At 37.2% G+C, this 63,795-nt stretch overlaps 3 protein-coding genes across 3 annotated transcripts; all 3 read left to right on the top strand.

The window, feature by feature from the left end:
* Positions 1-8,115: 8,115 nt before the first annotated feature.
* Positions 8,116-8,844, top strand: LOC113324010 (dehydration-responsive element-binding protein 1D-like). The gene has a single exon (XM_026572353.1). The coding sequence runs from the start codon at positions 8,116-8,118 to the stop codon at positions 8,842-8,844; it is 729 nt and encodes a 242-aa protein (XP_026428138.1).
* Positions 8,845-10,656: 1,812 nt separating this feature from the next.
* On the top strand, positions 10,657-11,358 carry LOC113324011 (dehydration-responsive element-binding protein 1B-like). Its single transcript, XM_026572354.1, has one exon. The coding sequence runs from the start codon at positions 10,657-10,659 to the stop codon at positions 11,356-11,358; it is 702 nt and encodes a 233-aa protein (XP_026428139.1).
* A 38,558-nt stretch (positions 11,359-49,916) lies between these two features.
* Positions 49,917-50,606, top strand: LOC113324012 (dehydration-responsive element-binding protein 1D-like). Its single transcript, XM_026572355.1, has 2 exons — positions 49,917-49,992; positions 50,083-50,606. Exons 1-2 carry the CDS (start codon positions 49,917-49,919, stop codon positions 50,604-50,606), a joined length of 600 nt encoding a protein of 199 aa, XP_026428140.1.
* The last annotated feature ends 13,189 nt before the right edge of the window (positions 50,607-63,795 follow it).

The following is a 63,795-nucleotide window of genomic DNA, read 5'->3' on the forward strand; positions in this document are numbered from 1 at the left end:
CCATTGTTCTCTTACTGTCTTGACTGCCATCCTGTAGCTGTATCTTATAGTAGCTGCATCTTAGACATACTTTTGAAGCTGCATCAATTCATACATCTTGTCCTTTTTTTTATTGTAGTGTAACTGAAGTTCATATCCATCATTTCCCTTTTTCTGTTCTAGTAGTTGTAAGTATGTTGTTGTGTGTCTGGTTTTGTTAGGTCACTTCTCTTTTGCACTTTATCCATAACTGCATATTGTGTCAACCCCTTTGTCAGTCCAAATAACTCATTGCCATGCAGTAAATTACTCTTAGTTGCTTACTGGTATCAATAGTGTTTGAAACTGTCTCAATTCCAAATTTTTGAGAACTCATTCTCTTCCTTGAGTCACCAGGTACCTGTGGTGCTGCTGCTATTGCTGCTGTGCTCCTGTTGCTGTTGAGCTGCTGCTGCTATTGCTGCTGTGCTCCTGTTGCTGTTCCCTGCTGCTGCTGCCTGCTGAAGCTGGTGTAAGATAAAGCCCAACTGGGCTGTAAGCTGCAGAAGGAGAAGAAATTGAACCAAGCCCAACTGGGCTGTAAGCTGCAGAAGGATAAGAAATTGAACCAAGCCCAACTGGGCCTTGAGTGTTGAAGCCAAAGCTTAGGATGATCCAAAGCCCAACTGGGCTTTTGCAACCAAACTGAACAGCTGGGCTGTGCTTCAAAGGTAAGCTTAAACCCATTAAGAGAACCCAACCTGTGGGCTTCCATTTTTAATTTGTGGGCTTGTAATAATTTTTGTTTTTCTTTATTTTTTATTTGGGCTTGTAATAATTTTTCTTTTTCTTCTTTTTCTTTCTTTTATGGGTTTGTAATTATTATTGTTGTTTTTATTTTCTTTTATGGGTTGTGCTAATTTATGCTAGGATAATTTAAAAAAAAAAAAAAAAAAAAGAAATTTACTTGCTCCCAGATTTTAAAACCAAATTTTATTTTGCTCCCACATTAACAACCAAATTTTTCTTCTTCCTCCTTATCCCGACAAAACCAAAATTCTCCCATAAAAACCAAAAAGTTTTCCAAATCTTTCCCTAAAAACCAAAATTTTTCTTTTTCCCATCAAAACCAAATGTCTCCCGCCAAAACCAAATTTTTCCCAACAAAACCAAATTTTTCCAAAAACTCCAATCCCTTAAAAAACCAAATTTTGAGCTTTGTAAACTCTTTACTTAGCCTTTGAGCCCAATCATGTCTAGATATTTTTCTACAGTTGGGGAATACAACGAATCCCTTAGAGAACTTGCGTGTGGACAAACTTCACGTTATGAACCTCCCATAGACCATGATGTCACTAGTCATAGGAATTATTATGGACATTTTCTAAGTCCCGAGCCTCAATACATGAACCCGAATGACTATTCACACATGCATCATTCGCCACAACGTGAAAATGAACATTTTGCTAGTGCCTCACTCACACAATCATCTCTTGTGGATCAATTAGAAGCTCGAATCGCAGCTTTAGAAATGCAATCACATAAGGAATCTGTCACATCTAATTTTCTTAGGCAACCTGAAATCTATGCATGTCTAGCATGTGGTAGTTTAGACCACCCTGTTGAGAATTGTCATATTTTGCATAATTTTAGGCAATCTAGAGAAAATCCAAGGTATGAAATGCCCATAAATTGTGAGAATGGTAGTCATTGGGACCATAATCAATCCTTTGAGGGTTGCGATCAATCTTTTATAAACCCTAATGACCATGCACACATGTACCAATCACCACAATTTGAACATGAAGAATTTTGTACTCCCATGAATTTAGACTCCACCACAGAAGCTTTCAGACTCAGTGAGCAAAACTTCGATAGATCTACATCACGAATTCAGGCATATTTAGATCAGATTTTGCTTCACCTACAAAAGGAGGAAATTCATGAGGAAATGTATGTTGTCCCTAATGAAGTGTCTAGTCCCATTCATGTAAATGATGTTGAATATGAACCTAATTTAGAGGAACATGAATCGACTAACGACACCACCACTTTTAATGAGGACCAATATGCATGCTACCATGATGATGATTATGATGATTATGATGATGTGTTAGAAGAACATGAAAATATTGTGGAACCTGTTGGTTCAATAACATATGGCTTCTCGCCCTCGACCTTCATGAATGTTGTTTTTTCTAATACTCATTGTAATTCATATGATTTTGATATTGACATGGGATTCGTACAATTATTCTGTGAAGATGAACATGACATAGGAATAGTTGAATCTTCTGTAGACACTAATATGCATGAAAATATATTTGATGTGTCTGATTCTCTACCTAGGTCACATTGTGATATTTCTCCTGATTTGCCAATGCATGAGAATGAATCTGTTAATAATGTTGATGACTCTGATTGTGATCTTGCCAATTTGTTTGATGATTGTGAGCATGTTGTGACACTTGTAGAAGACTTAGGAGATGTTGATGTGATTAGTAATGATGTGCCTATCCTCCTACACGAGTCACAATCTGATGGCCTTCCACCCAACCTAGATTTTGTTTGTACCAATATTGTAAAACCAATTTTTCTGAGAATGCCCAACCTAGGTTTGGAACTGTGTGCTTCCCAAGTCCTCTTGGACTATTTTGCTTCTAAGTATAATACATTTGAGGAACCACAGTTGGAATTAGCATGTTTGCCCGTCCCTAGCACAGTTCACTTTGAGCTAGACCTTGTACATGATGAACCCCCAAAACTGCGAGATTTTGTTTCCAAAATTTTATCCGTTGAAAAATCCAGGTTTGGGGCTAGCTCATTTTGTTTCACAGTTTCACTTGCGTTTATATCATATTATTATTGTGTGAAGTTGTTGAAACCGCTACACTTTGTCTTTTGGGTTGATCCTCAACTCTTTAGATTGTTAGTGTATGGTGAATTTTTTGTATATAATCCAGTAGATAAAATTTCTTAAAAACCCTTTTGTTCCTTTTGTATATATTTTGCTAATCCAATATGATCTCGGCTGAAATATGTTGGATTTTTGCCTTGAATAACGGAGTTTTAATTCTGCTTTCGCCGAAATCGGGTATTCTCTCTCCTTTTACTCTAATCAGCATGTCCCTTTCCATATGTTGCATTTTAATTCTTTCCATATTTTGAAACATTGAGGACAATGTATAGTTTAGGTTTGGGGGTATAGAGTAGATACCATGATAATTTGCCATAATTGAAAACGAACTCCTTCTTCTTTTTGAAAAAATTGAAAAATCAAAATTCAAAAAAAAATTAAAAAATGAAAAATCATAAAAAATGGAGCTCATTTACCTTGAAATGTTGACTCTTGTGCAAATATGTATTTTTATTAGGAGTCTTAGTCTAGATATTTAGGCACCCTGATTCTAGCACAATTCACATAGTGATAAGAAATTTGCACGCGCACGATCTACCAATACATGTATGGCCTCGATCTTCAAGGTGTTTGATAGGAAGTTACGATTGCCAATCACTTTAGAATACTGAACGAAACTTGACTAGCTTGTTCTTTGGTTGGTTGGGATAGAAGGTGGAGGTTACATTAAGAAAAACAACCATCGAATTTAACTGGGTGCATCAAAAAGGGCTACCTCTTGCAAAGTGTCATGTAATCTTTTGTTTCCTTTTGTATATGTATCAAAAGTGTTTCCTTCAAAAAAAAAAAAAAAAAAAAAAAAAAAAAAAAAAACGATGTATATATTCAGAAAAATACAAAAAAATCAAGTATTTATCAATTCCATTCTCTCTTGTTCCAAAAATAAAAAGAGAGTAGTCAATGTAAATAAGAGTCATGCAAATAGTCATTTTGTTGTTTCATTGTAATAAGCAAGGAGGGTGTATGCCATTGATGTACAACGCGAGTAATTGTGAAATACCTCCAACTCATTCACAATTCTCGTAAAGTCCGGACAGCTAGCTAGATTTCGACCTCAGTTCTTAGCCTGAGAAACTATCTCTTGGTGATTAGTAGTCATAACTTTAAATCTTTCTTTACACATGTGTAGATACACTTTACACTCTTATCACATGTCTTTTTTTTGTTATCAGTGCTAGGATTGTGCCTTCGATAGCTAGATTGACATCTCCATTTTGCTGTGAGCTTAAACTGTTTTGCACATGTCACATTTGATGGAATATGAGCTTATATTTTGACCTAGAACTTTGTAGGTACGTTCTAAGCAAACCTTCATGAGACTTCACTCGTCCACTAGGGACACTTAGTGGTTTAAAAGGCTTAGTGCATACGGTAAATGCATTCGAGAGACCAGCGACAGTGGTATAGGTAGGATTTCCTTAGTTTTGTTTTACTTGAGGACAAGTAAAATTCAGGTTTGGGGGTATTTGATGAGTGCCAAATATTGTATATATTTATCCCTTTTTGTTGCCATTTTAACTCGTCTTTTGTGCATTAATTCTACATTTTATCCCATATTCTGTATTTTCATTGTTTTCAAGAATAAATATTTTTATTAATTAATTTTGCATTTTTAGGTAATAAATAAAGTCTGGATGACTTGCGGAGCAAAAAGAGCAGAAAAGTAGTGAAAAGACGGGAGAAATCACGCAAGGAAGCCGCGAAGAATGGTGCGCACAACCTCATTTTCTACACACAAAAACGCCTCCGTTCTCAGCCATCATATCAGTTCTCAGAAGCATCCGATGGTCGCTCCTTCATAGAGCATCAAAATCTGAAGTCTCTGCCAAGCACCACAGCGCTGAAATTCCAAGCCTTCAGATTAGATGGTAGTTGAATCCAACGGTTGCTCCCTTGCTGTTCATCAAAGTTTGATATCTCCGCCTTACACTACAACACCTAACCTAATCTAGCACCGTTCGTTTCGTTGTATCCCTTCATCCGACGGTCGCTCCTCGCTTGCCTCCGCATCACCGTCCGATCTACCTACCAGCTCCACATCCCACGGCTAAGCTTCGCGAAACATCAAAATCTTTATCCCTGCCTCACACCTTAATACCCAAATACCTAATACCCTTCTTCCCAAAACAGTCGACCCTCACCTTCTCCCCCTTTCTTCTTCTCCACAGCAGAGCCTTCCCCTTCCACCTGCTCCACCAACTCGCTGCCACCACCAACTCTCTGTCACCACCTCAACCATCATCATAACCACCACGTCCATCAAAGTAACCTAATCCCATCAGTTTCCCTTCTCCTTAGCCACCTATTTTCTCAATTTTTGCACGTTCTCTATCAGAAACCCTAGCGTGTAAAATTGGGAAATTAGGTCGAAAGTGAGAAGCAATTGGAGGCGTGGAGAGGTAGAGGAGTACAAATGGAAGCATGGGTCGAGAAGAATTGGGAGTTATCACATCAAATTAGGTAAAATATCTAACCCTAATTTTGACTGATTTGGGGGAAAATTGTAGAACCCTAATTGAGTATTGTGGAGTATAAATTGAGGGTTGTGGGTGTGTTGTAAAGGTATGCCTGGACTAGCCAGTGTGTCAATTAGGTTTAGTTTTAGATTTATTTGTTTTCCAATTTCAACTTATGCTTCACTGTTTAGTTCTTAGGTTTTGTTTAAATTTTTAATTCAATATCAGTTCATGTGAATGTTTTGTTCAAATTCTGTTTATGTTAACCACCATGTTTGTTATGCTCTTATCCATGTTATGTTTGTGTTAAGTTCTATGTATGTAATGTTTCTTCACATGATCCTGTAATCTCAGAGAAGACAACTGAACCATGATGGTTAGCTATTAGGATGGTTTTTGTTGAACTCAAAATAGCTTAGGCTAGTTAGATTCCTAAAAGCCCAACTGACTTGTGATTAGTGGTGCTGTAAGAAGACCACTAATGCTAGGGGTCAGTGGTGGCTCTAAGGGGTTAATCAGCTACATTAGTTAGTAAGCCACTGCCTAGTTAGTCTGTGATTGGTTGTGTCTTAAACAGACAGCCAATACTAGGGGTTAGCTAAGGCTGTAAGGTTAGTTAACTAGCCATATGACAAAAACCTGACCTAGGCAAACTAGCTAGGTGAAGGGAATTCTCATCCATCTCCATACACTTCATTCCCATCCACAATTTATTTCCCATGTTCTGTTTTGGTTAAGTTTTTCTTATTCTTTGCCACTGCCTTTGGCTCACTGCCACTGAATTTTTCTTTGTTTCTTTGGTTCTTTAGTTCACTGCCTTAGGCTCACTGCCTTTGTTTAACTTCCACTGTCACTATCTCACTGCCACTTAGTTACTTGTTTAGATAACTTTAGTCTAGGAAACTTCAATACACCCCAAGTCCCTGTGGAATGATCCCTTGCTTACTTTCTATACTAAAACTTGGCCTTGTATACTTGCAAGAGTTTTTGTGTGTTTTCCAACCACACCAACCATTGAGGAACACCATCATAAGTGATCTCGCTTGGTGGTTATTGCACATTACTAGTCACATATCCATAAATATCTATCGATATAAAGATTGAGACAAACTTAGAGAAACATCGGCTTAGGAAGAAGAATCAGAATTATTAGCTTGATCCGCCATCGTTTCTAGTTTTTGTAACCTTGATCAGAACCAAGAAATCAATGAGAAAATAAGTTTAGAGAAGAGAAATATCAAGAATTGAACAAGAAACAATCAAGAATTGAGGAACGAGTCTGAAGCAAATTAAATGAAAAAAATATTGAAAATGATTTTAAAGATATGATAACACCGACAAAGATGTTGAAAAATATATCAGAAGAAAAAATTTCTTGTTAATTTTGGGTAAGATCGTTACCGAATGAAACCAAGATGATAAATGTGAGAAAAAGATTTGGTATTGATTTGTCTTAACTTACGCTAGCCTTCGAACTATAGAGACCTACACGTCAGTGATGTCACATTTAAGATGCGTAAGCCATTTCTATAATTAGGAAACTATGCGGACCATTATTCTCAAGTAAAACATTTCATTTTTCAAAACAGAAAAAACAGGAAAAGATTTTGTATTGATTTAAGACAGAAAGAGTTATTACATATTTTATAGAGAAAGAGAAATAAGCCGAAAACAATAAGCAGAACAAGTAAACAATACATGTATGAAAGTCAATCCGAACCGATAGAAGAACTGACTCTCTCTCTCTCCCTAAAAATTCCTGCTAATTTTTTTTTCTCTTCCAGCAAGCTCGAATCTGCTCAGATCTTCTTGGATCTTCAAGGATCTAAATAAATTTGAGCATTACTAATACAAATCTTATAGCTTTATTAGTTTTCTTTATTTTTCAATAGATTAGAAGTTCTTCTTATTGCATCTCAAACCCTAAAATTCATCATGTATAACTGACTACATTAAGAAAATAAAAGACTAAAGCCAATAGGAATTGACTTGACTTTCTTAATAGGTAGTAATTCGGATGTGACTGGTATTTACTAGAAAATCATACATTTGAAGAAGAAAAAAAATCAATAAAAAATGGGGAACACAATTTGTTGGCAACCGTCTCTATGATAAATTGAGTCTATATTGAGTAAGAAACAATGGCAAATTTAAGATTTGTTGGTTCAATTTCTAGCATTCTAATCTACTTCTGGCATCATACTTCTGGCATAATTTCTAGCATCATACTTAATAGATTGTCATATTTGTGCTGATGTTTTAGCAGAAGATAATAATTACCGAAATCACTTAGACTGTGATGCAAGTTAGGGCTACAGTTTCATGAAAGCTTTTCATTGGGCAGCAGCATATAAGGTACATCTTACATTATGGCACTATATGCTGTTCTTGACTGTTTTTTTTGTTTCACGAGGATGTACAGTTTTGCCCCACAATATCTTTTGGAAAATACTGTATCTAGTAGGGTTTCCGTGGTTTAATTTCAGTAGCAACAACAGCTACCACAAGCAACCGTGACAAAATTAAAGGAGATAGACCCTAAGGCCCTAACTAAGTTAACGACTTCTAACACCTACGGCATATTCATTTTCCTCCACCAGTTACATTTAACCGCGTTTTAGTCCGAGTAACTTAGCTGTTTAATTTCTTCCCCAAGTCTATAAGAACTCTAAAAATTGCATCTCTTGTTTCAAACTCAACTTTCTTAACTCACTCGAACTACCTTCTGATCTGCCACTTGCTCCCTCATATATATAGTCACACACAAGCTTTCACTAACTGATTATGAACTATGAATACTCATATGAGTATTCTTCCCTTTCCTCACCGTCTTCATCATCGTCCGGGACAGACCAAAGATTGTACTCAGACAACAACTTCGGATCAAACGGGAAATCACCATTATCATCTTTGGCGTCAGAGTCACCACCGCAATTAGTATCACATAAGAAAAGGGCAGGAAGAAAGAAGTTCAAAGAAACTAGACATCCGATTTATAGAGGAGTAAGGGAGAGGAAAAATGATAAGTGGGTTTGTGAAGTTAGAGAGCCAGGTAATAGCAAATCAAGAATTTGGCTTGGAACTCATTCAAGTCCTGAAATGGCAGCTAGAGCTTATGATGTTGCCGCATTAGCTCTTCGAGGAAAATCGGCTCCGCTGAATTTCGAAAATTCTCCGTGGGTTTTACCTCGTGCTAAGTCATCGTCTATTAAAGATATTCAAGCTGCTGTTGCCGAAGCCTCTCTAGCTTTCCCATTCTCGCCTGATTCTGGACCATCTCCGATGATGACCAACAGAGTGTCACATTTTAAGCAATTATCCAGAAGAGTGGAAAACAATGTTGATGAAGCAATTCAAGAAAATTCTTCCAAGTTTTTGGACGAAGAAGCGTTGTTTAATATGCCGTCATTAATCGCCAGCATGGCGGAAGGGATGCTACTTGACCCACCAAAGGAGGGTTACTATTTTGATGACTTGGAGTACGGTGTGGACAGCAATTTGTGGAGTGAGTAGAATTTGATGTACTCATTTCTTGTGAATGGGATTAAACAGAGTTTGGGGAGATTATTAATCCTTCTGTTTAAATTCCACTTTTGTTTAGCCCGATTGATTTCTATCGCCTCCCCTTTGAGGATGGATGAGAGTGGTCGCGCGTATTCGACCCTCACCCCATTCTGTAATAAATCTAAGACATTAATGTAATTTGCAGTGTTAAACATTTTTTTTTTCCCACTTTTGGATGAGTAAGTGTTGTTTGGTTACCCGTGTTGTTTAATATGCCGTCACTAAATGCCATCATGGCAGAAGGAATGCTACTTGATCCACCTAGAAGGTTACATTTTCACGACGTGGAATGCAAGTGGACAGAGGAGTGACTATAATTTGCTTGGTTATTTCTTGTGGCTCGGATTTGTTATGGTCCTACTACTGTATTTCCATGGAGAAAATATTGAATTTCTATGCAGAAATTTGTCATCATCAGTTATGAATGCCGAAGATATTTTTTTCTTTCTTCTTTTGTATTATTTGCCTTCTGTTAGCTCATCTAATCAACGATTTTTATTTCTTGAATCAACAATTATTATGTGGACTCCATATAAATTTTGTACTATACTTGTCTTTTGATCATTTTCATTAAAATTTTTGTTTGTTTTCAAGATATCAGGATCCCAAATAGACGAGTGAGAATGCAAGCAACCCGTTTTGAAGGATTTGTGGACTCAACTTTTTTGCGAGTGCAATGGCTTTTTATGTTGATGTTGCTTTTCCTTTTGGCGCAATTATTACTGCAACAAGAAAAGGAGAAGGGGTATGTTGCACAACCACCTGGGGTAAAGATGGCGAATAATCTCTAGACCATTAAAAACCATTGTCCATGTCATCAACAGTTCTAATTTTTCCTAACATATGTGCTGCAAGATATTTTATTTCTGTTGATGAGACATGGGTAGTGAGATACACATGATTGGGAGCAACTAAAATGTGTCGACGTAACCATAGAAGGCCTTTAACATCATAAGAAATCTAACTACTAGTTCATACAACAACACCCTCACCTTACAACATCAGAAGGGGTGTAGAAGTTCATGGCTTAACTACATGGCTAGAGGGACAGTACAGTTGTCCCTCTAGATTTTCCAAATTTACACTATTACGCTGAACAAAACATCCCCTCAGGGCGATGTGAAACTAGTCTCAACAGGAAGGACTTAATTAAGTCGGTCATATGCAAACAAGAAAGTAGTTGATGGATCGACAAGTCAAGATTAGAAATCTACGAATAAGGACCTTTAGTTTCAGCAAAACTAGAAAGATGGCTTCCGTGCTAAATAAAGATGAAAAGAAAGGATCAAACAAGAGGTCCCTATATGAGACCCACCCTAAAATAAGCACGACAATCTGCACATGGCACCGGGTGCATCATAAGTACTCTAGCACCAAAGCCAGATTTCCCCGAAGATACTCATTCGAAAACCCCATCCAAAAGCATAATGGACACACGGCAGTTTCTAATTGTTGTTCAGCATGGATATTTTGTATAACGCATTCACACTATTACTATCGTTGCTTCGATCAGTAGTTAAGTATTCACTGTTGCCAAACATCTCGGTGTTCTTAAGCTTACCAGAGAAACAAATATAATATCAATGTCATTGTCATTGTTTTTGTTTTTGTTTGTGCTTACCTCGTACACTTTGTGGGGTTTTAAGCATTTATAATATCTCTTCTATAAGTATGCATTCCGATTCCCTGATGCTCTTAATTATTTCAAACTCATCTCTCTAATTTCGAAACTTGTTCTATCTCCTAAAACAAAACAAAAAAATGAGTTCTGCACACTCGTCTGAGTACTCGAATTCACCTTCATCATCGTCAAGTACAGACCTAAATTCTCTTTCAGACTTGGAGGAATTAATCCAGAGTTCGGTATTGGCACCGGAGTTGCGGTCACATAAGAAAAGGGCAGGAAGAAAGATCTTTAAGGAAACTAGACATCCAGTTTATAGAGGAGTAAGATTGAGGAAGAATGATAAATGGGTATGTGAAGTTAGAGAACCCAATAGCAAATCAAGAATATGGCTAGGAACTCATTCAACACCTGAGATGGCAGCTAGAGCTTATGATGTTGCTGCATTGGCTCTTAGAGGGAATTTGGCTCCATTAAATTTTGAAGATTCTCTATGGGTGTTACCTCGTGCTAAGTCATCAGCGGCTAAAGATATTCAAATTGCTGCTGCCGAAGCCGCCCGTGCATTTCCACTCCCCACTTACTCAAAATCATCATCAATTAGAAGGAAATCATCACAATCTGTTACCTCTAAAGCATCCAGAACAATTGAATTTGCAGAGACATTTACCGATACCTCTCTAAGGCCGGAGGCATTTTTCGATGAAGAAGCGTTGTATTATATGCCGGCATTAATTGACAGCATGGCTGAAGGGATGCTACTTGATCCACCACCACAAGACTTTTACTATTTCGACGCCGTGGCGTGCAGGGCAGACAGCAGTTTGTGGAGTGCCTAGTGATTGACAGGGTCATTTTCAATACCATTATCAATGATTAAAAAAATCGTCACACTTTTACTTCAAAGTCATCCACACACGAGTGGAAAATACGGTTATTGACGTTTAAGAAAGTTCTTTGAAAGCCACGTACGTTATCGCCAGCATGGCAGAAGGAATGCTACTTGATCTACTACAGGAAGGTTACTTTTACAACAACCTGAATGAAGAATGCACTACTGTACTGCAGGAGTTACTAAATCCTATATTTACATGAAAATCTCTTAGTTATTATGTCTGTCCTCTTTTTTGTTTTTTTTCTGTTGTATTCTGCCTTTCGGTTTCGGTTAATCAACTCATGTGAACATACTGAACTATATTTGCACTGCACTGTCATCTCAGTTACTCGGTATGTCTTTTGTTTGTCATTGACACTGAAGATTTTATTAGATTATGATCCCAAAAGTACGAGTGAGGCAAGCTCCACGTCCCATAAAAGGTTGATCGGAGAGAATTGTGGTCTCAATTTTTTAGGGAGTTTTACGCTGTTGACGTTGCTTTTAAGAGACGGAGTAACTTTTTCACATCTCCTTGTAATATTCCGTAAAAATAATTGACGGTAATAAAAAGAATAAAAGAGAGAGGGGAACAATTTGTAAATGGGTTTTCCTAAACAAAATTTATTTGAGCTGGATAAAAATGTTATTTAAGTTCAAGAAAGTGACCCTTCGGATGAAAACAACGTGTTTAATATGCAATTTGCCGGCATGGGAGAAGAAATGCTACTTGATACACTAAAGGAAAATTATTGTTTAGTTATTGCGCCGTCAAATATTGCCAGCTTGGCGGAAGGAATGCCGCTTAATACAGTAAGGTCACTTTTTCAAATGCAGCATGGACTACTGCATTTTGTGGATAGGATTTATCAAGGGCCTTATCGAATTATTATAGACCCTACTGTTGATATGGAGAAAATTATTAAATTTCTATATTTATGTTTGTTTTCTTTGCATTTTTGGTAAATCAATTCAAACAATTATGATATGATGACATAGACTATAATGTTGTCTTGCACTGTATTTGTCTTCATCATTATTTCATTTGTTTGTCTTCGACTTTAAGATATTTTTGGATTTTGATCCCAAAAATATGAGTGAGGATGCAAGGTCCACTTCCCATAAAAGGTTGATTGGAGAGATTTGTGGTCTATATTTGTTTGCGAGGTTTACATTGTTAAAGTTTTTGATTTTGGTGTTTCTTTTCCTTTGGAAGTAAATAATGATTTTGCATACAAAAATAAAAGAAGATTGAAACCATGATGCTCAACCACCAGGATTGAACTTGTTATTTTATTTTTATTAATTTCTATCTCAACGAGAGATGGTCTAATTAGGGTTCTCTACGGGTACCCGATTATCCGGAACTGAACCGGATCCGGATGTTTCGAATCTGGTTTTGGGTCCTAAAATTGGATTCATTAGCAAAATCACCATCCGACGGATAGACCCGTTATGAACCGATAAGCTTATGAATCCTAACGGGTATTACCCGTCGGGTACCCGAATGTATAAGTTTTACTTGTTAATTTTTGCTTAAAATGAAAAGCTTTCGTATAGTTGCTTAATTTTTTTTAATTTTTCGTTTATTTTCTTACGTTCAATCTTAATTAGAACATTTACATAGATAGGCTTCCAACTAGTTCAATTAATTTAGTAGTACGTTGTTGGAGCTTAGCTTGTTAGGCTTCCAATTAGTTAATGTAATACTCTTTATCTAATAATAAAAAAATATTAATGTTTTACACATATATAATGATAATTTATATGAAAAATTAATAAATTCAAACTAACATAACAAATATAAAAGATGGATTATCGAAAAATATAGTTGATTTTAGAAGACCTGATGGGTAATTAAGGTTTTTATCAGGTCTGTTTCCAAGTTCATCAATTTAGGAACCGGACCCAGAACCGTTAGGACCCGGAACCGACTAAAATTATCGGTTTCGAGTAGTGTACTACCTGGACCCGATAGGACCCGTTAACACCCCTAGGTCTAACATCTCTCGACGAGGTAATGTTTTAGTTGCCTATACGGCGTATTAAGGGGTACGTAACATAGTTCCATTCCGAAATGAGACATATTTATAGTAAGGAGAAATAGGTTTTAGTTTGCACTCCAAGAGATGAGATCTTTCCCAATAACCACCATTGATATTAGGTTGAATCTAAATTTATAAAAAAATATTTAAAAATATTAAAACACGTAAAAAAAGAATATTATATATGTTGGGCGAGAAAATAATTTTCGCCAAATTCTATTTTCCCTCCCTTACCATAAGACTAAGACGTTCCCCTTGCCTTACGTGGCAGCACTGTATAAGTGGCAGGAGAAACCTTCCACTAGACTCAATCTTATTGGAGGTATTTGTTGGTGATTGTACACCTTATGTATCATTTGTACACTTGTCCTTAGAAAATGATCAACTGACTGCAGGTTGGGATCCCGCCTGTTACACAGAGGCAGGACCTACTCCAGTTGTAGTACCCGTCCCAATTTCAACGGCTGTTTTGTAATTAACTTAAAGGGTATTTTGGTAATTTTTGTAAAAGGGTATTTTTGTCATTTTCAAATGAGGGTAAAATAGTTAGTTACTTTAAAGGTCATATTAGTAATTTCACAATGATTATTTTTGTTGTCAAACGGTGTGCATGTGCTAATTAAATTAGGATTAGTTGGAAGAATGATCTTAATAAAAAAAGAATGTATTCAGGGAGCTAACGAACTGTTTTGGAAGACATTCTCTTTTTGAAACATCAGTTAGATCAGGTACATTTTGTTCATAACTATAGGGAATGTAATGAAGTTGCTAACCTGCTGGCAAAGAAGGCAACTAACAAATTATTCAGGGAGAATGGGTTTGTAATCCTCCTCATTTTTTGGTTCAGGTATTAGGAGAGGATGGTAGGGGAAGGTCTTCTCCCCGGTTTTTAAAGCCCATTTAGTTTTTAAAAAAATTGTAGCCCATTTAGTTTTTAGTTTCTCCAGTAATGTCATGACTCCCGGTTAGGCCTGTCAATGGACGTCCGAAATCCGAAATCCGATTCCGAATTCCGTAATCCGTTAGGGTTACCGTCCGACATATTGGTAAGCGGATATTCGTATCTGATAAGTTACAGGATATTTTCCTCTTACCGTAACGTAGTGGAATTGGGTGTTTCCGTTAGCCTTACATATGATATCTGGTGTGACAAGCAAAGACACACAGAAGCTTGCAAGTATACAAGGCCAAGTTATGATATAGAAGGTAAACAGGGGAAAGTCCACAGGGAGTGGGAGCAAACTAGAGAGTTTCCTAAGCTAGCAATAGAGACAGAGCACAAGACACTAAGGCAGAAAGCAAGGAACCAAGGCTGAGAGCCAAGGGCAGGGGGATTTTGTGCACTATTTTCAGTGCACAGCAACTTCAAAAAGCAAGAAAAACAGACAAGCAAAACAGCAAGGGAAGTAAACTGAAATTATAAGTGATTGCAAAGGATTTGTGGCTAAGCTAAAGCTTAGAATCCACCTTGTGTCCTAATCAAATAACATGTTTCTAGGTTGAGTTGAGTCCAATGCATACAATAGAAAAGAAAGAAAAACAGCTTGCTAACAGAAATACCCCTAGTATTGATTGTCTTTTGACAGCACAATCAATCACAAGCAATCATAGCACTGCTTTCTTCCCAATGCACAAGAAAAACAAGCATATGGCATCCTATCCTAGCAATTTATCATTTGACAGTGCACCAAGGCTTCATCACAGCCTTAGCCTGATGCTGTTTAGCTCATGCTAAACATGGTATAGCAACATACATTCATTAAGAAAGATGATTCATACACATTTAACATTCAAGATAATTTAACACACTTGCAATTCAACTGTTAACTGATAGTGGAGCTGGAATTAAATTTTCATCAACATAAAATTCTAAAAACAAACATTCAAGATGCACAGTGTCAAGATATAATCATAAACATTCAAGATAAAATTCTAAAAACAACATGCAAAATTAACTGTCAACTGTGATGCAAAAATCAGAAATTGGTATTGCAAAATTAAAATTGTTTTAATTCTCTCCTGGCTAGTCCAGAGAGATACACAGTGTCCTTTACACACACCACATACTACTAATTTATACCCAATTACACATTTAGGGTTTTCCCCCAATTTTCCCCCAAAACAGTAGAACTAGGGTTTGGTGAAACTCACCTAATTCCTTGAAATAACAGCTCCATCACGTCGACCCATCCTTATATTTCTCTTCCTGGGTCATCTCCTGCTCCAATTGCTGCTCTAACATCAACTTATATCTTCAATTTCTCACCTAGGGTTTCAGTCAGCAGAGATGAGAAATTGAGGAGATTAGTTGATGTAAAACGTGATAGTGATGATGGGTTTTTGGTTATAGGTAGAGTAGAGTGATTTGGTGGCGTAGATGGTGGAGTGATTTGGGGAGAAGATGGTGGTGATGGAGACGGACATGGTGGTACTGTTGCAGAGGGGGGGGGGAAAGATGGTGTCGATGGGGTTTGAGGAAGGGTGTGTTTGGCGATGGGTATAGGTATTAGGTACTAGGGTGTTGAGCAGGTGTAAAGGATTTTGATGTTTCGCGAAGCTGGACCGATGGATGGGAAGATGGTAGGTGGATCTGACGGCGATGCGGAGGCAGGCGATGAGCGACCGTCGGATGAAGAGATACAACGAAACGAACGGTACTTGATGGAGTTAGGTACTGTGGTGCAAGGCGGAGATATCAAACTTCGATGCACAACAAGGGAGCGACCGTCGGATGCTCCTGAGAACTGATCTGACGGTTGAAGACGCAAGCGGGTATGGATTTGGGTTTTAGGCTTTTGGGTATAGAATATGGGTTTGGGAAATGAGTTTGGGCTTGGAAAACCTTGAGCCCACTTCTTCTTTAAGAACAACTTTCTTCTTCTTGAGCCCATTTCCAGCTTTTTGGACGTGCGCTCCATTCTTTGCGGCTTCCTTGCGTAATTCCTCCTGGATTTTCACTACTTTTCTGCTCTATTCCGCTCCGCAATTCATCCAGACTTTATTTATTACCTAAAAATGCAAAATTAAGTAAGAAAAATATTTATTCTTGAAAACAATGAAAATACAGAATATGGGATAAAATGTAGAATTAATGCACAAAAGATGAGTTAAATGCCAACAAAAAGGGATAAATATATACAATATTTGGCACTCATCAAATACCCCCAAACCTGAATTTTACTTGTCCTCAATTAAAACAAAACTAAGGAAATCCTAACTATACCACTGTCGCTGGTCTCTCGAATGCATTTAGCGTATGCACTAAGCCTTTTAAACCACTAAGTGTCCCTAGTGGACGAGTTGAAGTCTCGTGAAGGTTTTCTTAGAACGTACCTACAAAGTTCTAGGTCAAAATATAAGCTCAGATTCCATCAAATGTGACATGTGCAAGTCAGTTAAGCTCACAGCAAAATGGAGATGTCAATCTAGCTATCGAAGGCACAATCCTAGCACTGATAACAAAAAAAGGACATGTGATAAGAGTGTAAAGTGTATCTACACATGTGTAAAGAAAGATTTGAAGTTATGACTACTAATCACCAAGAGATAGTTTCTCAGGCTAAGAACCAAGGTCGAAATCTAGCTAGCTGTCCGGACTTTACGAGAATTGTGAATGAGTTGGAGGTATTTCACAATTACTCGCGTTGTACATCAATGGCTTGCATCCTCCTTGCTTATTACAATGAAACAACAAAATGACTATTTACTTGACTCTTATTTACATTGACTATTCTCTTTTTATTTTTGGAACAAGAGATGATGGAATTGATAAATACTTGATTTTTTTTTTTTTTTTTATTTTTCTGATATTTTTTTTTTTTTTTTTTTTTTTTTGAATATATACATCGTTTTTTTTTTTTTTTTTTTTACAAGGAAACACTTTTGATACATATACAAAAGGAAACAAAAGATTACATGACACTTTGCAAGAGGTAGCCCTTTTTGATGCACCCAGTTAAATTCGATGGTTGTCTTTCTTAATGTAACCTCCACCTTCTATCCCAACCAACCAAAGAACAAGCTAGTCAAGTTTCGTTCAGTATTCTAAAGTGATTGGCAATCGTAACTTCCTATCAAACACCTTGAAGATCGAGGCCATACATGTATTGGTAGATCGTGCGCGTGCAAATTTCTTATCACTATGTGAATTGTGCTAGAATCAGGGTGCCTAAATATCTAGACTAAGACTCCTAATAAAAATACATATTTGCACAAGAGTCAACATTTCAAGGTAAATGAGCTCCATTTTTTGATTTTTTTTCAATTTTTTTTAATTTTTTTTTTTTTTTTGGAATTTTTCAATTTTTTCAAAAAGAAGGAGTTTTTTTCAATTATGGCAAATTATCATGGTATCTACTCTATACCCCCAAACCTAAACTAAACATTGTCCTCAATGTTTCAAAATATGGAAAGAATTATAAACAATATATGAAGAGGAATGCTGAGTAGAGTAAAAGGAGAGAGAATACCCGATTGTACGGCGAAGCTCGATTAAAACTCCGTTATTCAAGGCAAAAATCCATCATATTAGGAGTCACAATGGATGAGCACAAAATATACACAAAAGGAAATTTAACTAACACATTATCTACAAGAAAATTTGGTTTTTAATGGGATTGGACTTTTTGGAAAAAATTTGGTTTTGTTGGGAAACATTTGGTTTTGATGGGAAAACGAAAATTTTGGTTTTTAGGGAAAGATTTGGAAAACTTTTTGGTTATTTAGGGAAAGAGTGGACCAGTTTAGTCCACATAGACTGGGTCCTCCAGGTTGGTTGTTTCAATGTCGGGTGGAAATGGCTCAAGGAATGGCTTTAATCTCTGCCCGTTGACTTTGAAAACGTTCTTGTTGGAGACATCCTCCAGCTCTACAGCTCCATGAGGAAAAACTGTGCGTACTAGGTACGGACCCTTCCATCTGGAACGCAGTTTTCCTGGAAAAAGATGTAATCGGGAGTCATACAGCAAGACTTTCTGACCAGGAGTGAAGGATTTGCGTAGAATACGCTTGTCATGAAATATCTTCATCTTTGCTTGTACAGCTTGGCACTGTCATAAGCCTCATTTCTCAATTCTTCCAACTCGTTGAGTTGAAGTTTCCTTGAATTCCAGCTTCGTCCAGAGAAAGTTCAGCTCTTTGATTGCCCAGTAGGCACGATGTTCTAATTCCACAGGTAGATGGCACGGCTTTCCATACACTAGACGATAGGGGGACATGCCAATTGGTGTCTTATAAGCTGTTCTATAGGCCCACAAAGCATCATTCAATCTCAATGACCAATCTTTCCTGGACGGGTTGACCGTCTTCTCCAGAATGTGCTTAATTTCCCTATTAGACACTTCCACTTGTCCACTAGTCTGAGGGTGGTACGGAGTAGCAACCTTGTGAGTTATGCCATACTTGCGTACTAAAGACTCAAAGTACTTGTTACGAAAATGTGAACCGCCGTCACTGATGATAGCTCTAGGGGTACCAAAACGTGCAAATATGTTTCCTTTAGAAATGAAAGTACCACCTTGTGGTCATTTGTTCTGGTTGCTATGGCTTCTACCCACTTAGAAACGTAATCAACTGCGACTAGGATGTACAACTTGCTGTCAGACATGGGAAATGGACCCATGAAGTCTATCCCCCAAACATCAAAAATCTCCACAATCAAAATGGGGTTCAATGGCATCATGTTTCTCCTCGAAATGCTTCCTAGCTTTTGACAGCGTTCACAAGCAACACAATAATCATGGCAATCCTTGAACAATGATGGCCAATAGAATCCACACTGCAAGATCTTTGCAGCGGTTTTCTTGGCACTGAAATGGCCTCCACATGCTTGGTCATGACAGAAAGATATCACATCTTTCTGTTCAGTGTTGGGGACACATCTCCTAATGATTTGGTCTGGACAGTACTTAAACAAATATGGGTCATCCCAAAGGAAATGTTTGACTTCAGCCAGGAATTTAGAGCGGTCTTGTCTCGACCAACGTGAGGGCATCCTACCTGTAGCGAGGTAGTTAACAATATCAGCAAACCAAGGAAGGTCTGAGATAGACATCAGCTGTTCATCTGGGAATGATTCTCTAATCAGCTCACATTCATCAATAGACTCTAAAGTTAATCTAGACAAATGATCAGCAACCACATTCTCACAACCTTTCTTATCACGGATTTCGAGATCGAATTCCTGTAATAAGAGTATCCATCGAATAAGGCGAGCTTTAGCATCCTTCTTGGAAAGAAGATACTTCAAAGCCGCATGGTCTGTGTATATGATGATCTTAGACCCTATCAGATAAGATCTAAACTTGTCTAATGCGAAAACGACGGCAAGCAATTCCTTCTCGGTAGTTGAATAATTGAGTTGGGCATCATTAAGGGTTTTGCTAGCATAGTATATCACATATGGTAGTCTATCAACTCGCTGTCCTAAAACAGCACCAACAGCATAATCAGAGGCATCACACATAAGTTCGAACGGAAGCTTCCAATCGGGTGGTCGGACTATAGGAGCGGTGGTGAGAAGGGTTTTTAATTCCTCCCATGCCTTCACACAAGCAGCATCGAAATTGAAGGCAACATCTTTGGAGAGAAGACTGCACAGAGGTCTGGAGATTTTGCTGAAATCTTTGATGAATCGCCGGTAAAAACCAGCATGACCTAGAAATGATCTGATCTCCTTCACAGAGCAAGGTTGTGGTAGATGTTGAATGAGGTCAACTTTAGCTTTATCCACTTCAATTCCTTTTCTGAGATGATGTGTCCTAGAACTATTCCTGAATTCACCATAAAATGGCATTTTTCCCAATTTAGAACAAGGTTCTTTTCTTTACATCTGGATATCACGAGGGCAAGATGCTTCAAACATTCGTCAAACGAGGAACCAAAAACAGAGAAATCATCCATAAAGATCTCGAGAAAACTATCTATCATGTCAGAAAAAATGCTCATCATGCAACGCTGAAAAGTAGCAGGTGCATTACACAACCCGAAGGGCATACGTCTATAAGCAAACGTCCCAAATGGACACGTGAATGTAGTTTTTTCCTGATCTTCCGGAGCAATGTGAATTTGGTTATAACCGGAAAAGCCATCTAGAAAACAGTAGTGACTGTGTCCAGACACACGTTCTAGCATTTGGTCAATGAAAGGGAGCGGGAAGTGATCCTTCCTTGTTACTGTGTTCAACTTCCTGTAGTCGATGCATACTCGCCATCCTGTGGTTGTACGAGTAGGGACTAATTCATTCTTGTCGTTCTGAACTACAGTAATGCCTGACTTCTTAGGCACAACTTGAATGGGACTAACCCATTTGCTATCGGGAATTGGGTATATGATACCCGCATCAAGTAGTTTCAGGATCTCTCCTTTGACTACATCTCTCATGTTAGGATTAAGTCTCCTTTGCATTTCCCTCGATGGTTTGGCATTCTCTTCAAGGTTAATGTGGTGCATGCAAATGGTGGGACTAATTCCTTTGAGATCTGAGATGGTCCATCCTAAGGCCTCTTTGTGTTCCTTAAGTACTTCTAAAAGCTTACTTTCCTGTTCCGTGTCTAAACATGATGAAATAATGACAGGTAAAGTATCAGAAGAACCTAGGAATGCGTACTTCAACGTACTAGGCAAGTTTTCAATTCAAGCTTGGGTGGCTCAACAATGGATGGAATAAGCTTGGAATCAGAGAGTAGGGGTGGTTCCACTTCATATTTCCTTTCAGTGACGTCCATTTGAGGTACAGATTCGAGCAGAGATAGGACGTCACTACAGTATGCATCATCATAGGAATCAGGGTTAAAGTTCTCCATACATGCTTGAAAGGGGTCGACGGATAGAATGTTAGTCAACGAATCTTGCATTAATCCTTCAATCATATTAACTTCATGCACATCATCATCATCAAGATTCACAGGTTGTTGACTAATATCGAACACATTCAATTCTACCGTCATGTTACCAAAAGACAGTTTTAACACTCCATTCCGACAATTATGATCGCGTTGGACGTAGCCAAGAAAGGACGTCCTAAGATGACAGGAATGTGACAGTCTGGGTTTTGTACAGGTTGAGTGTCTAAGACAATGAAGTCTACGGGAAAATAGAATTTGTCAACCTTGATCAAAACATCTTCGACCACTCCACGAGGAATCTTGACAGATCGGTCTGCCAGTTGTAGAGTGATAGATGTTGGTTTCAACTCCCCAAGACCTAACTGCTCATAAACAGAATATGGCAGTAGGTTAACACTTGCACCTAGGTCTAATAACGCTTTATTGACCGTGTGTTCTCCTATAGTGCAAGAAATTGTTGGACATCCTGGATCCCTAAACTTGGGTGGAGTTTTGTTCAGAATGATGGAACTCACCTGCTCAGCTAAGAAAGCACGTTTTTGCACATTGAGCTTGCGCTTTTGAGTACACAAGTCTTTGAGGAATTTGGCATAAGCAGGGATTTGCTTGATTGCTTCAAGAAAAGGAATGTTGATGTTGACTCTCTTGAACAGATCTAACATCTCATTGTAATGGGTACTTTTCTGTTGATAGATCAATCTTTGAGGAAATGGGGCAACAGGAAATGAGTTGGCAAAGGGACATTCACAGCAGTAGAATTGTCAGATTTTCCAACTTGCTCAGATTCTTTGGTTTTCTGGGGTTGTGGAGACAGCGTGGAATTTGTATCAGATTCATTAGGTTCGCCCACGTTGTTCTCGATGACTTTACCACTTCGGAGGGTGGTAATGGCATGGATTTGATCAGGTGAGGTTTCAGTGCAGGATGTTGTGCCTGTTTGAAATATCCTCTTTGGATTTTGTTGGGGTTGGCTCGGAAGTTTACCCTTTTCTCTCTCACATATTTGATCCATCTTTTGATCTAGATTTTTCTGACTTTGCATCAAACTCTGGAACATTTCCTCTAGGGTGGATAATCTCTTGTCGGTATTGTGTTGAGGATATGATTGTTGTTGAGAGTTTGATTGTTGTTGAGGGTTTCTCGGGTGTTGATAACCTTGATTGTTCTGATATCCCTGATTGTTTTGATAGCTCTGATTGGGTTGAGATGGTCCTCCTTGAGTGGGTCCTTTTGACCATGAAAAGTTAGGGTGGTTTCTCCATCCTGGATTGTAGGTCTGTGAATAAGGGTTATGCTCTGGTTTTTGAAACATGGCATGTGCCTGTTCAAGCCTAGATCCTGGACTGCAAGCAAATCGGACAATTTTGGAATTGATGGTTGGGGTCGTTACAAGCAGCACAAACAGACGAAGCGACATGTTCTCGGAGAGTAGTGGTGGAAGGTTTTGAATTTTTATGTAGTTCTAACTCTTCTAATCTCCTAACTATTGATGCCATGTTTGCTCTTCCCTCAAAATCCGCTTCAATCCTAAAAGCCTTTGCTTCGGATGTAGTCTTTCTGGTTTCACGGATGGATTCCCACTGTTGCGTCTTTTCAGCTACTTCAATCAAGAAGTCCCAAGACGCGTCAGCAGTTTTATCTACGAATAGACCATTACACATCGACTCAACCGTTGTTCGGGTGGACACATCTAGACCTTCATACAAAATTTGCACAAGTCTCCATTTTTCAAAACCATGATGGGGACATTGGAGCAATAATTCATTGAATCTCTCCAGGTATCTAGCTAAGGTCTCACCTTCTAATTGCACAAAGCTATTCAGACTTTGACGAATTGTCGCAGTCTTGTGGTTCGGGAAAAACTTTTTGAAAAACTCCTTTATGAGGTCATCCCATGTCATGATGGATTGAGGCTGTAAAGCATAGAGCCAGGCCTTTGCCTTATCTTTCAGGGAGAAAGGAAAAAGCCTTAACTTCAGGGTTTCGTCGGTCATTTGAGTGAAACGCAGAGTTCCACAAATTTCCTCGAATTCTCTCACGTGGTGGTACGGGTTTTCATTCTCAACACCTCTAAAAATAGGAAGCATCTGTATTGTGCTTGATTTCAGCTCATAATGGACATTAGCCTCGGGTAGCACAATACAAGAAGGTTGACTGGCTCTAGTTGGGTACATATAATCCTTGAGGGTACGGGGTTCTCCCATTGTTTCTGGTTGATCTGGACTGTCTCCCTCAGAACTTAGAATTTCGATAGGTTCGTCTGGGTTAATTCTAACAAGTCTGTTTGTCTGGTCTCTGTAGGTCACAATCATGTCCTAGTAGGTACCTTAACTAACATGTTGGTCAGACAGAGCAATCGGAAACAATTTGGCCCACAAGGGTTATGAAGATTTGGTTTTGAATGGGTTTTGGTTTAAGAAGGGATTTTGTTTTTGGTTTAAAATTGGGCTTTGGAAAATTTTTGAACTAAACCTAGCATAAATTAGCACAACTCATATAAGAAAATAAAAACAATAATAATAATTACAAGCCCATAAAAGAAAAAGAAAAATAAAAGAAAAATAAAAAACAAAAAAAAAATTACAGTCCCAAATATAAAAAAGAAAAAGAAAAAGAAAATAAATAAAAATTATTACAATCCCAAATAAATAATTAAATTAATTATTACAAGCCCGAATTTGAATTTAAATGAGGCCCAAGTGGGTTAACTCATGGGTTAGGCTTACTTGGTTTTTGGAGGGAAGCCCAAAAATAGGCTTTTAGTCCCCTTTTAGTTGCACATCCCAGTTGGGCTTTAGGATCGTCCTAAGCTCACGCTCAAGCCCAGCAGCAATTGAAGTGACTCAGCAACACAAGCCCAGCAGAATTTGCAGCGAAGCCCAGCAGAGAATGAGGTTACTAAGCCCAGCTCAGTTGGTTCAAGCCCAGCAACAAAGGTTGGATCAGAGCCCAGCAGCAGAGGGTGCACAAGCCCAGTTGACAGCTTCAGTTGGCAGCCCAGTTGGCTTGGCAGCAGGCTTGGCAGCAACAACAGCAGCAACAACAGCAGCAGCAGCAGCTTGGCAGCAGCAACAGCAGCAGCAGCAGCTTGGCAGAGAAAGCACCAACAGCAGCAGCAACAGAGAAAGCACCAGCTCAGCAACAGCAGCAGCAGGCTTTGGCTTGGCAGCAGCAACAGCAGCAGCAGCAGCTCAGGAAACAGCAGATGGCAGCACCACTCCCCGGCAGCGGCGCCAAAAACTTGGTGTGACAAGCAAAGACACACAGAAGCTTGCAAGTATACAAGGCCAAGTTATGATATAGAAGGTAAGCAGGGGAAAGTCCACAGGGAGTGGGAGCAAACTAGAGAGTTTCCTAAGCTAGCAATGGAGACAGAGCACAAGACACTAAGGCAGAAAGCAAGGAACCAAGGCTGAGAGCCAAGGGCAGGGGGATTTTGTGCACTATTTTCAGTGCACAGCAACTTCAAAAAGCAAGAAAAACAGACAAGCAAAACAGCAAGGGAAGTAAACTGAAATTATAAGTGATTGCAAAGGATTTGTGGCTAAGCTAAAGCTTAGAATCCACCTTGTGTCCTAATCAAATAACATGTTTCTAGGTTGAGTTGAGTCCAATGCATACAATAGAAAAGAAAGAAAAACAGCTTGCTAACAGAAATACCCCTAGTATTGACTGTCTTTTGTCAGCACAATCAATCACAAGCAATCATAGCACTGCTTTCTTCCCAATGCACAAGAAAAACAAGCATATGGCATCCTATCCTAGCAATTTATCATTTGACAGTGCACCAAGGCTTCATCACAGCCTTAGCCTGATGCTGTTTAGCTCATGCTAAACATGGTATAGCAACATACATTCATTAAGAAAGATGATTCATACACGTTTAACATTCAAGATAATTTAACACATTTGCAATTCAACTGTTAACTGATAGTGGAGCTGGAATTAAATTTTCATCAACATAAAATTCTAAAAACAAACATTCAAGATGCACAGTGTCAAGATATAATCATAAACATTCAAGATAAAATTCTAAAAACAACATGCAAAATTAACTGTCAACTGTGATGCAAAAATCAGAAATTGGGATTGCAAAATTAAAATTGTTTTAATTCTCTCCTGGCTAGTCCAGAGAGATACACAGTGTCCTTTACACACACCACATACTACTAATTTATACCCAATTACACATTTAGGGTTTTCCCCCAATTTTCCCCCAAAACAGTAGAACTAGGGTTTGGTGAAACTCACCTAATTCCTTGAAATAACAGCTCCATCACGTCGACCCATCCTTCTATTTCTCTTCCTGGGTCATCTCCTGCTCCAATTGCTGCTCTAACATCAACTTATATCTTCAATTTCTCACCTAGGGTTTCAGTCAGCAGAGATGAGAAATTGAGGAGATTAGTTGATGTAAAACGTGATAGTGATGATGGGTTTTTGGTTATAGGTAGAGTAGAGTGATATGGTGGCGTAGATGGTGGAGTGATTTGGGGAGAAGATGGTGGTGATGGAGACGGACATGGTGGTACTGTTGCAGAGAGGGGGGGGGGGGGGGGGGGGGGGGGGGGGGGGGGGGGGGGGGGGGGGGGGGGGGGGGGGGGGAAGATGGTGTCGATGGGGTTTGAGGAAGGGTGTGTTTGGAGATGGGTATAGGTATTAGGTACTAGGGTGTTGAGCAGGTGTAGAGGATTTTGATGTTTCGCGAAGCTGGACCGATGGATGGGAAGATGGTAGGTGGATCTGACGGCGATGCGGAGGCAGGCGATGAGCGACCGTCGGATGAAGAGATACAACGAAACGAACGGTACTTGATGGAGTTAGGTACTGTGGTGCAAGGCGGATATATCAAACTTCGATGCACAACAAGGGAGCGACCGTCGGATGCTCCTGAGAACTGATCTGACGGCTGAAGACGCAAGCGGGTATGGATTTGGGTTTTAGGCTTTTGGGTATAGAATATGGGTTTGGGAAATGAGTTTGGGCTTGGAAAACCTTGAGCCCACTTCTTCTTTAAGAACAACTTTCTTCTTCTTGAGCCCATTTCCAGCTTTTTGGACGTGCGCTCCATTCTTTGCGGCTTCCTTGCGTAATTCCTCCTGGATTTTCACTACTTTTCTGCTCTATTCCGCTCCGCAATTCATCCAGACTTTATTTATTACCTAAAAATGCAAAATTAAGCAAGAAAAATATTTATTCTTGAAAACAATGAAAATACAGAATATGGGATAAAATGTAGAATTAATGCACAAAAGATGAGTTAAATGCCAACAAAAAGGGATAAATATATACAATATTTGGCACTCATCAATATCCGGTAACTTGTGTACTGTACGTGTAAATTCTTAGACCTAGGTGTATATATCCTTCCTTTCTTCGAATGAGTCTCATTCTTCACTTCAATTGTGTCGACACAAAAGAGAGAAAAACTCACCTCACCTCACCTCCTCGTCTCCTGCCTTAGAAATCATCTTCTTCTCTATACAAATCATGTGTGATTACTGATTAGAAAACTAGGGTTTTCTTCTTCTATTTCTTTTGAGTTTGATTTCAATCTTAAAAACTCAATTTTCAATTTAAGGTTTCTGAATCTCAATTTCAGATTTGTGAAACTAATCATGTCCCAAAGCGAAAGAGCATCAAACCATGTTGGTTCTTCACAGAATCTCTCATTTTCAGTTGCATCACTATTACCTGTTGTTGCTGCATCAAACCAAGTTCAAGGTTCAAGAATTAATTCAACACCTGCTTCTGTTACACCTGCGATTCGTCCTAGAGAAGAAGCATAATTAGCAGATATAGAAGTAGATGAAGATCCAGTTATAGCTGAAGAAAAGAAAAAACTACGTGCAGTATGGTATGATGTATGGATTGATTTTGAAAAGTCAATTGGAAAGAAGAAACTGAAAAGTGGGAAGGAGGTTAGGATACTTATGGCTGAATGCAAACATTGTAACAAGAGAATGCCTGCACCCAGTAACCAAGGAACCAGCCGCTTACATCACCATGCTAGAACCTGGAAAGAAAAGCCTGAGAATAAGAAAGGACAAAGAAAGATTACTACAATCAAAACAGGTAATGCTCAAAACAAGCTATTTAATTGGTAGTATGATGCTGATGCTACTAGGATACTTGTTGCCAAAATGATTGTTAAACATGGTTATCCAATCTGTATCGTTGAGCATCCATATTTTAGAGAGTTTGTTAAGCCTCTGAATCCCGCTGTTAGGCTTTACACTAGGAATACAGTTAGGGAAGATATCATGAAACTAACAACTCAGTTCAAACTGCAATTACAAGAACAATTTGACACAATTACATCTAAATGTAGCTTAACAACATATATATGGTCATGTAAGCATACAAAAGATGGTTATTATTGTGTGACAATGCATTACATAGACGATGAGTGGAAACTGATTAAGAAAACACTAGCATACATTTTAGTGTCATCACCACATTTTGGAGAAGTTCTAGCATCTTTAGTGAAATCAGTAGTTCTTGATTCGAACATTGATAGTAATCTTTTTGATATAGCTGCTGACAATGCTAGCTCAAAAAAATGTTATGATGGAAAATCTGAAGTCATGGCTTGATAGCAAAGATTGTCTAGTTCTTAATGGGGATTTGTTCCAAATGAGGTGTAGTAATCATGTATTGCACTTGATTGTAGGGTGTAGAATGAGAGTAGATTCTCCATTTATAGATGCAGTTAGAGGGTGTGTGAAATATGTCAAGTCAAGTCAGGCTAGAAAAGAGAGATTTTAATGTGCTATTGCCCAAGTTAAGTTTCCTGCTTCAAGGTATGTTGGTTTAGATGTGGATATCAGGTGGAACTCTACCTTTAAGATTCTTAAAGATGCAATTTTTTTGAGACAACCTTTTGTTAGACTAGCTGATTTGGATAATGACTTCAAGATACTACCAACTTCTCAGGAGTGGCAACAAGGAGTACATATATGTGAATGTTTGGAATTATTTGATGTGATTTCAACCAAAATTACTGGTATTAAGTATCCCACAACAAATTTGTATTATAATGGGGTGCAAAAAGTTAATAGATGCATTAAGATCTGGGAATTAAGTGAGCATGAGTATATCAGAGACATGTCCAAGAATATGAGGATAAAATTTAATAACTACTGGAAAGAAAGTAACACTTTGATGGGCATTGGAGTTGTTTTAGATCCTAGGTATAAGGCTAGATGGGTGGAGTTTGTTATGAAAAGAGTATATGGTGTCCAAAACTATCAAAGTCACTATAAAAAATTTGAGCTTGCACTCAATGCTCTTTACTGTGCTAATGAAACCAACACTACAGTTCTAGATTATTATGATAGTGGAATGAATTCAGATGGAATTGAGATCTCTATAGCTACAACAACATCATATGAATTTGGTTATGATGATTTTATTATGGAAAACAACGTGTTTGAGGTTCATAAGTCAGAATTGGAGACAGACTTAGTAGAACCAGTTCTTCCTAAAGGCACAGCCGCTGAAGAAATGAGGTTTGATATCTTAAGTTGGTGGAAGAATCATGCTCCTAAGTACCTAACTCTCTCAAGGATTGCAAGAGATGTATTGGAAGTTCCATTGACAAGTGTAGCATCAGATCAATGTTTAGTATTGGTGGTAGGGTTCTCATATCTCACAGGAGTTCATTAGCTCCAGAACTTGTTGAAGCATTGCTTTGTTTGGGTGATTGGATGCCAGATATCAGTCTCAGTGACAGTGATAGTTGTATTACTGGTAACTTTCCAGCTTAATCTTTCATTTGCTTTTATATTTATTGCAATGACATTGCCAGCTTAACTAACACTTTTGATTTTTCTTTTGAAAATGCAGAAGTTCAGGATTGAGGAGTAAGAAGTAAGGATTCTGGGAGGGAGGACTAAGGAGTAAGGAGTAAGGAGGAATGCATTTGTAGTTCAGCAGTAGGCAGTTGCACACTTGTACTACAGACTGCAACACATGGAGATGAAGTTTCTTTGTCTTTGCTTTTGCAAGAACATGGTTTTTTCTTTTTCTAAAACATCTAAACATATAATTTGGTCCTTTTGGAACATTTGTATCTTTTTATTTTGTGTGGCATGGATTTAGAACTGATATTCTTGGATTTAGAACTTGTTTTGTTCTGTGTTCTGTTCTGTTCTTTGTCTGTCTGTGTGTCCTGTGACTTAAAGGATTTTATCGAAAAATTATTCGATATCCGATAAGTCCAATGTAACGGAATCGGAATTGAATTTCAGATTTCCGTCAGAACTTAACGGATATCGGATATCCGTTAATTTTAATGGCAACGGCAGCGGCAGAGCCAATATTCGTTATGTTTAGTGCCGTTGACAGTCCTACCCCCGATTCGAGAGAGTTTGTTTTTAAGAGGTTTTGCAATTCAAAAAGGGCTTGCGATGCAGCTTGTTGCTCGCTTGCCTGCTATATAGGTGTTTTTTATCATGTATTATCAACGAAAATTATAACAAATCCATTACTTTCAGTTAATTTTTCACAACTGTAGCTTACCAAAAAGAAAAAAAAGGGAAATAATAATAAAATAATAAGAAATGAGGCCACTTGCCTTGTTTTCATTGGGTGAGAGACTTTCCTAAACTTAGAAATAGGGAAGACCCCTAATTACCTAGATTAGCTTAACGTGAATTATGACAAAAAAACTTGCTAGTAATTAATTGTTTTGACACATGTCTCTTAGCTATTGGTTGTTGCTTTTATTATTGAAATGAATAAACTGAAGGGAGAAATATTTGAGCAGTGATACACTCATCGGAGAAGTGTACCGTGAGATGTACCGCAAGGGGATCGGACGGTCCCGGCAATGCTTCTCAACATTGGGATGTTGAGTGGGGAATGAGTGGGTCTCACCATCCCACTCCCTCGGTACAAGTTATGGTGCACTCCTTCGATGTACTAATCATTTCCGAAAATATTTAGTTAATATCTTAGTCGTAGGATAAATCATTTCTTTAGTTAATTAGCTCACGGCAATTAATTGGGATTTTGTCGACCGAGTTTAACGAATGGAACCAGAATATTTCACACCTGGCTATGGGTGAAAACGTGTTTAACTAGGTAGGAAACAGGATAAATAAATTTTCCATTTTTATTGTTAAGTTCATGTCTTGTGTATCGTTTGATAGGCTACTAGCTATCATTAATTGTAACAGAATGGAAATCTTCATTTTTACCTTTGACCAAAATTCTTAAGCACGTGTACTCAAAATTAGGTCGAGATAAATTTGGATTTTTAGTACTCCCTCCATAAGAACTTTTTTCTCCATTGTCTTCGTCTGGACAATGTCTCTAACTCTTGATCTATTGCAGGACCGGTTAAAAAAGAGGATAATAAAGAGATGCAATCGAGAGTTAGAATGTCCTAGTCTTTAGTCTATTGGTTATAGGTATCTAGTATCACGAGTAAGCATTGAAATACACTATTAAAGGCTCATGCTTTTAAAGTTACTGTTTTTCATTTAGACACACAAACTTGCTTATTATTTTGAAACGGAGAGAATATATATATGAGACTTGTTTGAGAGATGAAAAGGAAGTTTATATGAAAACCGAAAACCTAGAACTCTTTATCCTCTTTTACTGCTGCCACAAAGAAAATCAGAGTTCTGTTTAGATCGAAAAACAAATTGGAATACAGTAGCACTATCTGGAGAGGTTGTTCACAGACCTTCTTTGTCCCTATGTATGTATCGTTCTTCGGTAGCGTTTGAGGTAGGCGCAACACAATAAAAAATCTTCTTTCTATTTATGTTTTCTTTAATTAAATTCATATTTATATTATGGATGATAGTGATGATGATGTGAGCATGATTATGAATGTCGGGCAGCGGTTCATAGGTTGTTATCCTTAAAATCATTTTTGACGGGATACGAGATATCCTTGGGAATGGTTTTGTTTCCCTAAACCCACGTGGGGCTCCCTGGGGCGAGCGGATTGATTGATTTGATTGTTTTTATAGATGTGGTGTTTCCATGTGTTTGTGATGTTGCTAATCATGCTAGTTTTTTTTAAATGAGTTGGAAAATACGGCATAAAACGTTTTGTTGCTTCTTTTCCTACTGGGTGTCACAACTCACGTAGTTTCATAAAAAAAATTCCAAATTTTATGGCACCACAAGGAGCTAATGGTGGAAAAGTGTAGAGATCGGTTTTGGTGCTATTATTAGTAGTTTGCGTAGGATTTATGATTGAAAATTGTAATAAAATATCATAAAACTCTTTTAGATGATTTATCAAGTACTTATTGATTATTAATACTTTGTAGACAATTGGGTTAATATATAACCAATGAAATAATGCTACGTTAAGAAAATTCACTTTGGTTGTCCAATGAAAACTTCCGAGTCATGTTGGTTTGACTGTTGATGATAATTATTCTATAATATATTTTGGTCTCTTTACATTTTTATCTTATGTAAAACTCCTTCAAATGTATTGATAAAATTTTCAGAATTTTTTGAGTTTTATACGTAATTTTAAAATAATTGTTTATCTCTGTATTCAAATAAGAATTTTTCTGACATACTCAACTATATTGAAGTTTTCTTATTTAAAATCAAGTCTTCGATATATTTTAACCTTTGATGTCTTCTGTAAACTTAAATATCATTCTTTATCCATTTTTAAATGGTAAACCAAACCTGAGTTAGAGTTGTGAATGATTTTATATAATTTTTGAAAAATGGAGTATCACTGTTTTACTTTTCAGCAGTACTGGTTAACTACGCGTTTCACTATGGTCAAAAGGTCTTTAAGTTAAACCAAAAATTATAGAAAAATTATGAACAGATTTATACTAAGTTAGGATTTATACTGTGTAATCAGAATAATTTTTGGATTTGAATTGTGCTCAGTAAAATTATTGGAGTGAACTAATGTTTGTTTCTGTTTTACGTTTGTTTCTCAAAAACGTGACTCTTTTCGATTGAATCTGGAACGTTTAATGGTAAAATTAATTTTTATGCTAACTTAGAGTTTTCTAGGGTTCATATGGATTAAAAATAATGTCAAATAACGGTTAGGTTTTCCTAAATGAATTTTCAAGTTTCTGCTGCAACAGAATTGTCAACATTAACGTAAATTAAATTAGCCCAAATAAATTGTTTTACGAGCTTGGACTTAGTAGCCGGGATTCATCTATGGTATCTAATTAGCACTTCGATGTTACGGGCAATGGATTCAGACAAGATTCGGGCCCGAAATCGGGGTATTACACCAATAATACTCCTCTTGACCCGTGGTTTGGGGTGGGTGGGAGAGGGGTGGGTTCCCCGACCCTTGGTAGCTCTACCAAGTCAAACATGTAGAATAACGTCATGTGATGTGTGCAGGTCATCTTATCATCTCTGCTTATTCTTTATGACCAGTCCGTCTGCTCATAGCAGTTGTCCTTTATTGTCTGTTATTGTCAGATGATCTAAAACATCTTATCAAAGTTTTTTCATGGTTTCAGAGCCAGAAGATAATTCAACTTTTTCTGATCTCTATCCCTCCGCTGCTACAAATTTAATGACAACCCAATATCATAACCTAAAACAACTTCATATCAATTACAACTCAAAATCATAACCACAATCTAAAAAATCAAAATCACAATTAAAACAATCAATCAATACAATCTCAAATCTGATTTCAACTCATATGAATAATTATAACCTTGTACAACCTCCAATCTGATTTCATCACCGATGAAAAACAACATATACAACCTGAAGTAAAATTTCGATTTCCTCACACAATCAGTACAATTGCAACTAAAAAACGCAACTTAATACAACATGAAGGGAAATTTCAATTTCCTCAAAAAAAATTTTTTTCACTTATTTCATGTTTTTCTTTCAATTTCTAGTTGGACTGAATTGTACTTTGCAATTCATTTTTCAGACTTGCTTTGAGTGCAATTTATAGTGTTGGTTCGTATTATAATTTTTTCATATGTGGTGTTCGGTTCATAATTTGGAATAGAGGAATAGGTTTATCTTTCAAGATCTACTTCTTCGGTAGAGATATTCGGTGGTTAATTAATGTGGATATGGTAATAATTTTTCTTCATAATCCATATTAGAGAACATCATTCAGTTTCTTGGAGATTTGTTCAATTGAAGTTAGTAATCTTGACGATTTACTAAGAACTGTTGTTCGATCCATTTTTTCATGATATGCTTTTATTTAATGATTCTAGGAAACTAATTACTTTCTTGAGTTTGATTTTAGACATGTCTAATTGACAATTTAAGAAAGGTATTATCCAACCGAACCTTTAATTAAACTTCCCGTTCTTCAAAAGAATTACGTTTTTCAGTTTTTGTTTATATATCTTTTGCATCTATTATCCAAAAGAGTGAGATTTCAGTAATCGGTTCTCTTATTCGAATACTAGGAGTTTAGTATCTTGATATTAATTCTTTAAATTTTATCATATAATTCAGTTTGAGACTTAGGTTTCAAATCGATACTACTTCATCAGTACTAGTGGTTTCACATTTAGTGATTCTCGAAGGTCTCTAGTGGTTTGAAAAATCGTACACATTTGCACAATATCCTAAACATGATGGTTACATAAGATCTCATGGATTTGTATTTGGATACAAAACTTGACACTAATTGCAATGGTTGGTAACTGTTTCATATATTCCTTGATTGTCGGTGTGAGTTGTGTGAAAAATTTGCATTCATTCCCTTTATCATGTTGAAAATACGAGGGTACCCAAATACACCACAATCTTTTATTTTAATCACAACCTATACAAGACCCAGTGTGTATAAACCTCTCGGACCAACAATCACTCAAGGAATATTTCAACACAGTGTGCACTTGATATAGGGTTAGTCCGAACTGGCCTAACTCGTGAGTTAAATATCAAAGTCAAGTGGAGAAATCCAATACACTTTGTGTGATCGTCTATGGATATGGAATCGAGACAATAGAACAACAAAGTGATCACTTGATAAAAGGTAAGATAATAACCGGAAACAATAGGATCAATATCAAGTGCCTTGTTAATGTACAAGTGCATTTTACTTTAATTATAATAAAAAACAATTATAATACGGAAAGATAAAGTAAATGGCATAACAATATTTTGTTAACGAGGAAACCGCAAATGCAGAAAAACCCCGGGACCTAGTTCAGAATTGAATACTGTCATAATTAAGACGCTATACAAAATCTAACAAACTTCGTATAGTTGAGACCAAATAACTAAATCTATAGTTCACTTAGTTTCTTCAGTATCCTTGCGCTTCCGACATTCAATAAGTGCACGCACTGGAACAATTCCTTTGGATCGTTTTCCAAACAGTAAAGGAAGAACAGATCTGGTTGGTAACAACTCTCTTGATTCTTTCAGATGAAGATATCTCAAGTCATATGCAAAGGCTCTTCCGTTCAACAAATAAACTCCTTTGCCTGGTCAGATCAATCTATCCAACAACTATCGAAGTAGCAGAGTTTAGATTTGCAATCAATCAATATAGATTAAAACAAAAAACTATAAGGTGATTCCGATATTACACAACTAATCAATCGAATAAATCTGATTCTAGTTGGATCCAAGCCGATCAAGGCTTGTGCACACCCAAAGATATAGAAACCAAATCAGAAATCTTCTTTGTCTTCAAATATCCTTTAATCTTCAATAAACACCTTCATAACACCACTTGAATCTCTTGTGATAAATCACACACAGAAAGGAGTCTGCTAACAATGGATTATCACAAGATGTCTTTAGATCTACAAACAGTTCTAAAGATCCCGTCGATACTTCGATCTAGTTTGAGTGAATCTTATATAAGAAGAGAATATTCTCAAGAATAAACAAACTAGGTGCAATAAAAGTACCACAACCGTTAGTTAATCAAATCAATCGAAAACTAAATACACTGCAATTATCGAGTTTCCCACCAACGGTACTAGTAGAGCTTCTTGATCCCACAGAAGTCTTCAAACGAGAGGTCGTAAGAGATTTCTCCTAATTAGGGTACTTTTCTCTTCGGATAGACGGCTCCACCAGAAACAACAATAAGATGAAGTTTGCTTGGCTCTTAGGATAGTTTGCTCGAAATGCAAACTTGGGTATTCATAGACCAAGGATGTTTGGACACAAAGGAATTTCCAAAATCGAATATTCTCAAGATATGCAATAAATGCCCAGATCGGTTTTCATAATTCCTGGAAATTTTTTGTCCAATATTTCTGAAATCTCACTGGAAAATCTCCAATTATTAAATTCACATTACAAATTTGTATTCTCTAGAGATTTAATTGCTGGTAATTAAAGCATATAAAACTAACAACCTTAATTAAAAGATTCTTCATTTATTTCGGTCCGGGATCTCCTTGAGTTATTAAGGAATATCTTTGAACAATAAAATATAAGAGTTACTGATCATGTTCAGAGTATGTCGACATCTTTTCTTTGTAAATCATCTTTCGTATTGACAATCTTGGAACCGATTATACCACACTGCCAAACAAGTTTGAATTGGTTCATCTGTATTCCAGGACAGCTATGTGATTGATCAAATATTAATTCACTAATCATGCGGTTACGTTTCTACCAAACACAAGGATCGGTTCTACCTCCATATGGTTACTGAGACCGGTTGCATCAGTTACCAGGATCGGTTACGTCAATTACCAGGACCGGTTACCATATACTCATGGTATTACTTGTGATTGGTTACACAAGTCACTAGATTCAGTTACACCAATTACTAGGACCGGTTACACTAATTACAAGGATGATTACACAACTCTTTTGTGATCGCTCACACCAATTACTAGGATCGGTCACACCAATTACAAATATCGATCATACCATCTCAGTTGATTACTTAGGATCGGTTACACTAATAAAAGTCATACCAATACATAAGTCAGGCACTATAACTAGTTATTCCAAGATATATAATAAATTATGATCGGTTCTACTAACTCACACATATTGGTAATCCAAAGATATGCAATGAATAACAATATCAATAAGCCTAACGATTTCCCATTTCGATTCATAAAACAAGTTCATGAATGTACTTCCTTTAAAAAAATGTAAATATTGTTTTCTAGGATGAAATCTTCACCTTTACCCATACACATAATCACAATAGCATTCATACAATTATGTCGACATCTTATATACGAAGTTCAAAAGATAAACGTTATACTTCGTATCCTAATTCCTTGACACTATGATCATGTGATCATGTCTCAGCACTAGAGTATAATTATTCACAACTTCGCAGTTATGTTTTCAATATAGCACGACTTGAAAGATACGTTAGGGAATGAAACAGTTCAAGTCAAAGTATTACTAACCTCAAGAGGAAGGATGATTTCGTCGTTGTAGCTTGTTACTTCTTCACATTCTTCAAGTCTTCGAGTAATACTTGTATGTCTCATAATCCTAGACTTTTTAGTCTAACCTATACGAAGTTGTCTCTAGTACATAATCAAAAGACTCTTTAGATGAGTTTTGATTCACTAAAATATGACAACCAAACTTGACATACCAACGCTTGGTGGGTTCAACCGAGCTATGCTCTAACACATGTGCACTTGTTATCCATGCTTAAAAGTGCGTTGAGTTGACATTTTGCTATTGGTATTTTGGAAGCTAATTTTATTTGCAGATTCAACACCTGTTATCCATTGCAGTAAGACTGAAAGTCTTGCGTAGTGTTGCTTCTTCATTCTACAAGTTTTATTGGGAACAACTGCAACAACATAGTGTTGGTAGGGCATGCTTATTTAATTAGCACAGTATGTTCTGCAAGGATGGATTTCTATTGGGTATAAATATATTTTCTGGACAAGATGTAGATGGTTTTGTCTAATGAAAATTAGGCACAAGGTTCTCATATGCAGTCACAGATTAATGTCTAAGGGTTTGTCTAGTGTTTTTTCGTTGTGAAAACCTGAAGATACTTGTAACCCTATATATATATACTCAACTTTGGTATATCTTCCAAAGTGGTGCAATTTCGAATTTTGGAAGATTTGTATTAGGTTAACCACTATGGTAAGCGATTTCGCTTCACTATAGATTAATTAGAGCGAAATATGACTACTATGGTCTTCCATATTGATTTAGTGTATCGATATCTATTAGCTACACTTTAAAGTTGACCATATATGATGCGCCTTGTACCTAGGCTAAATCATACGAAAACTCACTACGTTTTTCACTCTTTTACCCTAAAACTTCTCTTTTTGACTTTTTTGATTTACTAATTTTTTTTTTTACCTATTATATCTCATTTTTTTTCTCTTAATTATCTTTTAACCTACACAAGTATTCCATGGTAAAAAAATTAGGAAAGAAGAAAAATGGAAACACAGTTCCCATTTTTCACTATTTGCAGGTAAACTCAGTTTCCGTGTTGTTTCGTTAACAGACTCCTTTTTCCCTAGTGAGATGACTTTTGGACGCATTTCGCTACGCTTCAAATAAGGTATAGCTAAGGGATATCCCTTACCATTATGCTTGGCCTTAGAATTGGCTTAAATTTGATCAGCTACACGCATTATATAACATGTCAAGCATCATCAACAATCTTTATCGATATAGGCTACAGATCATAATCGGTGTAGGATTATTGCAGTATTGAATAAAGCTGGCAAGGAAAGTGTCGTGGTAACCTGGAAAAGTAGTCGAAATCGCTCCTTGGTCCTACTCGGTAGGGGAACTTGGAGCGAGCGAGGAGCAATGAGTTCGGATTTGGAAATTGCCAAAACTCGTCCTGATATTCGAAGCATATTTATTAGATATTTGTATATTGATGCTCATGAGTCATGACTTGTACCTAGTTAAAATTAAAATTTTAACGCTATCATGTAATTAAGGGTGTAACATTGTCATATTGAACCAATTTATAATGTTTTTAGAGGTTTTTACATTTGATAACTCCCATTTGAGGGGTTATAAAAAAATTTCTTTTCTGATTTTGGTGCATGCAAAGTCAACCCGGAAAAATCGCCAACTCGTTTTTCTCAAAAACCGGTTGAAATCGGCAAAATTAACCGTCTTAATTGCTAAAAATCGGAAATAGTTTGGAATCGGAAATCTCCTCAATCATATAAAAAATAGCGATTACTCGGCAAGTAATCGACCTTGGAGAATGACTTTGACTACACTAAACCTGGTGGACATTTCTGACGCTAAATTTAATACAACTAAGGAGAACTTTTGCACTATTTTAGTGCTCCATTGAGGGGACTATTAGCACATGTGATTGTACGTCGTACATCATTATCAGCTTATCGTATCTAGCTCTACCCGTGTTACTGAAGCTACTATCTCTTTGGTCGGCTTAGTTCTCTCCAACAGTATTCAGTGACAGGGCAATACTATTTTTATGGGTGATGGGTTGCTTCAAGTATTGTTGCTGCTGCATCTGAAGGCATTGATGGCGTGATTTTCTTAAGGTGTTCTAACATTCCCCCTCCAACTTATCACTGGAGTAGTAAATCATTTTGAGGGAGAGTGTCATAACATTTTAGGTGTCATTATGTACTTTTATTTTTTATACCAGTGTAGTCTGACATGTGTAATGGGCCATGTGGTGTGTCCAGGTCATCTTATCCTCTCTCTCTCCTTTTTTGTCGATTTTTTTTTGCTATATATAGCAGTTGTCATGTATAATCGTTCCATTCATCCGTTCTCAATACAATTATTGACAGATTAAAAACATCTCATCCAAGTTCTTTCAATGATGAACAAGAAACTCTAACGGATGCAAAACTCCCATTTATAAATAGTGATGAATTGGTTCTCAATAAATACTTAAAGACTTCCTGTTTAGTCTCGTTTCTTCTAACCTTCATATTTTTTGTTTTTGGTTGGATCAAGAGATACAAAATTTGTATATAATTGCGTCGTTTAAGAGATTCATTGTATCTTGAAGACATTGTTTACATACCCATTCATGATTGCCAATTAATTGGGAAGGACGAAATTTTTCTAATTTTTTTTTTTGAACTCGGAAGTACAATTTCCTTGTTAGTGTTTTTTTTTATTTTGATAGAAAGGAAATGTATTCATTAAGTAGTTTCGGGCAAAAGACTGCCTATCAAAAACATAGTAGATCCATGGAGAGTAATCCATGTACTCTTCTAAAATGAGTTTATCTCTTCTAACTCTCTTAGAAATACTATCAGTTACGTTATTAAGATCTCTTTTAACATGAGATACTTTGCAGAAAACATTAAGGTTTGTATTTTTCTAGTAAGATGATTATTTCCCATGTGACATAAAAGGTACCAGAGTTCGCAGAATGCACTACTACTTCAGCATCGGCAATAAGATGAATTTTCTGAATGCCTCGCACTTTAACCCAGCAGCCATGCATTTCCCTGCTTCAGAATCAATTACTTTGACTTCAATTTAGCTATCTGCATTTGATTTCAGCACCATGACAGTGCCAGCAGTATTAGTAAGATAATCAAAAGATGCATCTACATAAACAATGGCTACATAATTAGGAATTTGTACTTCCCTAGCAGCTGTGACAGTGTTAACTAGATCATAATTTGCAGAGATAGTGAAATTATGAAAATGCAGTCGAATTCTAAAAACAATAGAGATTGGGTTAAGAGATTTGTCCAGGAAGATGCATTCATCTTTCTTTCCAAATAATCTAGCACCCCACCATTAAAGTCATCCTCCAAATGTTTTGATCATCTATCTAGACTATTGGATTGTGAAGTAGAGAACCGAGATATGATCAATTCTTTAACAGTGGAACAGTTGTCAGCAATTTCCTTGTTAGTGTTCCATTCTCTTATTTTATCTTAACTTTCCAACAGTATAGCTGGTTGTGCGGGTCATTTCTGAATGTGAGCAGAAGTAGAGCCAAATAAGAACAATTTGAGTCGGTTACCCTACTTGCCAAATTTACTCAAAGTATCCATAACCCTAATTTATGACTTTCTCCCATTATATATATATATATATATATATATATTTTTTTTTTTTGAAGAAAAGGTTATATTAAAAGAAAAAAGAGATCAACATTTTACAAAGTTTATCACTCTCTCGTATGAGTGTTTCCCAATCTCTCCAAATGAGACTAGGAGGAACAAATTTAAAAATATCATTCTCACAACACCATAAAACAACAAGTTGCTTAATAAGATCAATATTCTCCGCATTATTTTTCTGGCGATCACCAAAAACTCTTCCATTCCGCTCCTTTCATAAGATCCAACAAATAGCGTAGTGAATAATCTTCCATACTTCCTTCCCCCTTCCTTGTAACATATTTGTAGACCATGCTTCAACAATTGTATCAAAGTTCTCGGCATCGGCCATGATATTTTAAAATCCTTAATAAAAGAAATTCGTATCTCAAAGGAATGCGGACAATGAAGAAACATATGATGAGGAGTTTCTTTTTCATCGTTGCAAAAAACACACAAATCATTTTGAATGCTCATGCCACGATGGACTAGCATGTCTCTAGTAGGGAGTGAATCATGAAAACTTTCCCAAAAAATGAAGCTTATTTTGTTTGGAATATTGCTCTTCCATAGATGTGAATCGAAATCACAAGGGGATAGTTACCTGTCAAAACCTCGTAGCATTTTTTAGCACTAAAATTCTCCATAATATTCACTTCATCCTCAACTTCAACTAACTCCGGAAATGGACAATCACGTCTAAGCAAGTCCCACTCTAATCCCTCGTTCGCATTCAAATCCCTTCTGAATTCACAGTTTTAACTATTGTTCGCAATCATATCTGTTATTGACGCATCCTTTGCCTTGGAAGCCTTGAAGATGACCGGGAATATATCTTGAAGTCTCCCTCCATCTAGCCATTTGTCCTTCCAAAACCTTATCCGTTTTCCGTTCCCCACTTTAAACTGAGCCATTTGTTGCACAATTGGAACCATATTCACCACGTTCTTTCAAAAACTCCTACACTAAGGCTTGTTGTCGACGTCTGGCATTAATAAATTCGGACGTCCCTTAGAATGATTCACTATTTTCCTCCAAAGGATGTTATTATTCTTTGAGAATCTCCAAATCCATTTTATTAACAACGATTGACTAGTATTTCTCAAAAGCTTCACACCCAAACCACCATTTTCTTTAGGCATGCAAATCTTTGTCCAAGCAACCCAAACTAGCTTCCTCCTACCTTCCACAGCACCCCACAAAAAATTCCGCATAATCCGCACCATTCACTTTTCCACACTAACCGGAAGATGAAGTAACGACAAGTAATAAATTGCTAAACTAGCAAGACAACTTTTGTTAAGGATAAGTCTACCTGCTTTATTCAGTTTCCTTTTTTTCCACGTCGCCAATATCTGCTCCATCCTATTCAAAACATACTCCCAAACAGAAGTACTTCTCCAATGCTCCCCTATTGGCATACCTAGGTAGGTGAAAGGAAGCTTCTACGTCTTACATCCAAGCTCCTTAGAAAGAGTATCAATCACTCTATTCGCATCAACACTTATCATAGTGCTTTTATCTAAATTCAGTTTTAGCCCACTGATTGTTTCGAAAACCGTTAGAATGATTAGAAGTCTTCTAACTGCTTTTACATCTTATTTACCTCCAAAATCTATATTATTTTTTTGACTTCATTGTCGAGTGGGAGCATCAAAAACTGTGTGGTAGGTGCTCCTACGCTAATTCAAATTTAACACCCGTAGTTTTTAAAATCTTAAGAATCAAGATTCGATTCTTATAATTCGCTACAAAATTTACTCAAATGATTTAAATCCCAACTAAATCAGAGTTCACTGTGAGTCTTGCAATCACAATTTCACTCGTGCGGGTCGTACCGATTCATAAATCAGACGTCTAAATTTGTGCTTTTTTGGTGATTTTTGTTAAAAATAAATAGTTGGAGACATTTTTACTCGTTCGAGAGCATAAGATTCTGACTCAAGAGCCATCTCCACCTAATTAAGTACCCAACCACATATCTGGATGCTAAATTATGTTATGTATCCTTCATTATTCGTATCTACAATACTAATATCATTTGATTAAACTTTAATTTATAACTCCAATTTGTATATGGGTATTTTGATATTTTCCATGAATCTTCAATTCACGATTCAGATTCTTAAAATAAGAACCGATGCACGGTTTATCAACCTTGCTAAATCAATTATTGATTGCTTAGACAACTTTACAGAATAATCTCGAACAAGGTACAAACAGATAACAGATGGTCCAAAATTGGAATTGATTCCATGAACATGGACTCTTATTTCCAGCAAACATCACGAAACTAGAAGATCTTCTTATGCTAATTAAGGATGAAAAGGAAGGTCCCACAGCCCATATGCATATGCGTACGGTGCCACTAAGAGGAACGGTACCCATTGAGTATGACGACCATAACGGTGGTAGGTCCAATGCATCGTTGTATATATCAATGGTGCCCCATTAAACATGACAATGATGGTGTTCGGGCTAATACATCGCTGCAACCTGCAGCAGTTTAGCCATCTATCATCAAATCCCGTTTTCAAATATGACCCTCGTGATAAAACTCCGCTCAACTCCGCATGTCTTTCCTGCACTCATTAAGAATGAAGGAGGGTATAGACCTGAGGTGAGGTCCCCCTATGCATACGCCACCCTTACGTGGAACGGTGTCCCAGTGAGCATGACAACCACGACGGTGGTAGACTGGTAGGGCAATGGTGTCCCATGCATTAAGCATTGACAATGACTGTGGCCGGGAACCTCTGCACAACTCTGCTACATTACACTAGTTAAGGTTACCCAAACAAATATCTGGATGTTTTTAAGGTTACTTTAGTAACGAAATCAATAAACATGACTACAATAAGAAAAGAAACTTACTAACTACATAATATCAGTGTCTTCAGTCATGTACCTTCTTATGTCGTGTGCTTAATTAACTCGTACATTCTGAGGGAAATATTAGCTTGTGCTGATATCTCTTTTCTCTATAAGTACCCCTTCTTACTCACTATCCTTTCTGTTAGAAAAAACGCTTTAAAATTATCAATTTTTTCATGGACTATGTTTTGATCCCTAGACCTATTGCCCATTAATTGTTTTTTCTTTTGAATAGATAAAACAATAGTCCCACATTGGCAGTCTTATGTATTTAATGAACTGTACAAGACCTGATATTTCCTATACTGTGAGTAGATTAAGCAGGTACACTTGCAACCCTGGGCAGGATCACTGGAATGCTCTCTACAGAGTTCTACGGTACCTGAGAGGAACTTCAAACTATTGCTTAAGTTTTGGGAAGTATCCTGCTGTGCTAGAAGGGTATTGTGATGCTAACTGGATATCAGATTCAGATGAGTGCAAATCCACTAGTGGGTACATCTTCACACTTGGTGGTGCGTCTGTGTCATGGAAGTCTACCAAACAGACATGTATAGCCCGATCCACCATGGAGTCTGAGTTTATAGCCTTGGAGAAAGCTGGAGAGGAAGCTGAATGGATACGAGGTTTCCTGGGTGGAATTCCACTCTGGCCCAAGCCTGTGTCTTCGATCGCAATCCACTGTGACAGTCAAGCTGCTATTGGATGCGCAAAGAATAGTGTATACAACGGAAAGTCTATACATCTTCGAAGAAGACACAAGACAGTGAAACAACTACTCTCTACTGGCATCATCTCTATAGACTTTGTAAGGTCTAAAGAGAATATTGCAGATCCTTTGACGAAAGGGTTATCTAGAGAGGTAGTTAGATCCACATCGAAGGGAATGGGACTCAAGCTCATAGAATAAATCGCCATGAAGGACACTCAACCTTGTGAACGGAGCTCCAAGATCAAGGTTCAATGAGATAACTAATTTTTGGTGATGACGAGAGAAAGCACTATCTTTGTCCCTCTCTATGGTGTAACCGTATGATAGTGCTGCATGCATGTTTTAGGATGATCTGTCAAGATCTTAATGAGTTCCATGGCTTTGCTTAAAGCGGAGTGTGGCAGGACACTCTTAATGGACTCACCTACGTGGATGTTGGAAGTGGGGCCGATTCCTATGAGAATTTGAGCTTTTTCTCTAGAGACATTCATTAAGTCCGGGATTTAGCCCACGGCCAAAACGGGCACAACGACAAGAGCTTGGCAGCTTTCTTTTTCTTTGAGACATCAAAGTGTGGTTGTTATTTCTGAATTGCACTCACTATTGACGGTTCAAGACATTGTGTTCACCGAAACAACAAGAAGTTCCGGTAACCTCTCACTATGTTAAGGTTCAATCTCTGGGACACCTTAGCCTAATATTGATTTATTATGTTTTCTCGTATTTCGTCGATATGTTTTATCATTCATGTGGGGGATTGTTAGAAAAAACGCTTTAAAATTACCAATTTTTCCATGGACTATGTTTTGATCCCTAGACCTATTGCCCATTAATTGTTTTTTCTTTTGAATAGATAAAACAATAGTCCCACATTGACTAAAATCTAAAGAGTTTTAGACATAAATACCATAGAATTGGCTATAAGGGCATGGCCCTTGGTTCATTAGACTTTTGTGCTTGGAGGGAAGGCTTAGACTAGGGCAAGGTTGCCTTTCCCGTACGCGCGGTGCTTCGCACAGAAGCACGCACGCCGCCGCCGTCCGTCCGGTCGGGTCGGGTCGGGCTCAAGTTCGGGTGTGGGTGTGGGTGTGGGTTCATTAGATCCTATCTTTTTGCTGAAACTTTTGGTACGTGTTTTACACACATGTAGAAGAATCTTCTTCTTTGTCTGCACATGTTTGTCTTGGCTTTCTTGTCTGTACGTGTTTGTCTTGCTTTCCTTGTCTGCACATGTTTGTCCTGGCTTTCTTGTCTGTACGTATTTGTTTTGGGTTTCTTGTCCGTACATGTTTGGCTTGGCTTCTTGACAACACACTGCTCTAAGCCTGACAAAAGCAACACTGTTTTTAACCCAACATTACCAGTATTTCTGTCATACGCATGGTTTGGTTGCATGCATTTTTCCTCTCGTTTGTAACGTCTTAAACACTATATAAGGGAGGAGTCTTGAGCTCATTTGATACAACACAGAGAAACATCTCTTCTACTCTCCCTCTGTTTTTCTGTAAACATTTCTTCTACTGTTTTAAGTTCTGCCAAGCTCTAAGGGTACACTCATTGTATGCTACATTGAGGGGTACTAACTGTAGTTGTATCCTGGAGGTGACTCGCCAACTGCTGTAGCATCTCAGAGGAGTGGCAGGCGATATTGCCTTTAGGACAGCGTAGTTTACGTGCCTCTACATTCTCTGTGCAACAACATCAACAACATTATTTTGAGCTAAGTATCTTCTTCTCAGTTACATTATTAGTACTTTCTCCAACAATCTAAAGGCAATACCCTCTTTACTATATTTTGTAACAACATAGGAAAGAGTACTGTAGACAAACCCCCAAAGTTTAGTGGCAAAGACTTTAAACGATGGCAGTCCAAAATGTTATTCTTCTTAAAAGACCAAAGGCTAGATGAAGTTGCCTTAGAAAGACCCTCAAGAAGGCTTCATGACCGTGGTTATGAAGATAGACTGGATAGGTGGACTAGAAAAAATTACATGTGCAAAAACCATATTCTTAACTGTCTGGATGACTCCTTGTACGACTTTTATAATGCAAAAGAGAATTTTACTGCTTTTGATTTATGGGAAGCCCTAGAAGAAAAATATCTTGCTGAAGCTGCCGGAAGCAAGAAGTTCTTGGTGGCTAGGTTCCTGGAATATAAGATGACTGATGAAAAGCCTGTTGTAGAACAATTCGTCGAACTCCAGCTACTCATCAACGAAATTCTTGCTGAAGGCATGCATATTGATGAATCTCTACAAGTATCTGCAGTGATTGAAAAGCTACCACCCTCATGGAACGAGTACAAGAGGAGGCTGCGACATAAGAATCGTGAAATCACCATGGTGGAGCTGGGGAAAAAGATCCAGGTGGAGGAACTTCTGTGCTGCAAGGACAGGAGCCTGATGCTGAGCAAAGACATGTCAAACAAAGCTCATGTCCTGGACGATAATGCTGCGTCAAAGAAAAAGCACGGAGAATCCAGCAAAAATGGTAAACGTAACAAACAACGTAACTCCAAAGGTAACCATCTTAAGCCAAAGGGTGGTGTCTCCAAAAACACCATCAAAGGCGACTGCTATAACTGTGGGAAAACTGGTCATATGGCCAAAGATTGCAGGGCACCTAAAAAGATTATAGGTTCATGGTAATTGGTGAGAACACCATAATGGAATCCAGAGATGCAGTGTTTTTCGAACACATTTTCCCTTTAGGGTCTGGACCTCATAAAAGGGTCCGCGATGATCTCTCAGATGTTCCTTCGACTAGTCAACCCCCGTCTCTAGATGTTGAAACCGAACCTAGAAGAAGTAAGAGGGTCAGAACCGGGAAAGGTTTCGGTCCATATTTTGTGACTCTTACGGTAGAATCTGAACCAAAAACCTATAAGGAAGCTATGACTTCTCCGGAAGCTCCCTTCTGGGAAGAAGCTTCAAATAATGAGTGGGATTCCATTCAACAAAATGAAACTTGGGAGCTTGTAGACTTACCTCCTGGTAGTAAAACCATAGGTTGCAAGTGGGTCTTCAAAAGGAAACTTAGAACAGATGGAACTATAGAAAAACAAAAAGCTAGGTTGGTAGCTAAGGGGTACAGACAACAGGAAGGATTAGATTTCTTTGATACCTATTCACCGGTCACTAGAATCACTTCTATCCGGATGCTGATTGATATTGCTTCTATTTATGATTTGCATATACATCACATGGATGTTAAAACTGCTTTTTTATATGGTGAATTGAAATGAAGAAATTTATATGGACCAACCTGAAGGTTTTGTTGTGAAAGGTTTTGAAGATAAAGTATGCAAACTGAAAAAATCTTTGTATGGTTTAAAACAAGCACCTAAACAGTGGCATGAAAAATTTAATCATGTAATGATATCTAATGGCTTCAAGGTTAATGAATCTGATAAATGTGTTTACATTAAATCTGTGGATGATTCTCATGTTATTGTGTGCCTATATGTTGATGATATGCTCATATTAGGTAGTAACCTTGATAGTATTAATACCACTAAAAGCATGCTTAACGAAAACTTTGACATGAAAGACTTAGGCCCTGCTGATGTAATCTTAGGGATGAAAATCAGAAAGATGTCTGACGGATATAGTCTTAGTCAATCTCATTATGTTGAAACTGTGCTTAAGAGATTTAATCATGAAAATGCTAAACCTGCAACTACTCCTTATGATCCCAATTGCAAATTGAAAAAGAACAAGGGTGAAGGTATTTATCAACTTGAGTATTCTCGTGTTATTGGCAGTCTTATGTATTTAATGAACTGTACAACACCTGATATTTCCTATACTGTGAGTAGATTAAGCAGGTACACTTGCAACCCTGGGCAGGATCACTGGAATGCTCTCTACAGAGTTCTACGGTACCTGAGAGGAACTTAAAACTATTGCTTAAGTTTTGGGAAGTATCCTGCTGTGCTAGAAGGGTATTGTGATGCTAACTGGATATCAGACTCAGATGAGTGCAAATCCACTAGTGGGTACATCTGCACACTTGGTGGTGCGTCTGTGTCATGGAAGTCTACCAAACAGACATGTATAGCCCGATCCACCATGGAGTCTGAGTTTATAGCCTTGGAGAAAGCTGGAGAGGAAGCTGAATGGATACGAGGTTTCCTTGGTGGAATTCCACTCTTGCCCAAGCCTGTGTCTTCGATCGCAATCCACTGTGACAGTCAAGCTGCTATTGGATGCGCAAAGAATAGTGTATACAACGGAAAGTCTATACATCTTCGAAGAAGACACAAGACAGTGAAACAACTACTCTCTACTGGCATCATCTCTATAGACTTTGTAAGGTCTAAAGAGAATATTGCAGATCCTTTGACGAAAGGGTTATCTAGAGAGGTAGTTAGATCCACATCGAAGGGGATGGGACTCAAGCTCATAGAATAAATCGCCATGAAGGACACTCAACCTTGTGAACGGAGCTCCAAGATCAAGGTTCAATGAGATAACTAATTTTTGGTGATGACGAGAGAAAGCACTATCTTTGTCCCTCCCTATGGTGTAACCGTATGATAGTGCTGCCTGCATGTTTTAGGATGATCTGTCAAGATCTTAATGAGTTCCATGGCTTTGCTTAAAGCGGAGTGTGGCAGGACACTCTTAATGGACTCACCTATGTGGATGTTGGAAGTGGGGCCGATTCCTATGAGAATTTGAGCTTTTTCTCTAGAGACATTCATTAAGTCCGGGATTTAGCCCACGGCCAAAACGGGCACAACGACAAGAGCTTGGCAGCTTTCTTTTTCTTTGAGACATCAAAGTGTGGTTGTTATTTCTGAATTGCACTCACTGTTGACGGTTCAAGACATTGTGTTCACCGAAACAACAAGAAGTTCCGGTAACCTCTCACTATGTTAAGGTTCAATCTCTGGGACACCTTAGCCTAATATTGATTTATTATGTTTTCTCGTATTTCGTCGATATGTTTTATCATTCATGTGGGGGATTGTTAGAAAAAACGCTTTAAAATTACCAATTTTTCCATGGACTATGTTTTGATCCCTAGACCTATTGCCCATTAATTGTTTTTTCTTTTGAATAGATAAAACAATAGTCCCACATTGACTAAAATCTAAAGAGTTTTAGACATAAATACCATAGAATTGGCTATAAGGGCATGGCCCTTGGTTCATTAGACTTTTGTGCTTGGAGGGAAGGCTTAGACTAGGGCAAGGTTGCCTTTCCCGTACGCGCGGTGCTTCGCACAGAAGCACGCACGCCGCCGCCGTCCGTCCGGTCGGGTCGGGTCGGGCTCAAGTTCGGGTGTGGGTGTGGGTTCATTAGATCCTATCTTTTTGCTGAAACTTTTGGTACGTGTTTTACACACATGTAGAAGAATCTTCTTCTTTGTCTGCACATGTTTGTCTTGGCTTTCTTGTATGTACGTGTTTGTCTTGCTTTCCTTGTCTGCACATGTTTGTCCTGGCTTTCTTGTCTGTACGTATTTGTTTTGGGTTTCTTGTCCGTACATGTTTGGCTTGGCTTCTTGACAACACACTGCTCTAAGCCTGACAAAAGCAACACTGTTTTTAACCCAACATTACCAGTATTTCTGTCATACGCATGGTTTGGTTGCATGCATTTTTCCTCTCGTTTGTAACGTCTTGAACACTATATAAGGGAGGAGTCTTGAGCTCATTTGATACAACACAGAGAAACATCTCTTCTACTCTCCCTCTGTTTTTCTGTAAACATTTCTTCTACTGTTTTAAGTTCTGCCAAGCTCTAAGGGTACCCTCATTGTATGCTACATTGAGGGGTACTAACTGTAGTTGTATCCTGGAGGTGACTCGTCAACTGATGTAGCATCTCAGAGGAGTGGCAGGCGATATTGCCTTTAGAACAGCGTAGTTTACGTGCCTCTACATTCTCTGTGCAGCAACATCAGCAACATTATTTTGAGCTAAGTATCTTCTTCTCAGTTACATTATTAGTACTTTCTCCAACACTTTCTTCATTCAAACTCAAAAGTAACAGAACTTCTTCACGCTCTTGCAACAACGTACTAGTTGACTGCTTAATTACGGAGTATATATGAGTTCAGCAAGTATGAAGCGTGAATACTCGTATGACAATGCGTATTTGCGTTCACCGTCGAGTGCTGAACCAAGTTTGTATCCGTACACAAGCTCAGGATCAAACCAGAACTCGATTGTTGCTAATACGCCTGCAGTGTCATTGTCGGCACCACCGTAATTAGTATCACATAAGAAAAAGGCAGGAAGAAAGAAATTTAAAGAAACTCGGCACCCAGTATATAGAGGAGTAAGAGAAAGGAGAAATGACAAATGGGTTTGCGAAGTCAGAGAACCATATAAGAAATCAAGAATTTGGCTCGGAACGTATCCTACTCCTGAAATGGCTGCAAGAGCTTACGATGTTGCTGCATTAGCCCTTCGAGGCGAATCCGCTCCCTTAAATTTTGAAGATTCTTTGTCCATCTTACGCGGTGCTAAATCATCAGCTGTTGAAGATATCCAGTCCGCTGCTTTTGAAGCCGCTCAAAATTTTCCACTCCCTACTAATTCTAGACTTCCATCGAAAAATTCCTGTAAAATTGTCGGAAGTTCATCGAAGGCGACTTTTTTGGATGAAGAAGCGTTATTCAATACGCCGTCACTAATTGCGAGCATGGCCGAGGGGATGTTACTTGATCCACCACAAGAAGATTACTATTACGATGATAACTTGGAATGCAGCGTGGACAGTTTGTGGAGTGACTAAGAATTGCTTACTCATTTCTAGTCGATGGGATTAATTAAGTTTTTTAATGTATTATTAATCCTGTTTTTTATTTTTCAAATTTTGTTCATTGAATTGTAATTTCACCACCAGTTCCTGTAAAGAACTATCAATCTCTAATTACTAATTTAGTTTATTCTTCGAATGTGCATTTTGTGAAAGAAAAAAAAAATGTGATATATTTTTCCTACTTTTCCTCTTCATTTTCTTGCAAAAAGTAGAATTTCTCTCCGGGTATGATTGAGAGGAAAAAAAAAAAACCATTGGGTAATCACTTGTTCGCTAATGATGATGTTACGTATTTTTGGTCGTATAGAATTCAAAGTAAAAAAAAGGTTCAACCGGATGGACTTTCTGCTCATGTGCACTTTAGTGTGACGAAATCCATCGGATTACTGTCCATTGAAGATATGTATCCTATCCGGTTTATCCATTCATTTCCCATTCTTTGCCAGAACATTTAAACGTCGTCTAGCAATGAGCCTACAGAATGTGAGTTAGTTGGTGGTTTTTGATCTCTCGTTAAGTATTCATTATTCATCGGCTAACATGGTCCATCCTCAATCTCGAATATTTTAAAAATTGAAACGACAAAAGTTTCGTGCTTAAAAAAAAAGTTTCGTGACTTGTTTTGTCTTATTCAAGTTTCTTTCCGAGATATTATTTCGTTGAGACGTCACGCTCATCTCATCTTCGTCACACACGACCACGTGTTCATCGAGATTCGAGTAAGATACTCCCTCAGTCCCCTGTATATAAGCCCAGAAGTAGAATTCTCTTAGAATAAGAATTTTTTTGTTTTTATAAATTTCTCTAATGTTGTCTAATTTACCCTCATCAATTCCTATATATATTTGTCTACAGAACATGAAAAATATCAATAAAATAAGAATTTTTATCCCACTAAAATATTAAAATAGTATAATTCTTCTTGGAAATTACCAAAAACATTAACTAAGCTTGTTAATGTCATACTCTTTAATAAGGATAAATATAGAAAAAACCACATTGAAATTGGTTTTATGCCTATCTATTGAGACTAAAGAATTTTACTTCTCCGCCTTTATATTAGAGACGGAGGGAGTAAATCAGACTTCTCTCACTATATTGGCCAATGTGCAAGATGTGACGTTTTTGTTTCCAGTTCCACCACCACTAACTACACACAACACGTAGTTTTTTTCTCTCTCTTCTCTGCAAATCGGGGGATAACCGATTCAACCCAATTTTTTCAAAATCCCTAGATTTCTATCTCCAAATGCACCAGTAGAACAACTTTTATACAAATCTAATCCTTCTCAACCGAATCTAATGAGTTCTACCCTCTGTTGTTTTTAATTTTTAAACAATTTCTTTGTTGTTCTCAATTTTTAGGAAATGAATACATAATTTGAATTTTCTCCTTTGATGTTTATAGATTGTTTGTCTATAATGGCGTTGGCCTGGTATCATGTGGTGATTAAAGCGTTTGCAGCTGTTGTTTTAGTGCTTGTTGAAGCCAAGGTTTCATCTGAAGTTCTCATTGTTGTTAACAGTATTTTCAAAGAAAAAGTTTGTCTCAGTTTTGTCAAAAACAAAGAATACTTCAAGTACAAAATCTACTCGAATCGGAGAAGAAAATTTCGGTACAGATTTGAATTTCGATTATCCCTCTTCTTAATTTGGTCAACTACAGCTCATATGGTTTCCTATTCTGTCTCAACCTCTTCCAAAAATATCTCAATACCTTATTCACAGGGATATCATTATCTAGCTAAATACAGTAACCCTAAGTTGATTCAAACCTATATAAACCCTATTCGACATCATATTGTTATACCATCAAAACAATTTCTTCTAACTCAAACAATGGCTACCAACAATACCAAAAAATAGAATGAAACAAATCCATCCAATTCTGTTTCTAATCTTGCTCTCAAGTTTAGACAAGCAACCCTGGAACTGAAAGCTGCTGAGGATATAATTGTTCTCAACCAAGAATAAGTTGAAATAGAAGAACAAGATAATGGAGAATGGGATTTCTTCCTGATAGGAAAAATCATTATAGAAGGGAAGATGGGTTATAATGTTGTGTAAAAGAGCATCCGTTCACCTGGAATTTCATACCACCTGAAGAGATTAAGATCATTGAGATTGATACAAATGTCATGATTTTCAAGCTGAAAAAACAAGGCAATAGTGGATAAAGTTATTGAAGAGGGACCATGGAACATAGTTGGCTACTTATGCATCTTGTTTGATTATTTTCAAGGATTGATCTACCAGCAGCTAGATTGGACCAAGTAGATGTACTGGATTCAATTGACGTATCTCCAACCAGAAAACATGAATGTCAAGTCTGTGGAAGATATAGGGAAGCTTTTGGGAGAAGTGCTTGCAATTGAGCCAGCTAATTCAATTCCAGTAGATGGGATACCTGTCAAAGTTTGTGTGAAGATTGAGCTTACCACTCCTTTAAGAAGAGGAGTTTTAGCCATAACAGTTGTTGGAACAACAAAATGGGTGAAGTTTTTTTTATGAAAAACAACCACGCAAGATCTGCCATGAGTGTTACATAATAAATCATTGCAATGATGCTTGTCCTGATGCAGCAGAATATGTGAAAGCTTCCCATGCTAAACCCCTGCCGTTTGGAGGAGTAGGAAAAAGCAATAAAAGCCACACTTAAATGGGTAAAACTATTATTGCCTCAAAAATTTTAACAAGAAGATCTACCAAAGATGCTTCTTTTATTCCTCCAAAAGATGGAGTCTTGTTATAAGGGAAACTGCAACTGAATCTGAAGATACCCAAGTGAGATCCGGAAAAAGGCAAAGATCCACTAATACTGACAATGACAAAATTGATCAGACAACAACTGAGAATCCTGCAAATAACAATGAGGACTTATCAATGAAGCAAACAACAGACAGAATCCCACCTAAGGGCAAACATGATGAAAACACTCCAAGGGAGAATGAGGTAATCCAAAATCCAATCCTTTACTTTTTAGATAATTCAAACATTAATTTCTTATTTCCTATTCTGCCAAATACTCTCACTGCTCTGAACAAAAATATTTCAGCTATGAAGATCATATCCTGGAATGTGTGTGGTTTTGGAAATAGAGACACTAGAAAACACCTAAGGAAATTGATAAGATCCAATAATCCTGATATCTTCTTGCTAGAAACCAAGAATATTAAGGGTAAAATAGTCATTTCCATAGTATGTAATTTTTATTGTACTTATTTCTGATAAGGGTAGTTTGGTCATTTTCATAGTCTCCATGATATTTATTGCACTTATTTCCATTAAGGGTAGTATGGTCATTTTCACTGTCTGTAATATTCACTTTACTTATTTCCGATAAGGATAATCTGGTCATTTTAACAGTCTCCATAATATTTATTACACTAATTTCCATTAAGGGTAATATGGTCATTTTCATAGTTTGTAATATTTACTTTACTTATTTCCTATAAGGATAGTTTGATCATTTCACTGTCTCTATTACATTTATTAACTGCATTTCTAGTAAGGGTAAAATGGTCATTTTCATAGACTATAATATTTACTTGACTTATTTTTGATAAGGGCAGTTTGGTCATTTTATAGTCTCCATGATGTTTATTGCATTAATTTCTAGTAAGGGTAATATGGTCATTTTAACAGTCTGAAATATTAACTTTAGTTATTTTTAATAAGGGTAGTCTGGTCGTTTTCACACTCTCAATAATATTTATTGCACTAACTTCCAGTAAGGGTAATATGTTTATTTTCACAGTTTGTAATATTTACTTTACTTATTTCCAATAAGGGTAGTCTGGTCATTTTCACATCATAGTCTGTAATATTTACTGTACTTATTTTTGATAAGGGTAGTTTGGTAATTTTCATAGTCTGCATGATATTTATTGCACTTATTTCCAGTAAGAGTAATATGGTCATTTTCAGTCTGTAATATTTACTTTCCTTATTTTTGATAAGGGTAGTTTGGTCATTTTCATAGTTTGCATGATATTTATTCCATTTATTTCCAGTAAGGGTAATATGGTCATTTTCACAGTATGTAATATTTACTTTACTTATTTCTGATAAGGGTAGTCTGGTCATTTTCATAGTCTCCAGAATATTTATTACACTTATTTCCAGTAAGGGTACAATAGTCATTTTCATAGTATGTAATATTTATTTTAGTTATTTCTGATAAGGGTAGTTTGGTCATTTTCATAGTCTCCATGATATTTATTGCACTTATTTCTTGTAAGGGTAATATAGTCATTTTCATAGTCTCCATGATATTTATTGCACTTATTTCTAGGTAATATGTTCATTTTCACAGTAAGGGTAATATGGTCGTTTTCAAAATGTGTAATATTTCATTTACTTATTTCCGATAAGGGTAGTCTGGTCATATTCATAATCTTCGAAATTTTTATTGCACTTATTCTGATAAGGCTAGTCTGGTAGTTTTCACCGTCTTTGGAAGAAGCAGATATGTCAAAGTCAAATTTCTATAAAGTCATGACTTGTTGACTTGGTCTTGATCCTGTTTTCTAATATTAAGAAAATTAAAAAAAAAATGTATTCTGATTTATAGAAATGAAATATAATTGTTAGTTTGTACAAATGTGGGAAAATTAATGACCAGTAAAATTTAATGTGTTATAATTTTGGGGTTGTTTTAGATGTGGTGAAATATTTCGGTGGAATCATCACTTTGAATTATAATTGTGATTGTCTGTAAAATAGTCAACAAATATTATTGTGACTAATAAAATAATTTAATATTCCTAATTATTATCACGAATACAAAATTTAATAACAGTTATAACTGTTGCAGGACTTATCACAGGTGTATATGTGACTGAAAAATAAACTGTGACAGGTTGCACTGTTACAAAATCCTGGTTTTGGTGTAGGGAATACCACTAAGAAAATGAAACAATATACCTATAGTTATGTGTACCCAAATATGTGTTTCCATGAACCTATAGGTACTTCTAGGGGTCTTAGTCTTCTTTGGAAAGATGGTATAAACCTGCAAATCATTGAAATCAAATTAAATGTCATTCAATGCCTAGTAGAGATTGATGCTAGAACAAAAAAAAATTGGTTACTCTTATCTATGGTGCTTTAGATCCTGGTGCTAGAAATGACCAATGGGATTACATGAATAGTATATTTATCTTGGATTGTTGCTGGTGATTTTAACTTTGTGCTTTCTCAGGATGAAAAAGATGGTGGTAATATTATTAGTCCATCTGTTTCGGATGAAAATAATGATTTGTTAGCTAAAAGTGGTTTACATAGTTTAAACTATATTGGTAACCCATGCACTTGGTCTAATAGAAGACAATGCCATGCTCTTATCCTAGAAAGGTTAGATAGGTTTCTGGATAATGATGTTTGGATCAATATTTTTCAAGACCATGTTGTTTACCATCTTATTCCCTTGGGTAGTGATCATTGCCCCATCATGTTATCCACATCCAAAGTCCAAAATGATACTTATAATCCTTTTAGGCTAAATAAGGCCTGGTTTAGGGATATCACTTGTAAAACTACTATAGAAAGGAGCTGGAAGGTGAATAGTAAAGGCTCTCATGCTTTCAGAGTCACTAAATCCTTATTTAACACTAAACAAGAACTCAGGAAATGGAACTATGTTAGTTTTGGAAATATTACTACCCAAATTAATAAGATTAAACCCTAACTTGAGATTTTGTGTACTGGGAATGATACAGCTGATAATGCCATGATAGAAGAGCTTAAATGCAAACTGAATCAGTGGTACGATGTAGAAGCTGATTTTTATAGACAGAAAAATAAGGAACAAGACCTTAGAGATGGAAATATAAATACTGCTTATTTTCGTCAAAAAGCAAACTTCAGAAAAAGGAGAACAAATATAGATACTATTCAAAATTCTACGAGAATTTGGCTTACCGACAGGAAGGATATAGCAAATAACCTTAAAGATCATTTCTATCTTATGAGTAGATCTACTTGTCCTCTAAATTCTGATGATTACTTTAAGAATGTTGTTCCCTGCATCACTAACGAAGATAATGATAAGTTAATTGATGTTCCCACTCATGATGAAATTAAAAATATTGTGTTTGGTATGCAATCTTGGACCACTCCCGGCTCTGATGGCTTCCCCCTGGTTTCTATCAAAACATGTGGCCAACCGTTGGTGATGATATTGTGAATATGGTTCAAGTTTTTTTTTTCATTCTAAACATCTTCTTAAGCAGTTAAACAACAATTTCACAGCTCTAATTCCAAAAAAGAACTGCCCTGTGTCTGTTATAGATTTTAGACCCATCAGTCTCTGCAATGTGAGCTAAAAAATCATATCTAAGTTGCTAGTCACTAGGCTAAAACCCCTCTTAGACAAATTCATATCTCCTTTTCAGTCAGCATTTGTTCCTGGTAGAGTGATAACTGATAACATTGTTATGGCACATGAACTCATTGACACTATGAAAAAAACAAAAAGCATGAAAGGCTGGATGGCCATAAAACTTGATATGAGTAAAGCTTTTGATAGGATTGAATGGAGCTTTGTGATTGCTAGTTTGAAAAGTTTAGGATTCTCTAAGGATTGGTGTGATCTTGTTTATCAATGCATTGCTAATGTTTCAACCTCTATTCTGCTTAATGGTTCTCCAGGGGAAATGTATGTTCCCCAAAGAGGACTAAGACAAGGTGATCCTTTATCATCTTATCTCTTTATCCTCTGTATGGAATCTTTGTCTAGAAATTTGTCTGCTGCTGAAATGAAGAATGAAATTCATGGTTGTACAGTGACTAAAAATAGCCCATCTGTGAGTCATTTATTTTTTGCTGATGATTGTTTGTTGTTTGCTAGGGCTAGTAATAAGGAAGCAAAACACATAGAAAATATTATTGATAACTTTACCAAATACTCTGGCCAATCTGTGAACTTTGAAAAATCAGGTTTAGCTTTTAGCCCAAAGGTCCCTAATACTGTTAAAAATGAAATTTCAGATACTTTGAATATCATAAAAATGGATTTGCAGGACAAGTATTTAGGTGTACCTTTATTGCTTCAAAAGAATAAAGTGGAATCTTTCTCCCCACTTGTGGAGAGAGTTAGTGACAGACTCTCACCATGGAAGTCAAAGTATATAGCTCAGCCAGGTAAAACAACTCTTACTCAATCTGTTTTGGGAACAATAGCCAGCCATCACATGTCTATTTTCCTCATGCCAAAAAAAATTACAGACAAATTGGATGTTGTTCAAAGGAATTTTTGGTGGAACAAAAAACAGGGAGAATAAGGTATTTTTGGTAAAAAAAATGGAGCCATGTTGCTCTTCCTAAAGATCTAGGTGGATTAAATATTAGGCAGTCAGATATTCTTAATCAAGCTCTTCTTACTAAGTTATCCTGGAGAATGCTTGAGAACCCTGACTCTCCTTGGGCCAAACTCCTTATCCATAAATACTTTCATGGTTTTAATCCCCTTAATTGATTGCTTTCTAGGCAGGGATCTTGGGTGTGGAAGGGAATATGTGATGGTATTGATATTATCAAACAATTTTACTGCTGGAAAGTTGGAGATGGTACCAACATCTCCATCTGGAAAGATACTTGGATAACCATTATTAGTGGTCCACTTAAATCTCAGTTCATTTATGCTAATATAAATCTAGTTTCTCATTTGATTGATAGTAAAACTAAATCTTGGAATGTGTCTAATCTAGAAGCTCTATTTGACAGGGACACTGTTGGTGTGGTTGGAAAACACACAAAAACTCTTGCAAGTATACAAGGCCAAGTTTTAGTATAGAAAGTAAGCAAGGGATCATTCCACAGAGACTTGGGGTGTATTGAAGTTTCCTAGATAGCTGAGCTAGTGACAGGCAGTGAACTAAAGAACCAAAGAAACAAAGAAAATTCAGTGGCAGTGAGCCAAAGGCAGTGGAGTTAAGAGGCAAAGAAACAAAGAAAAAACTAAGAACAATTTAATCAAAACAAAACATGGAAAAGAAATTGTGGAGGGGAAGTGCAGGGGATGAATGAGAGTTTCCTTTACCTAGCCAGTTCACCTAGGTTAAGTTCTTGTCAAATGTCTAGTTAACCAACCTTACAGCCTTAGCTAACCCCTAGTATTGGCTGTCTGTTTAAGGCACAACCAATCACAGACTAACTAGGCAGTGGCTCACTAACTAATGTAGCTAATGAATTCCTTAGAACCACCACAGACCCCTAGCATTAGTGGTCTTCTTACAGCACCACTAATCACAAATCAGGTGATCTTTCAAGAATCCAACTAGCCTAAACTGTTTTAAGCTCAGCAAAAACCATCCTAATAGCTAACCATCATGGTTCAGTTATTTTCTCATCCTAGAGGGGAATTAGAACATGTTGCAGTTAAGAGACCTCATGGTTGTCAAGCATCAAACCTCAGAATAAGAACATGTGAGATGAACAGGGGACTTACAAGCTCATGTGTAGAAACAAACACACAAACTAATTAAGACAAACATAACATGGATAATACAATTACACAGAACACAACAGGAAATAACATAACATAACAAGCATAACAAGAGCATTGCACATTAACAGGAAACAAGCATAACATGACATGAAACTAAGCATAACAGGAAACAAATAACATGAGCAAGAAACTGAACTTTGAGCTGTAACTGAAAATTGAAATTTAACAGGACATGAGAGTCCTGGATGTAGGCTAGTCCAAACATCGTTTTTACAACACACCCACACTACATATTTATACCCACAACACAATTAGGGTTCTACCCATTTTCACCCAAAAATCCCCAATATAACAGTACAATTAGGTTTACTGTTTATCTAATGTCATGGGTCTAATTGAGCCCATTCCCCTACTCTAATTCTCTCCTGGTACGGTTCCAACATGAATTAGGGTTTCTAGAAAAAACCCCCAAATTACAGAGAAATTAGGGCTTGAAATTAAACTCACCTAACATGTGATTTGACGAGTCTTCTCTCGACCCATTCTTCTCCTCAGTCTCCTGCTCCATTCCCATGCTTCAATTACGTCTTTCCAACTCGTCCTATTTTATTGATTTCTTCCCTAGGTTTTTAGAGAGAAATTAGGGGAGAAAACTATATAATAGGAGGCTAGAACAAAGGGGGTAATGATGGTGGAGGATAGGGGTGATGATGGTGGAGGTGTGGTGGTGAAGCGGCAGTGGCAGTGGCAGAGGTGGTGTTCTGGTGGTGGCAGGACATGGTGTCTCTGCAGAGGGGGTGAGGTCGATGGAGAGGAAGGAGGAGATGTTTGGTTGAGGTTAAATGATTCGGTTGCTAGGGTGTTAGGCGGGCGTATCGAGTTTGATGTTCTGCGAGCTGAGTCACTGGATGCGAAGCTGGTAGGTGGATCGGATGGTTCCCCCTGAAGAGGTTGGTAGCGACCGTCAGATTTTTTGATACAACGAAGTTAACGGCTCTAGATGGGGTTAGGTGTTGTAGTGTAAGGCGGAGATATCAAACGTTGATGAACAGCAAGGGGGCGACCGTTGGATTCAACTACCATCTAATCTGAAGGCTTGGAATTTCAGCGCTGTGGTGCTCGGCAGAGACATCAGATTTTGATGATCTATGAAGGAGCGACCGTCGGATGCTTCTGAGAACTGATCTGATGGCTGAGAACGGAGGCGCTTTTGTGTGTAGAAAATGAGGTTGTGCGCACCATTCTTCGCGGCTTCCTTGCGTGATTTCTCCCGGCTTTTCACTACTTTTCTGCTCTTTTCGCTCCGTGACTCATCCGAACTTTATTTATTACCTAAAAATGCAAAATTAAGTAAGAAAAATATTTATTCTTGAAAACAATGAAAATACAGAATATGGGATAAAATGTAGAATTAATGCACAAAAGATGAGTTAAAATGCCAACAAAAAGGGATAAATATATACAATATTTGGCACTCATCAAATACCCCCAAACCTGAATTTTACTTGTCCTCAAGTAAAACAGAACTAAGGAAATCCTAACTATACCACTGTCGCTGGTCTCTCGAATGCATTTAGCGTATGCACTAAGCCTTTTAAACCACTAAGTGTCCCTAGTGGACGAGTTGAAGTCTCGTGAAGGTTTACCAGAGGTGTGCCTACAAAACCTAAGGACAAAATATGAGCTCAGATTCCATCAAATGTGACATGTGCAAAACAGTTTAAGCTCACAGCAAAATGGAGATGTCAATCTAGCTATCGAAGGCACAATCCTAGCACTGATAACAAAAAAAGACATGTGATAAGAGTGTAAAGTGTATCTACACATGTGTAAAGAAAGATCTGAAGTCATGACTACTAATCACCAAGAGATAGTTTCTCAGGCTAAGAACTGAGGTCGAAATCTAGCTAGCTGTCCGGACTTTACGAGAATTGTGAATGAGTTGGAGGTATTTCACAATTACTCGCGTTGTACATCAATGGCATACACCCTCCTTGCTTATTACAAAAAACAACAAGATGACTCTTTACATTGACTACTCTTTTTATTTTTGGAACAAGAGATGATGAATTGATAAATACTTGATTTTTCTGTATTTTTCTGATTTTTTTTTTTTTTTTTTTTTTTTTTTTTTTTTTTTAACTGATAAGGAAACACTTTTGATACATAACAAAAAGAAACAAAAGATTACATGACACTTTGCAAGAGGTAGCCCTTTTTGATGCACCCAGTTAAATTCGATGGTTGTCTTTCTTAATGTAACCTCCACCTTCTATCCCAACCAACCAAAGAACAAGCTAGTCAAGTTTCGTTCAGTATTCTAAAGTGATTGGCAATCGTAACTTCCTATCAAACACCTTGAAGATCGAGGCCATACATGTATTGGTAGATCGTGCGCGTGCAAATTTCTTATCACTATGTGAATTGTGCTAGAATCAGGGTGCCTAAATATCTAGACTAAGACTCCTAATAATTACATATTTGCACAAGAGTCAACATTTCAAGGTAAATGAGCTCCATTTTTATGTTTTTTTAATTTTTTAATTTTTTTTTTTTTTTTGAATTTTTTCGATTTTTTCAAAAGAAGAAGGAGTTCGTTTTCAATTATAGCATATTATCATGGTATCCATTCCATACCCCCAAACCTAAACTAAACATTGTCCTCAATGTTTCAAAAGATAACAAAATTATAATGCAACATATGAAGAGGAACATGCTAAGTAGAGTAAAAGGAGAGAGAATACCCGATTCGTCGAAAACACGAACCGAACTCCATTATTCACCGGCTAGAATCCAACATTTTCAACTTAGATTATATTGGATTAGCAAAAATATATACAAAAGAAACCAAAAAGTTTTAAAATTTATCTACTGGATTATATACAAAAAATTCACCATACACCAAAAGTCTAAAGAGTTGAGGATCAACCCAAAAGACAAAGTGTTGAAACATAGAAAGTTTCAAAACACTAAAATTGGACTGAAATGGGAGTGAGAGTGAAAAACCGAATGAATCACCCCTAAACCTAAATTGTTCAACAGGTTTACTTTTAAGCACAAAATCTTTTAATTTTAGGGGTTCAGGATTCAAAAGGTCTAACTCATAATGGACTGTTTTCGGGATGGGCAAAGAAATGCATTCCAACTGTGGCTCTTTAAAAGTGTTATATTTTGAAGCAAAATAGTCCAAGAGGACTTGGGAGGCACACAGTTCCAATCCTAGATTGGGAATTTTCAGAAAAGTTGGTTTAAATTTTTTGTTGCAAACCAAATCTAGGTTGGGTGGAATAATCTCAATTTGAGATTTAGGTAAGAAAGTGGGTACATCTAAATTATTTTCATGGGTAAGATCAATAGTACCAACACATACTTTCCCTAAATCAGAAACAGGTAAAACATGCTCACATTCATCGAACAAAACATCAAGACCTAAATCAGTATCATGATTGTTCGAAGTACTCAAATCATCACCGGAAGAAATAACATTTTGTGACTTAGGCAAGGAATCAGACACATCAAATTCGTCCTCATGCATAATAAAATTAGTGTCTACAGAAGATTCAACTATTCCTATGTCATGTTCATCTTCACAGAAGAATTGTACAAGCCCCATATTAGAATCAAAATCATATGAATTACAATGAGTATCAGAAGAAACAACATTCATGAAGGTTGAGGCTGAGAAGCCATATGTTATTGAACCAAAAGGTTCCACAATATTTTCAGCAAAAACATGTTCTTCTAACATATCATTATCATCATAATCATCATCATGGTAACATGCATATTGATCCTCATTAAAAGTGGTGGTGTCCTTAGTCGATTCATGTTCCTCTAAATCAGGTTCATATTCAATATCATTTAGATGAATGGGACTGGACACTTCATTAGGGACAACATGCATTTCCTCATGAATTTCCTCCTTTTGTAGTTGAAGCAAAATCTGATCTAACTTCGCCTGAATGCGTGACATAGTTCTATCAGAATTTTGCTCACCGAGTCTGAGAGCTTCTACGGTGGAGTCTAAATTCATGGGAGTACAAAATTCTTCATGTTCAAATTGTGGTGAATGGTACATGTGTGCATGGTCATTAGGGTTTACAAAATATTGATCACAACCTTCGAAAGGTTGATTATGGTCCCAATGACTACCAGCCTCACAATTTGTGGGCATTTCATAATTTGGATTTTCATGGTATCCCCTAGATTTCCTAAATTCATGCAAAACATAGCAATATTCATCAGGGTGGTCTAAACCACCACAAAAGGTACAAACATGCATATTAGGTTGGCTAGGTTGATACATGGGTGAATAGTTATACGGGTTTGCATATTGAGGCTCATGACCTTGAAAAGGTCCATAATTATAATCCCTATAACTATTGACATCATGGTCTGTGGGAGGCTCATAAGGTGAATCTTGCCCGTAAGCATCTCTAATAGATTTATTCCCAGAGGCAGACCAAAATCCAGACATGTCTTTGTTTTATGAAATAATCACACAAATCACAAAAAAGTAAGGCCCAAGGGAGATGATAAAAATTTGGTTTAATTTGGGAGCAATTTTGGTTTTTGAAATTAGGAGCAAGCCCACATTGGTGGGAGAAATTGCTTTGTCAAGGGAAGGTGAACTAAGCCTACAATGTGTATGCAAACTGAAGCCCAATGTAGCTTTTGAAATAGCCTAACTGTTGCTTGTTTGGTCGGAGGCCC

This window comes from Papaver somniferum, chromosome 11, assembly GCF_003573695.1.
Source record: "Papaver somniferum cultivar HN1 chromosome 11, ASM357369v1, whole genome shotgun sequence".
Classification (NCBI taxonomy): Eukaryota; Viridiplantae; Streptophyta; class Magnoliopsida; order Ranunculales; family Papaveraceae; genus Papaver; species Papaver somniferum.

Excerpts from the sequence above, each read along its gene's own strand:
- LOC113324010 (XM_026572353.1), top strand. The coding sequence starts at position 8,116 with ATGAACTATGAATACTCATATGAGTATTCTTCCCTTTCCTCACCGTCT.
- LOC113324012 (XM_026572355.1), top strand. The coding sequence starts at position 49,917 with ATGAGTTCAGCAAGTATGAAGCGTGAATACTCGTATGACAATGCGTAT. Across the intron at positions 49,993-50,082 it reads ACCGTCGAGTGCTGAACCAA|TATCACATAAGAAAAAGGCA; the intron begins GTTTGTATCCGT and ends CACCGTAATTAG.
- LOC113324011 (XM_026572354.1), top strand. The coding sequence starts at position 10,657 with ATGAGTTCTGCACACTCGTCTGAGTACTCGAATTCACCTTCATCATCG.